This window comes from Pelophylax lessonae (assembly GCF_965119305.1).
Source record: "Pelophylax lessonae genome assembly, chromosome: 5".
Taxonomy (NCBI): domain Eukaryota; kingdom Metazoa; phylum Chordata; class Amphibia; order Anura; family Ranidae; genus Pelophylax; species Pelophylax lessonae.
Genome location: NC_138772.1, coordinates 10754458 through 10826546, shown reverse-complemented (window position 1 = coordinate 10826546; position 72089 = coordinate 10754458). Strand labels below are relative to the sequence as shown.

Sequence of the window (72089 nt, the reverse complement as noted above, 5' to 3'; positions counted from 1 at the left end):
GATGGAGGAATGGATGGAGGGATGAATGGATGGAGGGATGAATGGATGGAGGGATGAATGGATGGAGGGATGAATGGAAGGATAAATACATGGATGGAGGGATGAATGGATGGAGGGATGAATGGATGGAGGGATGAATGGAAGGATAAATACATGGATGGAGGGATGAATGGATGGAGGGATGAATGGATGGAGGGATGAATGGATGGATAAATACATGGATGGAGGGATGAATGGATGGAGGGATAGATGGAGGGAGGGATGGAAGGAGGGATAGATAGAGGGATAAATGGATAGAGGGAGGGATGGATAGAGGGATGGATGGATGGAGGAATGGATGGAGGGATGGAGGGATGAATGGATGGAGGGATGAATGGAAGGATAAATACATGGATGGAGGGATGAATGGATAGAGGGATGAATGGAAGGATAAATACATGGATGGAGGGATGAATGGATGGAGGGATGAATGGATGGAGGGATGAATGGATGGATAAATACATGGATGGATGGAGGGATAGATGGAGGGAGGGATGGAAGGAGGGATAGATAGAGGGATAAATGGATAGAGGGAGGGATGGATAGAGGGATGGATGGATGGAGGAATGGATGGAGGGATGAATGGATGGAGGGATGAATGGATGGAGGGATGAATGGAAGGATAAATACATGGATGGAGGGATGAATGGAAGGATAAATACATGGATGGAGGGATGAATGGATGGAGGGATGAATGGATGGATAAATACATGGATGGAGGGATGAATGGATGGAGGGATGGATGGATGGAGGGATAGATGGATGGAGGGATGAATGGAGGGAGGGAGGGATGGATGTGGGTGTGCAGAGCACATAGGGCCTGACATGAGGGTTATTTAGGGGTCTCAGACTGAAGGAACAAATATAAAATATTAGGGTCAGAAGTCCAATCATTCACAAAACAGGAATTCACAAACTTCAGCAATGATTACACTCATGTCAGGGTAACACCACAAGTCCCAGCAGCAGTCCCAGTGTAAAGATAGTGGCATGTAGACAATATGGAACCACAAGTCCCAGCAGTTCCAACGCTCTGATAAGGCAGACAGTCAATGTGGAATGTGGATAGCAGTGCTGTAAAGCGCTGCACAAACTGTTGGCGCTATATAAATCCTGTATAATAAAAATAATAATAATAATGCAGAGAATATTGAACCACAAGTCCCAGCAGTCCAAGTGTCCAGATAGCAGCAGCCAGCCAATGTGGAACTACAAGTCCTAGCAGTTCCAGCGTTCAAATAGCAGACCAATGCAGCCAATTTGGAACCAAGTCTCAGCAGCTCCAGTGTCCAGATAACAGAATGCAGTCAAAGTGGAACCGCAAGTCCCAGCAGTCCAGTGTTTGAATAGCAGCATGCAGCCAGTGTGGAACTACAAGTCAAAATGTCCAGACAGCAACACACAGTCAAAGTGGAACTACAAGTCCCAGTGTCCAGATAGCAGAACACATACAAAGTGGAACTACAAGTCCCAGCAGTTCCAGTGTCCAGACAGCAGCAGACAGCCAATGTGGAACTACAAGTCCTAGCAGTCTCAGTGTTCAAAAAGCAGAATGCAGCCAATTTGGAACCACGAGTCCCAGCAGTTCCAGTGTCCATGTAACAGAATGCAGCCAATGTGGAATGACAAGTCCCAGCAGTCCCAGTGTCCAGACAGCAGCAGACAGCCAATGTGGATCTGCAATACTCAGCAGTTCTAGTGTCTATATTGCAAAACGCAGCCAATGTTGAACCACAAGTCCCAGCAGTTAGAAACCAACATGCAGCCGTAAGAAACTACAAGTCCTAGTGGTCTCAGTGTCCATATAGAAGCATGCAGCCAATGCATGTGGGGGGGGGGGGGGGTAATATCCCAGGGACACCACTAGATGTCATCCTCAGAGAGGTCATGTTCTGGGCACTGGTAGGGTAGGGGGCCCTTTAGTTGCCATCCATCCCTACATACTTGGGAATGGAATCATGTCTGTGTGATGTCATAGTAGAAGTCATCTAATATGGAGCTACAAGTCCCAGCAATCCTGGTGTCCAGATAGCAGCTTGCAGCCAATACGTGTAGAGGAGTGCAGGATGGATCTCTGTGGCAATGCCTTTGGGCCTACACTAGGTGTCGCCCTAAAGGAGGTCATGTCCCTTAGCACAAATCCCTCCGCCCCAAATGTCTCCTACTATCACAAATGCCCCCCAATCACCCCTACTAACAGAAATCCCCCTTCCAAAATAATTTCCCCTCCTAGCACGAATCCCCCCCCCCATATTACCTTTTCTAGCACAAATCCCCCCCTTCCAAATTCTCCTCCTCCAATCCCCCGTCCTAGCACAACCCCCCCCCCCCCAAATTTCTCCTACTATCATAAATGCCCCCCCATTCACCCCTATTAGCAGAAGTCCCCCCTTCCAAAATAATTTCCCCTCCTAGCACAAATCCCCCCCCCATATTACCTTTTCTAGCACAAATCCTCCCCTTCCAGCACAAATTCTCCTCCTCCAATCCCCCGTCCTAGCACAAATCCCCCCCCCCCAAATTTCTCCTACTATCATAAATGCCCCCCATTCACCCCTATTAGCAGAAGTCTCCCCTTCCAAAATAATTTCCCCTCCTAGCACAAATCACCCCTCCCCCATATTACCTTTTCTAGCACAAATCCCCCCCTTCCAGCACAAATTCTCCTCCTCCAATCCCCCGTCCTAGCACAAATTCCCCCCCCCCAAATTTCTCCTACTATAATAAATGCCCCCCATTCACCCCTATTAGCAGAAGTCCCCCCTTCCAAAATAATTTCCCCTCCTAGCACAAATCCCCCCCCCCCCATATTACCTTTTCTAGCACAAATCCTCCCCTTCCAGCACAAATTCTCCTCCTCCAATCCCCCGTCCTAGCACAACCCCCCCCCCCCAAATTTCTCCTACTATCATAAATGCCCCCCATTCACCCCTATTAGCAGAAGTCCCCCCTTCCAAAATAATTTCCCCTCCTAGCACAAATCCCCCCCCATATTACCTTTTCTAGCACAAATCCCCCCCCCCTTCCAGCACAAATTCTCCTCCTCCAATCCCCCGTCCTAGCACAAATCCCCCCCCCCCAAATTTCTCCTATCATAAATGCCCCCCATTCACCCCTATTAGCAGAAGTCCCCCCTTCCAAAATAATTTCCCCTCCTAGCACAAACCCCCCCCCCCATATTACATTTTCTAGCACAAATCCCCCCCTTCCAGCACAAATTCTCCTCCTCCAATCCCCCGTCCTAGCACAAATCCCCCCCAAATTTCTCCTACTATAATAAATGCCCCCCATTCACCCCTATTAGCAGAAGTCTCCCCTTCCAAAATAATTTCCCCTCCTAGCACAAATCACCCCTCCCCCATATTACCTTTTCTAGCACAAATCCCCCCCTTCCAGCACAAATTCTGCTCCTCCAATCCCCCGTCCAAGCACAAATCCCCCGCTCCAAATTTCTCCTACTATCATAAATGCCCCCCATTCACCCCTATTAGCAGAAGTCCCCCCTTCCAAAATAATTTCCCCTCCTAGCACAAATCCCCCCCCCCCATATTACATTTTCTAGCACAAATCCTCCCCTTCCAGCACAAATTCTCCTCCTCCAATCCCCTGTCCTAGCACAAATCCCCCCCAAATTTCTCCTACTATAATAAATGCCCCCCATTCACCCCTATTAGCAGAAGTCCCCCCTTCCAAAATAATTTCCCCTCCTAGCACAAATCACCCCTCCCCCATATTACCTTTTCTAGCACAAATCCCCCCCTTCCAGCACAAATTCTCCTCCTCCAATCCCTCGTCCTAGCACAAATCCCCCCCCCCCAAATTTCTCCTACTATCATAAATGCCCCCCATTCACCCCTATTAGCAGAAGTCCCCCCTTCCAAAATAATTTCCCCTCCTAGCACAAGCCCTAGCAGAAAATCATCCTCCCCCATCTCCCATTCAATTCTTACCTCCTGCTGCACCCCCAAAATCCCCCCTCCCAACACAAATCCCCCCCTCCCCAATCTCCTTGTGGTGCCCCTGAACCTTACACGATATCAAAATGCCCAGGGCAGCCGCCCCTCCTCCTGCCCTCCACTTGTACCGGTCCTGCACACAGCCAATATGCATAGAGAAGTGCAGGATAGACTAGTAATTCCCATGGTAATACACCTTGGCTTCTACAGGATGGCAACCTCAAGAAGATAATGTCCAGGGCACTGGTAGACTAGGGAGCTCCTTAGTTGCCAACTACCCCTATGTATTTGGGAATGGGATCATGTCTGAGTGTAGCCCCCAGCAGGGTCAGGTATAAAAACTTTTATCCCGGTTGGATTTTGTCCCGGCAGTTGGCTGTTGGTCCCTTGGGATAGAACACTATTCTGTGGGTTAAGAACTCGGTTTAAGAAGGATGTAGTCAGCTGGACATTGCATGTGGACGTTCCTCCTAGGCAGGGGCGTACGTAGAGGAGTGGCAGGGGTCACCAATGCAATCTGGCAGCATGCTCCAGGAGGCACGTGTGGCCCCCCTGTACACCTAGATAGGAGCGTGGCGGAAGCGATGGCATGTAGGCATAAATTATATACTGTATAGACAGACAGACACACTCACACCACAGCTTACCTGCACATTTCTCCTCTTTTGATGAATACTCATGGATTTCTGCAGTCTCCTGTTATCTTCGCCCTCCTCCAGCCCCCTCCAGCTCTGCAGCTCTCCTTGGCTCTCCTATGATTCATCCCTCCTCCCTTACTGGCAAACTCTCACGAGAGAGAGAGAGAGAGAGAGAAAGCTGTGCATGATGTCATTAGCCTAGGCCAGTGATGGGGAACATTGGCACCCCAGATGTTTTTGGAACTACATTTCCTATGATACTCAACTACACTGCAGAGTGCATGAGCATCATGGGAAATCATTGGGTAGTTCCAAAACATCTGGGGTGCCAAGCAGTGGCGGCCGGTATGTTGGGGGCGCAGGGGCGCTGCCCCCCCTATCCATGCGTCCGGCCCCCTAATCTGCATGCTGGGTGAATAGCCGAGGAGGAGGCGGGAGGACTTGAGGAGACGCCGGAGGACTGAGGAGAAGCCGCCGGTGCATCAGGTAAGTGCTGGTCTGGGGGGGTGGGGCACGCTACGCTGGTCACTCTGCATTGAAAAGGGGCACAATGATCTCTCTACATTGAAGGAGGCACACTGATCTCTCTGCATTGAAAGGGGGCACACTGATCTCTCTGCATTGAAAGGGGCACACTGATCTCTCTGCATTGAAAAGGGGCACACTAATCTCTCTGCATTGAAGGGGGCACACTGATCTCTCAGCATTGAAGGGGGCACACTGATCTCTCTGCATTGAAAGGGGGCACGCTGATCTATCGGCCTTGAAAGGGGGCACGCTGATCTATCTGCATTGAAAGGGGGCACGCTGATCTCTCTGCATTGAAAGGGGGCACGCTGATCTCTCTGCATTGAAAGGGGGCACACTGGTCATTCTGCTTTGAAAGGGGGCACGCTTATCATTCTGTATTGAAAGGGGGCACGCTGGTCATTCTGCATTGAAAGGGGGCACGCTGGTCATTCTGCATTGAATGGGGGCACGCTGGTCATTCTGCATTGAAAAGGGGCACGCTGGTCTCTCTGTATTGAAAGGGGACACGCTGATCTCTCTGCATTGAAAGGGGGCACGCTGATCTCTCTGCATTGAAAGGGGGCACGCTGGTCATTCTGCATTGAAAGGGGGCATGCTGGTCATTCTGCATTGAAAGGGGGCACGCTGATCTCTCTGCATTGAAAGGGGGCACGCTGGTCATTTTGCATTGAAAGGGGGCACGCTGGTCATTCTGCATTGAAAGGGGGCACGCTGGTCTCTCTGCATTGAAAGGGGGCACGCTGGTCATTCTGCATTGAAAGGGGGCACGCTGGTCTCTCTGCATTGAAAGGGGGCACACTATACCTTGATTACTGAAGGCCCCTTTCACACTTTTGTGACCTCAAAGTCACGCAATTTTTTACAGCGTTTTTTGCCGCAAAGCAATGCCTATTACATTTTTCTGTTTGGGCCCCCCCCCCCCCCCTAAAAAAATTTTGAGCACCAGCCGCCACTGGTGCCAAGGTTCCCCATCTCTGCCCTAGGCTAATTACCAGACAAGAAAGAGGAAGTGGGCTGTATAAGGTATTTACTGGCAGAAAAAAAAAAGTTTTACTATCCAAAGTTTAAACAACAAGGGCAGAAGATTTAACCCCTTCTGGACCGGAAGGATTTGCCACTTAATGACCAGGCCATTTTTTGCGATTCGGCACTATAACAGAAAATTTATGTCCTTTTTCCCTCCACAAACAGAGCTTTCTTTAGGGTGTATTTGATCACCTGTGCGATTTTTATTTTTTGCGCTATAAACAAAAAAAGAGCGACAATTCTGAAAAAAAAAAAAAAAAAAAAAACGATATTTTCACTTTCTGCTATATAACATTCCCAAAAAAATAAAAAATAAAATTTTTTAACATTTTAGGCCAATTTTGTTTTTTTGCTACATATTTTTGGTAAAAAACAAAAATCACAATAAGCGTATTTTGATTGGTTTGCGCAAAAGTTATCGCGTCTATTAACCACTTAAGCCCCGGAAGATTTTACCCCCTTCCTGACCAGGGGGTATTTTGCGATTTGGCACTGCGTGACTTTAATGGACAATTGCGCGGTCATGCGACGCTGTACCTAAACGAATTTGGCGTCCTTTTTTTCCCACAAACAGAGCTTTCTTTTGGTGGTATTTGATCACCTGTGCGATTTTTTGATCACGCGCTATAAACAAAAAAAGAGCGTCAATTTTGCAAAAATAACAATATTTTTCACATTTTTTTATATGAAATTCCCCCCAAAAAAAATGTAAAAATCAAAATTTTTTAACATTTTCAGCCAATTTGTTTTATGCTACATATGTTTGGTAAAAAAAAATCGCAAAAAGCGTATTTTGATTGGTTTGCGCAAAAGTTATCGCGTTTACTAACAAAGGGAAAGATTTTTGTCATTTTTGTTGTTTTTTTTTTAATGCGTAATGGCGGCGATCTGCGATTTTTTTTGTGGTACTGCGACATTGGGGCGGACAGATCGGACCCTTGACTGACATTTTTGACACTTTTGGGGTTACCAGTGACATTTCTACAGTAATCAGTGCTATACATATGCACTGTTACTGTAAAAATACACTGGTAGTGAAGGGGTTAACTTTATTTGGGAGGGAGGGGCTGTTTGTGTCCCTAGGGGCGTGCTTTCTACTGTGATTGGCTGTGGCTTCAGCTGTAAGGACACTGATCAACGGATCTACATAATAGAACCGTGTAATCAGTGTCTTTACAGCGAGGAGAATGACAGGTGGCTTGTTTACACAAGCTGCCTGACATTCTCCCTCTCCCCCGCCGATCGCCGAGTGACCGGCGGACATCGGGTCAGCTGGTCACACGCGCGGGGGGGTCCGTGACCACGCGGGAGCGGGAGCGCACCTCCAGCGGCGCGCGCGCTCGCTCCCTAGACCCTCACAAGCAAGCGACGTAGCCCTACGTCACTTTGCCTGTGAGGGGCTGACCGCCGCCGTAGATAGTCGTGCGGCGGTCGGCAAGTGGTTAACTACGGCAGTGGTTCCCAAAGTGGGGGTTGCGACCCCCCGGGGGGTCGCGGAGTGGGGAGCGGGGGGTCGCGAGATGATTTACAGAAACTTTTTTTTATTATTTTTAATGCGAGTTAATGCGAGACACGGCAGGCAAAAACATTGTTTTTTTTTTTACTGGTCAATTTTGAGATTTTTGGATATTTGTCTTCAATAACATGTCTTCTTTCAGACTGTGGTGAAAAAAAAAGTCCGAAATACACATTTAGGTCTTTATTTTATTACACTTTGTCTGTTTGCGTCTGTAGATTTTGCGTAAATAGGAAATAGAAACCCTTTATTATAAAAAAAATAGGTGGCTCTTAACGTTTTTCTGGCATAGCGGTGCACGGCAAATATTTAATGCATTCAATGAAAATATTCAATGGTATTCAGTGCAAAACAAAAATGAAAAATACAATTAGCCAATAAAATAAACAAATTATTGTGGCATTAATTAGCCCATAAACAATATTTATTGTAAAGCCTAAACGAATTTGTTTAAAGAAAGAGGCCGCTCACTCTAACGTTAACCAGATAAATGTTAGCTTTTATGAAGCGCATATCCAAGTGTTTGTGCGGAGTGGAGCGCGCACTATATGACATGGATAGAGGCGCCGCTGCCATCACTCGCATTTTCCTATCAACAGTGGAAACAACTTAAAATACTTCATTTCTGGTCGGCAGCTTGTTCGTATTCTGTCTGTAAGCATTTCACAGTTATGGATGTATTTGTTTTTGTCCATAATTTGTCAATAAAATAGCCTGGCTTAGAGATTGTGTTCCTTTTTGTTCTAGCTCTGTCAGTATGTAACCAAATCGCAAATCTTACATACGAGAGGGAGGGGGAGGGGTCGGGGTCGGGTTCGCGGGTCGTCAGCAATCTAATATTGGGGGTCGCGGTCTGAAAAGTTTGGGAACCCCTGAACTACGGGAAGGATTTATGTCATTTTTATTGTTTTTTGTATTTTTTTTACTAGTAATGGCGGTGATCTGCAATTTTTAGCAGGACTGCGACATTGCGGCGGACAGATCGGACCCCTAACTGATATTTTTGACACTTTTGGGGGGGACCAGTGACATTACTACAGTAATCAGTGCTAAAAATATGCACTGTTACTGTAATAATGACACTGGCAGGGAAGGGGTTAACACAGTGGGTGATCAAGGGGTTAAATGTGTATCTAGGGGTGTGTTTCTAACTGTATGGGGGTGGGGCTTATGGAATGACCATAGAGACCTGTGATCCTTTATTGAAGGATCACAGGCGCTCTGTGATCATTCCAGGGAGAACGGTCAGTGTTTGAGCGTCCTTCTCTCTCAGTGGGGAGCGATCGCGGGTGCCTGGCAGCAACCGGAGCCTCCTACCCCGTGCATCGGAGTCCCCGCTGCTGAGTAGGGGCGGTAGCGCTGCCGGCGGTGGGCGCTCGCCCCCTGGCTGAAAGCGTGTGACCGACATAGGTCTATGTCAGTTCACGCAGAAGGGGCTGCCTGCCGCAGTTAATCAGTGGCGGGCGGTCCGGAACTAATTAATAGATGGAAAGATGAAAAAATGATTGAAGAGTCTCTTTAACCACTTGCCGACTGTCCCATGCAGATTTACTGCTGCTGGAGCCACTCTCCTGCTGTGTTACAGACACAGCGGGAGGCAGATCTTCGGGGAAACTGACAGAAGACCCGCCTTCCTATGTAAACAAAGCATGCGGCTCTCCTGTCACACAGGCACAGTGAGATCGTATGTCTCAGCTAAGCTGAATCACCGACCTCTGTGTGCCTGTCACAGAGCCCTCCCCACAGTTAGTAAGCACAAATAGGCATACATTTAACCCTTTGATCACCCCCAGTATTAACCCCTTCCCTGCCAGTGTCATTTATACAGGAAAAGTGCATATTATTTAGCACGGATTACTGTAGTAATGTCACTGGTCCCCAAAAAGTGTCAAAAATGTCAGTCAGAGGTTCGATCTGTCCGCGGCAATGTCGCAGTCCCGCTAAAAATCGCCGATCGACGCCATTACTAATAAAAACAAAAAAATAATAAAAAGTCCAAAAATCTATCCCATAGTTTTTAAACGCGATAACTTTTGTGCAAACCAATTAAAATACGCTTTTTGGGATTTTTTTTTTTTAACAAAAATATGTAGCAGAATACAAATTGGCCTAAACTGATAAAAAAAATTAGATTTTTTTAAACATTTTTTTTGGGAATGTTTTATAGCACAAAATAAAAAATATTGTTTTTTTTTTTCAGAATTGTCTCTAAAAATCGCACAGGTGATCAAATACCACCAAAAGAAAGCTCTGTCTGTGGGGAAAAAAAGGACAACAATTGTATTTGGGTACAGCGTCGCACGACCGCGCAATTGTTAGTTAAAGTAATGCAGTGCCGAATCACACAAAATGGCCTGGTCATTAAGGGGGCAAATCCTTCTGCAGCTGAAGTGGTTAAACTGATTGTAAAGTCTCCTTTTATTTTCAATAAAAATAACAAACATGTTATACTTACTGTACCTCCTCTGTGTAATGGTTTTGCACAGAGCAGCCTGGAACCTACTCTTCTTGGGTCCCTCTTTAGCTGGCTCCTCCCTCTTTGAGTGCCCCCAAAAGAAAGCAGCTTGCGATGGGGGCACCCAAGGCGAGGCACAGCTCCCTGTATTTATTCAGACACCGGAGCTGCGGTTCGGTCCTGCCCCCTCTCTCTCCGGATTGGCTAGCTGACTTTGATTGACAGCAGTGGGAGCCAATGGCAATTTTATTTTCTCTGCTCTTTTTAAAATACAATCTTGGTAATATGTTAGCAGAGACCCCGCCGGGATGGGTGGGTATTTTTCAATCTTGGTTTAGGCCTTTTCTGCGATGCTGGGAAGATGGCGGGCCAGTGAAAAGTCTGAGAGTCCGACATGGCAAGCTTCCGGCTTATGTTGCCCCGTGTCTGAAAATACTTCGGCAGTGGCAGGTGACAGTGGGGGATATCAAGTCCCTCCCCAGGAAGCTTCTGGAGAAGAGGATTTTGGGTTCTGCTTTCAGTGTGTCGCTGACCTTAAGGGATTGCCCAGGCCCTGTAATGAGGGAGGGGTTGCGTTTAATTAACTTGGGAAAAATCCCTTTGAAGTTTAGGGATCAAGCCTGGCTCGCTTTCCATGGAAGGCTCTATGTGAGAGGGAACCTGAAGCATCGCCCTTTGGATGATCGGGATTGTCCTAGAGCGGAGTGTGTTGGTAAAGTGGAGTCTATGGACCACTTTCTGCTCCAGTGTCCCTTTAACATAGAGGTGTATAAAAGGGTGGGGAGGGCTCTAGGCATCCCCTTTCTCTATCACATTAGTTATGCGGAGTGGGTGTATGGGGCATTCCCGACTCGCTGGGATTTTGATTTGGATACACTTTGTCTAGTTAGTATAGTTGTCCGTTACTTCACGTGGAATGCACAGGGCCAGATTACCCTGCGGAAGAAAGTCCTCCCTGTTGAGGTGGTGGTGTACGATATTCTCGGTGAGGTTGGGAAGATTCGGGGTCTTGAGAAGGGCAGGGAGCCTCGAGCGGTCTGGATAAGGGCGTGGAGGAATATCAGACCTGCCTTTGGTGAACTGTCCAAAGTGAGGAGCTCTTTTCCTATGCTATTTCTTTCACGCCCTTAGCTTTTGTTGGTTAATATCTTCTTTTTGAAGAAGGGCTGCATGCATAATGGAGTGGTTTTGTTTCTTGACCTCGCAGGTTTGATGTCTGGTGTGGTGGTGTGAGTCTTACTAAAATTATTTTTCCCGGTAATGAAATGTTTCATGATGTGAGTTTTGTTTTTGCTGTAAAGGCAGTCTTTATTTGAGAGCAGAATTTGCTATGTATTTTTTTTCCCTTTTCATGTAAATATGTATATATTTATTTATGTATATTGATTTTATGTTTATTGATTGCAAGACTTTTAATAAACAAAAATTGGGAAGAATGCTCCTTACATTGGTTGTCAGTGGGAAGAATGTCCTTTACATTGGTGGTCAGTGGGAAGAATGCCCCTTACATTGGTTGTCAGTGGGAAGAATGTCCTTTACATTGGTGGTCAGTGGGAAGAATGCCCCTTACATTGGTGGTCAGTGGGAAGAATACTCCTTACATTGGTGGTCAGTGGGAAGAAGGAGGAGGACACACCCAAGGAGCTCTCTGTGAGAACCAGCCCTTTTCAAGCCTGGGCCTTGCTTGCTAGCTTGGCCCAGGAACAATGCCTGATCCTGGGGGAGGCCCTGGGAGGGATCCCCCTGATGACACAGGGCCTAGTGAGGAGGAGGTGGAGGACCTGTCTGTGGGTCCAGGCCCTGGTGAGAATGCGGATGTCTTCAGCCAGAAGGTTATCAATCGTTTTAGGGCGATTGGGAGAGCGGAAGAAAAACTTAAAGTTTTGAAGGCTGAACACAAATCCTTCAAAACTAAGTATTTCCAGGCCTGGAGTAAAAATCGCACAGCCATGAAGCCTGAGTTACAGGAATTGGAAGAAAAGGTAAAGGAACAATCTTTATTATTGGAAAGGCTGAAAGACCGAAGTGGAGCATTTAAAGAAAAGTTTGACAATGAGAGGTGTTTTACCAGCCAAGCATCAGCAAGTTCTGTGGATCAGCAGCCTCAGTTAATGGATGACCAGGCTCCATCTGCCTCTGCACCTCTCCCCCCATGCCAGAACTGGGAATCACCAGCGGCAACCAGCCAGGGGGTTGAGAGTGGACATGGATCCCTGACATTTATCCAGGAGATGGAGTCACCCCTGAAAGCAGACAAGTTTCTCTTTTCTGATGATCCATCAGAAATCCCTGAGGATGGGCAGAGGAGATTCAAGTCAGCAAAGCCAGTAATGGTGGAGAAATCCCAGTACATCATGCTGCCTTCCAGCATGTCTGCCCCACTTGCTGTAGTGGATGGTGTCCCAGGTGAGAAGGAGCTCTGCATACAGCTACCTATTGGAGATTCTGCTGTGGAGAAACCGAGTGCAGACATGCAAGGAAAATCCCTGACCAATGAATTCCCGGACCATCAGATGAATGTGGATGGACCTGCATCTAACACCCCAGGCATGGATTTTGCTGGTCTGGCTGAGACCAGTAGTCCCACAGCAAGCAAAATGGCTGCCAGCTCCAAAGAGCATGCTTCATGTTCACCTGAGCCTCCCAGTCTTCCAGTGCTGATTGACCAGCTGATTTCTGGTGGGGGAGGGGGATCAACATAGTGCTGGAAGTGAAGCAGGTATGGAAGTCTCCTGCAATGTTTCACCTGTTGCTGTGTTAAAACAGAATGCTATTTCCACATCTGAAAACCCTGTCCTAGTGGAAGAGAAGATGACAGCTGGAGTTCTTACCAGTGCAGCAGCAACTATGGATTCTGCTGTGAAGACAACAGCAATAATAAATATCCCAGCAAGTATAAAAAATTACATTAATATTAAAGCAATGAATGTGGTGGGTGGTGGTGAAGGGGTTAGTAATGCTGGGAAAAATAAAAATGACATTTCTCCTCCTGCTCAGCAGAGGAAAGATTCGATTGCACAGATCAATCCCGAATCTGTGCAATCGTTATCTGCTAAGTGTGTGTCAGATAATTTAAAAAAACTGATGGATTTTCTGCTGGGAGGAATGTTGGAAGCTATGCTTCAGCTTTGGGGAGTCACACCAGGGTGGGTGGTGGGAAGTCTGTTATTAGTCAAAATTCAGGGAGGTTTGGTGGGTATAGGAGGAGGAATGTGGTACAGTTGAGGTGGGTGGGGGATGGAACTCCACCAGTAAGGGGGAGGGTGGCTGAGTTGATTTTGGAAATGGGGTTTAAAGCTTGTGATATTTTTGCTTTAATTTGCCCGGTGGGGAGTTATGAATTTGATTTGTCGTTTGTAAAACCTGAAAGTTTGGATCTCTTTTGGGAGAGGTTTAGGAGGTGCAAGGGCCTTCAGCAGTGGAGTGGTTTGGTGCCAAAAGTGATTTCAAGGCAGCCTCTGATAAAATCAGTGACCATTTTGGTGCGTAACGAATCCATACCAGAGGCTGATTTATTAGTATGGCTACGCCGATATGGCGAGGTCCTCACTCCACTGCGGAAGGTCCTTGATGAGCATGGGATATGGACAGGGGCCTGGACAGTGTCACTAAAATTGGGGGTGCTGGGCGATGTAGTTCAGCACCTTCCCTGCTCAGCCTTTCTGGGTAGGGATAGGCTGACCATTTTCTACCAAGGTCAGCCTAAGGTGTGCAATAAATGTGGTGATAAAGGCCACTTTGCATCGTCCGGCACCCACAAGAAGTGCTCACTGTGCCAGGATTTAGGCCATTTGGCCAGAGAATGCACCCAGATTCGGTGCAATTTGTGCCAGCAGCTGGGTCATCCATATAGCCAGTGCCCAGAGGCACTGCATAACTTGCCAGGATTGGAGACTGAGCTGCAGAGGCTTGATAAAGAAGATGAAGCAGCTGAAGTTAGAGAGGAAATTGTTGCTGCCCCTCCTGTGTCTGTTGTGTCAGATTCTGTTTCCCCTGGTGATGTGGTCCCTGAGTCTGTCCTTCCTGTGTCTGTTGTGTCAGATTTTGTTTCCCCTGGTGATGTGGTCCCTGAGTCTGTCCCTCCTGTGGTTGTTCCTACATCTACTGTGCGTAGATCCTCCAGACTAGTGGAAGCTGCTGGGGGGGCGGGTATAGTGGATCTTCCCCCTCGGCTTACTCCACCTCCAGTCCCTGTCTCTCGACACCGCAAACGCGGCCAAGAGGGTGCAGGGGTGCTGGATGGTGGTGGGGTCGATGGGGTTGAGGGAGGGGTGTCCATGTCCCATGTCTCACCCTCTGTTGTGGAGGATTCGGATGAGGAGGGGTGGGAGAGGACAAAGAGGAAGAAAAAGAAGAAGAGGAAGACCAGTAAAGTGGTCGTTTCTTCCTTACAGTTAGAGCCAGGAGGGGTTCCTCTTGGCAACACATTTTCTGTTTTATCAGGGGAGGAGTTGGTGTCGGATTTATCTATTTGTTTATCATCTATGGATGAGGGGGAGTCACATAGTGTAAAGAGAGCTGTTTCGGGTGATGAGAGTGTGGTGGAGGTTAAGAAACGACTACCCCAATCATCCTGATGGCAGTGCCCGCTCTGATAAAGGTGGCGACCATTAATGTCGCCAGCGTGAAATCTGCAAGAGCTCGTGATATTGCCTTATTTTTGCTCAGTGAGTTTGATGCTGAGATTTTATTTTTGCAAGAGACCTGGCTCAATACTTTGGCCGATGTCCATCTAGCAAAAAGGGAGTGGAGATGCGGTCCCTCCTTTTGGTCTCTTGCGGCTGAGCCTTGCAGCGGAGTAGCGGTTCTTTTTAAAACCGATATGGTAACGTGCCGGCGGGTAATTGAGGTAGAAATGGGGAGATGCATGGTCTTAGACGTCTCTGTTAGGGGGCAGGACCTGCGCCTGATCAATATCTATGGACCGCAGTCAAAATGGGACAGGAAATGCCTCCTCACAAAGATCAAGCCCTTCCTTTTTACATCCCAGCAGGTTGTCTTTGGAGGTGACTTTAACACCATAATTAGGCCTGAAGACAGGAGGGTCTCCATAGACAGGCTGGGTTATGATAGCGTTTTTCTTAGAGATATGGTTAGACAAGCAGGCCTGGTAGATGTGCACATTAAGCACTGCCCTGGCAGCACGGGATTCACGTTTCAGAGAGGGAATAGTCAGAGTAGGATAGATAGGTTTTTTTTAAAGGAGAACTCTGCTTTCTCGGCTCCTGAGTTGAGGGCGGTGGAGTTCTCTGACCACTGTATGCTGTCTGTGACTCTGAATGCCTCGGACACTCCCCCCAGGGGAAGGGGTACCTGGAAACTGAATTCGGCTCTCCTGGAAGATGTAGAGGTAAGACAATCCTTTGAGGATTTTTTTCAGGCACAGGTTTCTATTCTGGACTTTTGCAGCAGTAAGTCAGAGTGGTGGGAGCTTGTGAAACAAAGGGCGATTGGACTTTTCAAGGCCATAAGTAAGAAGAAGCAGCTTGGTATGTATATTGTCTACCAGCATTTGCGGAGGAAGCTTGATCGTCTTGTCTCGTATGGAGGAGATCCAGGGGAGATCTCGGAGGTAAAGCTTCTTCTTAGGAAGTGTCAATACGACCGGCATGCCTCCTTGGTTCTGGAGAGAGATTACGGGAAATATCACTCGCCTGATCCTTACCAGAACTGTAAGCAAGGCATAGCAGTTAAGACGGTCATAGGTCTGAGGGATAGTACGGGTTCCCTGGTTAAGTCCAGATCAGGGATCCTGGAGATCTTCAGGTCATATTACGCAGACCTTCTGGGAAGAAAGGACCTTAGTCGGGACAGGATGGAAAGCTTTCTGGATTCTACTCCAGGATTGGGAAATGATACATTGCCTTTGATGGATTTGACAGAACCAATTTCAGCGGATGAGGTAGTTCGTGCTATAGAGAAGCTGGCTACCAAAAAATCGCCTGGGCCAGATGGGTTGACAGCTGAATTTTACAAGTGTTTTAAGTCCATTCTGGCTCCCTTTTTAGCGGAGGTTTATAACAGCTGTTTAGAAGAGGGTTCTCTCCCTCCCTCCATGAGGCAATCCGCTGTGATTCTTCTGTCAAAAGGTAAAGACCCCTCAATAATTGAGAACTGGCGCCCCATCAGTCTTCTCAATGTTGATAGAAAGATCTTGGCGAAGATTCTTTTTTGGCGCTTGTCGTCAGTAGCAGGCGATTTGTTGTCCAATCATCAGCACTGCTCGGTCCAGGGCAGAAGTACCTTTTCAGCAATTTTAGCTGTCCGGGAGGCTTTGGAGCGATGCAGGGCTGCTGGATGGAGAAAGTACTTGCTGGCATTGGATCAGGCGAAGGCTTTTGATCGAGTCAATCATGAGTACCTGTATTTGCTACTTGGTAGATACGGCCTGCAGGGGAGGTTTATTGATTGGCTGAAAACATTATATAAAGGGGCTGAGAGCTTCCCACTTGTTAATGGTTGGGTTGGACGGCCTTTTGAGGTTGGCTCTGGTGTGCGCCAGGGGTGTCCTTTGAGCCCCCTGCTATATGTATTCGCAATCGACCCCTTCATAAGAAGGTTAGAGAGTGGATCGTTGTGTGGGGTGCCTTTGGGCATTGCTGGTGTGCCACCTTTGAAGGTCGTGGCCTATGCTGATGATGTGTCTGTTATTATCTCTGGGATGGAGGAGGCGCAGGAGGTGGTCTCTGTGATAGAGCAGTACACAGAGGCTTCTGGCTCTAAAATCAATCATGAAAAGAGTGAAGTTTTCTGGATGGGTGAGGAGGGTGAAAGCTTCGAACTTCCGGATGCCTTCCCAGAGCCCCAGCAGGAAATTAAAGTGTTGGGCATCAAATTTGGTCCTGGTGACTATGGTCATCGAAATTGGGAAAGCAGGTTGTTGAATGCCAATGCCAAGGTGGCAAGCTGGAAGAAATGGAAACTTTCCTTGAGGGAAAGGGTTGACTTGATTAAAACTTACCTGATCCCAATCTTTTTATATGTCAGCTTTGTCTGTATCTTGCCGGAATCTCTCTATGCAAGGGTGTACAGCTGCTTTTTCCAACTGTTATGGGGAAATAGGCTGAACCTGATCAAACGCAATGTAACTTACCTGTCCAGGCGGGAGGGTGGTCTAGGAATGGTCAACCCTATAGTTTTCTTTTCTCTGCTCTTTTTAAAGTATAATCTTGGTAATATGTTAGCAGAGACCCCGCCGGGATGGGTGGGTATTTTTCAATCTTGGTTTAGGCCTTTTCTGCGATGCTGGGAAGATGGCGGGCCAGTGAAAAGTCTGAGAGTCCGACATGGCAAGCTTCCGGCTTATGTTGCCCCGTGTCTGAAAATACTTAGGCAGTGGCAGGTGACAGTGGGGGATATCAAGTCCCTCCCCAGAAAGCTTCTGGAGAAGAGGATTTTGGGCTCTGCTTTCAGTGTGTCACTGACCTTAAGGGATTGCCCAGGCCCCGTAATGAGGGAGGGGTTGCGTTTAATTAACTTAGGAAGAATCCCTTTGAAGTTTAGGGATCAAGCCTGGCTCGCTTTCCATGGAAGGCTCTATGTGAGAGGGAACCTGAAGCATCGCCCTGTGGATGATCGGGATTGTCCTAGAGCGGAGTGTGTTGGTAAAGTGGAATCTATGGACCACTTTTTGCTCCAGTGTCCCTTTAACATAGAGGTGTATAAAAGGGTGGGGAGGGCTCTAGGCCTCCCCTTTCTCTATCGCATGAGTTATGCGGAGTGGGTGTACGGGGCATTCCCGACTCGCTGGGATTTTGATTTGGATACACTTTTTCTAGTTAGTATAGTTGTCCGTTACTTCACGTGGAATGCACGGTGCCAGATTACCCTGCGGAAGAAAGTCCTCCCTGTTGAGGTGGTGGTGTACGATATTCTGGGTGAGGTTGGGAAGATTCGGGGTCTTGAGAAGGGCAGGGAGCCTCGAGCGGTCTGGATAAGGGCGTGGAGGAATATCAGACCTGCTTTTGGTGAACTGTCCATCTCTGGGTGAGGAGCTCTTTTCCTATGCTATTTCTTTCACGCCCTTAGCTTTTGTTGGTTAATATCTTCTTTTTGAAGAAGGGCTGCATGCATAATGGGGGTGGTTTTGTTTCTTGACCTCGCAGGTTGGATGTCTGGTGTGGTGGTGTGAGTCCTACTAAGATTATTTTCTCCGGTAATGACAGTTTCATGATGTGAGTTTTGTTTTTGCTGTAAAGCCATTCTTTATTTGAGAGCAGAACTTGCTATGTATTTTTTTCCATTTTCATGTAAATATGTATATATTTATTTATGTATATTGATTTTATGATTATTGATTGCAAGACTTTTAATAAACAAAAATTGGGAAGAATGCCCCTTACATTGGTTGTCAGTGGGAAGAATGTCCTTTACATTGGTGGTCAGTGGGAAGAATGCCCCTTACATTGGTGGTCAGTGGGAAGAATACTCCTTACATTGGTGGTCAGTGGGAAGAAGGAGGAGGACACACCCAAGGAGCTCTCTGTGAGAACCAGCCCTTTTCAAGCCTGGGCCTTGCTTGCTAGCTTGGCCCAGGAACAATGCCTGATCCTGGGGGAGGCCCTGGGAGGGATCCCCCTGATGACACAGGGCCTAGTGAGGAGGAGGTGGAGGACCTGTCTGTGGGTCCAGGCCCTGGTGAGAATGCGGATGTCTTCAGCCAGAAGGTTATCAATCGTTTTAGGGCGATTGGGAGAGCGGAAGAAAAACTTAAAGTTTTGAAGGCTGAACACAAATCCTTCAAAACTAAGTATTTCCAGGCCTGGAGTAAAAATCGCACAGCCATGAAGCCTGAGTTACAGGAATTGGAAGAAAAGGTAAAGGAACAATCTTTATTATTGGAAAGGCTGAAAGACCGAAGTGGAGCATTTAAAGAAAAGTTTGACAATGAGAGGTGTTTTACCAGCCAAGCATCAGCAAGTTCTGTGGATCAGCAGCCTCAGTTAATGGATGACCAGGCTCCATCTGCCTCTGCACCTCTCCCCCCATGCCAGAACTGGGAATCACCAGCGGCAACCAGCCAGGGGGTTGAGAGTGGACATGGATCCCTGACATTTATCCAGGAGATGGAGTCACCCCTGAAAGCAGACAAGTTTCTCTTTTCTGATGATCCATCAGAAATCCCTGAGGATGGGCAGAGGAGATTCAAGTCAGCAAAGCCAGTAATGGTGGAGAAATCCCAGTACATCATGCTGCCTTCCAGCATGTCTGCCCCACTTGCTGTAGTGGATGGTGTCCCAGGTGAGAAGGAGCTCTGCATACAGCTACCTATTGGAGATTCTGCTGTGGAGAAACCGAGTGCAGACATGCAAGGAAAATCCCTGACCAATGAATTCCCGGACCATCAGATGAATGTGGATGGACCTGCATCTAACACCCCAGGCATGGATTTTGCTGGTCTGGCTGAGACCAGTAGTCCCACAGCAAGCAAAATGGCTGCCAGCTCCAAAGAGCATGCTTCATGTTCACCTGAGCCTCCCAGTCTTCCAGTGCTGATTGACCAGCTGATTTCTGGTGGGGGAGGGGGATCAACATAGTGCTGGAAGTGAAGCAGGTATGGAAGTCTGCTGCAATGTTTCACCTGTTGCTGTGTTAAAACAGAATGCTATTTCCACATCTGAAAACCCTGTCCTAGTGGAAGAGAAGATGACAGCTGGAGTTCTTACCAGTGCAGCAGCAACTATGGATTCTGCTGTGAAGACAACAGCAATAATAAATATCCCAGCAAGTATAAAAAATTACATTAATATTAAAGCAATGAATGTGGTGGGTGGTGGTGAAGGGGTTAGTAATGCTGGGAAAAATAAAAATGACATTTCTCCTCCTGCTCAGCAGAGGAAAGATTCGATTGCACAGATCAATCCCGAATCTGTGCAATCGTTATCTGCTAAGTGTGTGTCAGATAATTTAAAAAAACTGATGGATTTTCTGCTGGGAGGAATGTTGGAAGCTATGCTTCAGCTTTGGGGAGTCACACCAGGGTGGGTGGTGGGAAGTCTGTTATTAGTCAAAATTCAGGGAGGTTTGGTGGGTATAGGAGGAGGAATGTGGTACAGTTGAGGTGGGTGGGGGATGGAACTCCACCAGTAAGGGGGAGGGTGGCTGAGTTGATTTTGGAAATGGGGTTTAAAGCTTGTGATATTTTTGCTTTAATTTGCCCGGTGGGGAGTTATGAATTTGATTTGTCGTTTGTAAAACCTGAAAGTTTGGATCTCTTTTGGGAGAGGTTTAGGAGGTGCAAGGGCCTTCAGCAGTGGAGTGGTTTGGTGCCAAAAGTGATTTCAAGGCAGCCTCTGATAAAATCAGTGACCATTTTGGTGCGTAACGAATCCATACCAGAGGCTGATTTATTAGTATGGCTACGCCGATATGGCGAGGTCCTCACTCCACTGCGGAAGGTCCTTGATGAGCATGGGATATGGACAGGGGCCTGGACAGTGTCACTAAAATTGGGGGTGCTGGGCGATGTAGTTCAGCACCTTCCCTGCTCAGCCTTTCTGGGTAGGGATAGGCTGACCATTTTCTACCAAGGTCAGCCTAAGGTGTGCAATAAATGTGGTGATAAAGGCCACTTTGCATCGTCCGGCACCCACAAGAAGTGCTCACTGTGCCAGGATTTAGGCCATTTGGCCAGAGAATGCACCCAGATTCGGTGCAATTTGTGCCAGCAGCTGGGTCATCCATATAGCCAGTGCCCAGAGGCACTGCATAACTTGCCAGGATTGGAGACTGAGCTGCAGAGGCTTGATAAAGAAGATGAAGCAGCTGAAGTTAGAGAGGAAATTGTTGCTGCCCCTCCTGTGTCTGTTGTGTCAGATTCTGTTTCCCCTGGTGATGTGGTCCCTGAGTCTGTCCTTCCTGTGTCTGTTGTGTCAGATTTTGTTTCCCCTGGTGATGTGGTCCCTGAGTCTGTCCCTCCTGTGGTTGTTCCTACATCTACTGTGCGTAGATCCTCCAGACTAGTGGAAGCTGCTGGGGGGGCGGGTATAGTGGATCTTCCCCCTCGGCTTACTCCACCTCCAGTCCCTGTCTCTCGACACCGCAAACGCGGCCAAGAGGGTGCAGGGGTGCTGGATGGTGGTGGGGTCGATGGGGTTGAGGGAGGGGTGTCCATGTCCCATGTCTCACCCTCTGTTGTGGAGGATTCGGATGAGGAGGGGTGGGAGAGGACAAAGAGGAAGAAAAAGAAGAAGAGGAAGACCAGTAAAGTGGTCGTTTCTTCCTTACAGTTAGAGCCAGGAGGGGTTCCTCTTGGCAACACATTTTCTGTTTTATCAGGGGAGGAGTTGGTGTCGGATTTATCTATTTGTTTATCATCTATGGATGAGGGGGAGTCACATAGTGTAAAGAGAGCTGTTTCGGGTGATGAGAGTGTGGTGGAGGTTAAGAAACGACTACCCCAATCATCCTGATGGCAGTGCCCGCTCTGATAAAGGTGGCGACCATTAATGTCGCCAGCGTGAAATCTGCAAGAGCTCGTGATATTGCCTTATTTTTGCTCAGTGAGTTTGATGCTGAGATTTTATTTTTGCAAGAGACCTGGCTCAATACTTTGGCCGATGTCCATCTAGCAAAAAGGGAGTGGAGATGCGGTCCCTCCTTTTGGTCTCTTGCGGCTGAGCCTTGCAGCGGAGTAGCGGTTCTTTTTAAAACCGATATGGTAACGTGCCGGCGGGTAATTGAGGTAGAAATGGGGAGATGCATGGTCTTAGACGTCTCTGTTAGGGGGCAGGACCTGCGCCTGATCAATATCTATGGACCGCAGTCAAAATGGGACAGGAAATGCCTCCTCACAAAGATCAAGCCCTTCCTTTTTACATCCCAGCAGGTTGTCTTTGGAGGTGACTTTAACACCATAATTAGGCCTGAAGACAGGAGGGTCTCCATAGACAGGCTGGGTTATGATAGCGTTTTTCTTAGAGATATGGTTAGACAAGCAGGCCTGGTAGATGTGCACATTAAGCACTGCCCTGGCAGCACGGGATTCACGTTTCAGAGAGGGAATAGTCAGAGTAGGATAGATAGGTTTTTTTTAAAGGAGAACTCTGCTTTCTCGGCTCCTGAGTTGAGGGCGGTGGAGTTCTCTGACCACTGTATGCTGTCTGTGACTCTGAATGCCTCGGACACTCCCCCCAGGGGAAGGGGTACCTGGAAACTGAATTCGGCTCTCCTGGAAGATGTAGAGGTAAGACAATCCTTTGAGGATTTTTTTCAGGCACAGGTTTCTATTCTGGACTTTTGCAGCAGTAAGTCAGAGTGGTGGGAGCTTGTGAAACAAAGGGCGATTGGACTTTTCAAGGCCATAAGTAAGAAGAAGCAGCTTGGTATGTATATTGTCTACCAGCATTTGCGGAGGAAGCTTGATCGTCTTGTCTCGTATGGAGGAGATCCAGGGGAGATCTCGGAGGTAAAGCTTCTTCTTAGGAAGTGTCAATACGACCGGCATGCCTCCTTGGTTCTGGAGAGAGATTACGGGAAATATCACTCGCCTGATCCTTACCAGAACTGTAAGCAAGGCATAGCAGTTAAGACGGTCATAGGTCTGAGGGATAGTACGGGTTCCCTGGTTAAGTCCAGATCAGGGATCCTGGAGATCTTCAGGTCATATTACGCAGACCTTCTGGGAAGAAAGGACCTTAGTCGGGACAGGATGGAAAGCTTTCTGGATTCTACTCCAGGATTGGGAAATGATACATTGCCTTTGATGGATTTGACAGAACCAATTTCAGCGGATGAGGTAGTTCGTGCTATAGAGAAGCTGGCTACCAAAAAATCGCCTGGGCCAGATGGGTTGACAGCTGAATTTTACAAGTGTTTTAAGTCCATTCTGGCTCCCTTTTTAGCGGAGGTTTATAACAGCTGTTTAGAAGAGGGTTCTCTCCCTCCCTCCATGAGGCAATCCGCTGTGATTCTTCTGTCAAAAGGTAAAGACCCCTCAATAATTGAGAACTGGCGCCCCATCAGTCTTCTCAATGTTGATAGAAAGATCTTGGCGAAGATTCTTTTTTGGCGCTTGTCGTCAGTAGCAGGCGATTTGTTGTCCAATCATCAGCACTGCTCGGTCCAGGGCAGAAGTACCTTTTCAGCAATTTTAGCTGTCCGGGAGGCTTTGGAGCGATGCAGGGCTGCTGGATGGAGAAAGTACTTGCTGGCATTGGATCAGGCGAAGGCTTTTGATCGAGTCAATCATGAGTACCTGTATTTGCTACTTGGTAGATACGGCCTGCAGGGGAGGTTTATTGATTGGCTGAAAACATTATATAAAGGGGCTGAGAGCTTCCCACTTGTTAATGGTTGGGTTGGACGGCCTTTTGAGGTTGGCTCTGGTGTGCGCCAGGGGTGTCCTTTGAGCCCCCTGCTATATGTATTCGCAATCGACCCCTTCATAAGAAGGTTAGAGAGTGGATCGTTGTGTGGGGTGCCTTTGGGCATTGCTGGTGTGCCACCTTTGAAGGTCGTGGCCTATGCTGATGATGTGTCTGTTATTATCTCTGGGATGGAGGAGGCGCAGGAGGTGGTCTCTGTGATAGAGCAGTACACAGAGGCTTCTGGCTCTAAAATCAATCATGAAAAGAGTGAAGTTTTCTGGATGGGTGAGGAGGGTGAAAGCTTCGAACTTCCGGATGCCTTCCCAGAGCCCCAGCAGGAAATTAAAGTGTTGGGCATCAAATTTGGTCCTGGTGACTATGGTCATCGAAATTGGGAAAGCAGGTTGTTGAATGCCAATGCCAAGGTGGCAAGCTGGAAGAAATGGAAACTTTCCTTGAGGGAAAGGGTTGACTTGATTAAAACTTACCTGATCCCAATCTTTTTATATGTCAGCTTTGTCTGTATCTTGCCGGAATCTCTCTATGCAAGGGTGTACAGCTGCTTTTTCCAACTGTTATGGGGAAATAGGCTGAACCTGATCAAACGCAATGTAACTTACCTGTCCAGGCGGGAGGGTGGTCTAGGAATGGTCAACCCTATAGTTTTCTTTTCTCTGCTCTTTTTAAAGTATAATCTTGGTAATATGTTAGCAGAGACCCCGCCGGGATGGGTGGGTATTTTTCAATCTTGGTTTAGGCCTTTTCTGCGATGCTGGGAAGATGGCGGGCCAGTGAAAAGTCTGAGAGTCCGACATGGCAAGCTTCCGGCTTATGTTGCCCCGTGTCTGAAAATACTTAGGCAGTGGCAGGTGACAGTGGGGGATATCAAGTCCCTCCCCAGAAAGCTTCTGGAGAAGAGGATTTTGGGCTCTGCTTTCAGTGTGTCACTGACCTTAAGGGATTGCCCAGGCCCCGTAATGAGGGAGGGGTTGCGTTTAATTAACTTAGGAAGAATCCCTTTGAAGTTTAGGGATCAAGCCTGGCTCGCTTTCCATGGAAGGCTCTATGTGAGAGGGAACCTGAAGCATCGCCCTGTGGATGATCGGGATTGTCCTAGAGCGGAGTGTGTTGGTAAAGTGGAATCTATGGACCACTTTTTGCTCCAGTGTCCCTTTAACATAGAGGTGTATAAAAGGGTGGGGAGGGCTCTAGGCCTCCCCTTTCTCTATCGCATGAGTTATGCGGAGTGGGTGTACGGGGCATTCCCGACTCGCTGGGATTTTGATTTGGATACACTTTTTCTAGTTAGTATAGTTGTCCGTTACTTCACGTGGAATGCACGGTGCCAGATTACCCTGCGGAAGAAAGTCCTCCCTGTTGAGGTGGTGGTGTACGATATTCTGGGTGAGGTTGGGAAGATTCGGGGTCTTGAGAAGGGCAGGGAGCCTCGAGCGGTCTGGATAAGGGCGTGGAGGAATATCAGACCTGCTTTTGGTGAACTGTCCATCTCTGGGTGAGGAGCTCTTTTCCTATGCTATTTCTTTCACGCCCTTAGCTTTTGTTGGTTAATATCTTCTTTTTGAAGAAGGGCTGCATGCATAATGGGGGTGGTTTTGTTTCTTGACCTCGCAGGTTGGATGTCTGGTGTGGTGGTGTGAGTCCTACTAAGATTATTTTCTCCGGTAATGACAGTTTCATGATGTGAGTTTTGTTTTTGCTGTAAAGCCATTCTTTATTTGAGAGCAGAACTTGCTATGTATTTTTTTCCATTTTCATGTAAATATGTATATATTTATTTATGTATATTGATTTTATGATTATTGATTGCAAGACTTTTAATAAACAAAAATTGGGAAGAATGCCCCTTACATTGGTTGTCAGTGGGAAGAATGTCCTTTACATTGGTGGTCAGTGGGAAGAATGCCCCTTACATTGGTGGTCAGTGGGAAGAATACTCCTTACATTGGTGGTCAGTGGGAAGAAGGAGGAGGACACACCCAAGGAGCTCTCTGTGAGAACCAGCCCTTTTCAAGCCTGGGCCTTGCTTGCTAGCTTGGCCCAGGAACAATGCCTGATCCTGGGGGAGGCCCTGGGAGGGATCCCCCTGATGACACAGGGCCTAGTGAGGAGGAGGTGGAGGACCTGTCTGTGGGTCCAGGCCCTGGTGAGAATGCGGATGTCTTCAGCCAGAAGGTTATCAATCGTTTTAGGGCGATTGGGAGAACGGAAGAAAAACTTAAAGTTTTGAAGGCTGAACACAAATCCTTCAAAACTAAGTATTTCCAGGCCTGGAGTAAAAATCGCACAGCCATGAAGCCTGAGTTACAGGAATTGGAAGAAAAGGTAAAGGAACAATCTTTATTATTGGAAAGGCTGAAAGACCGAAGTGGAGCATTTAAAGAAAAGTTTGACAATGAGAGGTGTTTTACCAGCCAAGCATCAGCAAGTTCTGTGGATCAGCAGCCTCAGTTAATGGATGACCAGGCTCCATCTGCCTCTGCACCTCTCCCCCCATGCCAGAACTGGGAATCACCAGCGGCAACCAGCCAGGGGGTTGAGAGTGGACATGGATCCCTGACATTTATCCAGGAGATGGAGTCACCCCTGAAAGCAGACAAGTTTCTCTTTTCTGATGATCCATCAGAAATCCCTGAGGATGGGCAGAGGAGATTCAAGTCAGCAAAGCCAGTAATGGTGGAGAAATCCCAGTACATCATGCTGCCTTCCAGCATGTCTGCCCCACTTGCTGTAGTGGATGGTGTCCCAGGTGAGAAGGAGCTCTGCATACAGCTACCTATTGGAGATTCTGCTGTGGAGAAACCGAGTGCAGACATGCAAGGAAAATCCCTGACCAATGAATTCCCGGACCATCAGATGAATGTGGATGGACCTGCATCTAACACCCCAGGCATGGATTTTGCTGGTCTGGCTGAGACCAGTAGTCCCACAGCAAGCAAAATGGCTGCCAGCTCCAAAGAGCATGCTTCATGTTCACCTGAGCCTCCCAGTCTTCCAGTGCTGATTGACCAGCTGATTTCTGGTGGGGGAGGGGGATCAACATAGTGCTGGAAGTGAAGCAGGTATGGAAGTCTGCTGCAATGTTTCACCTGTTGCTGTGTTAAAACAGAATGCTATTTCCACATCTGAAAACCCTGTCCTAGTGGAAGAGAAGATGACAGCTGGAGTTCTTACCAGTGCAGCAGCAACTATGGATTCTGCTGTGAAGACAACAGCAATAATAAATATCCCAGCAAGTATAAAAAATTACATTAATATTAAAGCAATGAATGTGGTGGGTGGTGGTGAAGGGGTTAGTAATGCTGGGAAAAATAAAAATGACATTTCTCCTCCTGCTCAGCAGAGGAAAGATTCGATTGCACAGATCAATCCCGAATCTGTGCAATCGTTATCTGCTAAGTGTGTGTCAGATAATTTAAAAAAACTGATGGATTTTCTGCTGGGAGGAATGTTGGAAGCTATGCTTCAGCTTTGGGGAGTCACACCAGGGTGGGTGGTGGGAAGTCTGTTATTAGTCAAAATTCAGGGAGGTTTGGTGGGTATAGGAGGAGGAATGTGGTACAGTTGAGGTGGGTGGGGGATGGAACTCCACCAGTAAGGGGGAGGGTGGCTGAGTTGATTTTGGAAATGGGGTTTAAAGCTTGTGATATTTTTGCTTTAATTTGCCCGGTGGGGAGTTATGAATTTGATTTGTCGTTTGTAAAACCTGAAAGTTTGGATCTCTTTTGGGAGAGGTTTAGGAGGTGCAAGGGCCTTCAGCAGTGGAGTGGTTTGGTGCCAAAAGTGATTTCAAGGCAGCCTCTGATAAAATCAGTGACCATTTTGGTGCGTAACGAATCCATACCAGAGGCTGATTTATTAGTATGGCTACGCCGATATGGCGAGGTCCTCACTCCACTGCGGAAGGTCCTTGATGAGCATGGGATATGGACAGGGGCCTGGACAGTGTCACTAAAATTGGGGGTGCTGGGCGATGTAGTTCAGCACCTTCCCTGCTCAGCCTTTCTGGGTAGGGATAGGCTGACCATTTTCTACCAAGGTCAGCCTAAGGTGTGCAATAAATGTGGTGATAAAGGCCACTTTGCATCGTCCGGCACCCACAAGAAGTGCTCACTGTGCCAGGATTTAGGCCATTTGGCCAGAGAATGCACCCAGATTCGGTGCAATTTGTGCCAGCAGCTGGGTCATCCATATAGCCAGTGCCCAGAGGCACTGCATAACTTGCCAGGATTGGAGACTGAGCTGCAGAGGCTTGATAAAGAAGATGAAGCAGCTGAAGTTAGAGAGGAAATTGTTGCTGCCCCTCCTGTGTCTGTTGTGTCAGATTCTGTTTCCCCTGGTGATGTGGTCCCTGAGTCTGTCCTTCCTGTGTCTGTTGTGTCAGATTTTGTTTCCCCTGGTGATGTGGTCCCTGAGTCTGTCCCTCCTGTGGTTGTTCCTACATCTACTGTGCGTAGATCCTCCAGACTAGTGGAAGCTGCTGGGGGGGCGGGTATAGTGGATCTTCCCCCTCGGCTTACTCCACCTCCAGTCCCTGTCTCTCGACACCGCAAACGCGGCCAAGAGGGTGCAGGGGTGCTGGATGGTGGTGGGGTCGATGGGGTTGAGGGAGGGGTGTCCATGTCCCATGTCTCACCCTCTGTTGTGGAGGATTCGGATGAGGAGGGGTGGGAGAGGACAAAGAGGAAGAAAAAGAAGAAGAGGAAGACCAGTAAAGTGGTCGTTTCTTCCTTACAGTTAGAGCCAGGAGGGGTTCCTCTTGGCAACACATTTTCTGTTTTATCAGGGGAGGAGTTGGTGTCGGATTTATCTATTTGTTTATCATCTATGGATGAGGGGGAGTCACATAGTGTAAAGAGAGCTGTTTCGGGTGATGAGAGTGTGGTGGAGGTTAAGAAACGACTACCCCAATCATCCTGATGGCAGTGCCCGCTCTGATAAAGGTGGCGACCATTAATGTCGCCAGCGTGAAATCTGCAAGAGCTCGTGATATTGCCTTATTTTTGCTCAGTGAGTTTGATGCTGAGATTTTATTTTTGCAAGAGACCTGGCTCAATACTTTGGCCGATGTCCATCTAGCAAAAAGGGAGTGGAGATGCGGTCCCTCCTTTTGGTCTCTTGCGGCTGAGCCTTGCAGCGGAGTAGCGGTTCTTTTTAAAACCGATATGGTAACGTGCCGGCGGGTAATTGAGGTAGAAATGGGGAGATGCATGGTCTTAGACGTCTCTGTTAGGGGGCAGGACCTGCGCCTGATCAATATCTATGGACCGCAGTCAAAATGGGACAGGAAATGCCTCCTCACAAAGATCAAGCCCTTCCTTTTTACATCCCAGCAGGTTGTCTTTGGAGGTGACTTTAACACCATAATTAGGCCTGAAGACAGGAGGGTCTCCATAGACAGGCTGGGTTATGATAGCGTTTTTCTTAGAGATATGGTTAGACAAGCAGGCCTGGTAGATGTGCACATTAAGCACTGCCCTGGCAGCACGGGATTCACGTTTCAGAGAGGGAATAGTCAGAGTAGGATAGATAGGTTTTTTTTAAAGGAGAACTCTGCTTTCTCGGCTCCTGAGTTGAGGGCGGTGGAGTTCTCTGACCACTGTATGCTGTCTGTGACTCTGAATGCCTCGGACACTCCACCCAGGGGAAGGGGTACCTGGAAACTGAATTCGGCTCTCCTGGAAGATGTAGAGGTAAGACAATCCTTTGAGGATTTTTTTCAGGCACAGGTTTCTATTCTGGACTTTTGCAGCAGTAAGTCAGAGTGGTGGGAGCTTGTGAAACAAAGGGCGATTGGACTTTTCAAGGCCATAAGTAAGAAGAAGCAGCTTGGTATGTATATTGCCTACCAGCATTTGCGGAGGAAGCTTGATCGTCTTGTCTCGTATGGAGGAGATCCAGGGGAGATCTCGCAGGTAAAGCTTCTTCTTAGGAAGTGTCAATACGACCGGCATGCCTCCTTGGTTCTGGAGAGAGATTATGGGAAATATCACTCGCCTGATCCTTACCAGAACTGTAAGCAAGGCATAGCAGTTAAGACGGTCATAGGTCTGAGGGATAGTACGGGTTCCCTGGTGAAGTCCAGATCAGGGATCCTGGAGATCTTCAGGTCATATTACGCAGACCTTCTGGGAAGAAAGGACCTTAGTCGGGACAGGATGGAAAGCTTTCTGGATTCTACTCCAGGATTGGGAAATGATACATTGCCTTTGATGGATTTGACAGAACCAATTTCAGCGGATGAGGTAGTTCGTGCTATAGAGAAGCTGGCTACCAAAAAGTCGCCTGGGCCAGATGGGTTGACAGCTGAATTTTACAAGTGTTTTTTTAGTCCATTCTGGCTCCCTTTTTAGCGGAGGTTTATAACAGCTGCCTCCATGAGGCAATCCGCTGTGATTCTTCTGTCAAAAGGTAAAGACCCCTCAATAATTGAGAACTGGCGCCCCATCAGTCTTCTCAATGTTGATAGAAAGATCTTGGCGAAGATTCTTTTTTGGCGCTTGTCGTCAGTAGCAGGCGATTTGTTGTCCAATCATCAGCACTGCTCGGTCCAGGGCAGAAGTACCTTTTCAGCAATTTTAGCTGTCCGGGAGGCTTTGGAGCGATGCAGGGCTGCTGGATGGAGAAAGTACTTGCTGGCATTGGATCAGGCGAAGGCTTTTGATCGAGTCAATCATGAGTACCTGTATTTGCTACTTGGTAGATACGGCCTGCAGGGGAGGTTTATTGATTGGCTGAAAACATTATATAAAGGGGCTGAGAGCTTCCCACTTGTTAATGGTTGGGTTGGACGGCCTTTTGAGGTTGGCTCTGGGGTGCGCCAGGGGTGTCATTTGAGCCCCCTGCTATATGTATTCGCAATCGACCCCTTCATAAGAAGGTTAGAGAGTGGATCGTTGTGTGGGGTGCCTTTGGGCATTGCTGGTGTGCCGCCTTTGAAGGTCGTGGCCTATGCCGATGATGTGTCTGTTATTATCTCTGGGATGGAGGAGGCGCAGGAGGTGGTCTCTGTGATAGAGCAGTACACTGAGGCTTCTGGCTCTAAAATCAATCATGAAAAGAGTGAAGTTTTCTGGATGGGTGAGGAGGGTGAAAGCTTCGAACTTCCGGATGCCTTCCCAGAGCCCCAGCAGGAAATTAAAGTGTTGGGCATCAAATTTGGTCCTGGTGACTATGGTCATCGAAATTGGGAAAGCAGGTTGTTGAATGCCAATGCCAAGGTGGCAAGCTGGAAGAAATGGAAACTTTCCTTGAGGGAAAGGGTTGACTTGATTAAAACTTACCTGATCCCAATCTTTTTATATGTCAGCTTTGTCTGTATCTTGCCGGAATCTCTCTATGCAAGGGTGTACAGCTGCTTTTTCCAACTGTTATGGGGAAATAGGCTGAACCTGATCAAACGCAATGTAACTTACCTGTCCAGGCGGGAAGGTGGTCTAGGAATGGTCAACCCTATAGTTTTCTTTTCTCTGCTTTTTTTAAAGTATAATCTTGGTAATATGTTAGCAGAGACCCCGCCGGGATGGGTGGGTATTTTTCAATCTTGGTTTAGGCCTTTTCTGCGATGCTGGGAAGATGGCGGGCCAGTGAAAAGTCTGAGAGTCCGACATGGCAAGCTTCCGGCTTATGTTGCCCCGTGTCTGAAAATACTTAGGCAGTGGCAGGTGACAGTGGGGGATATCAAGTCCCTCCCCAGAAAGCTTCTGGAGAAGAGGATTTTGGGCTCTGCTTTCAGTGTGTCGCTGACCTTAAGGGATTGCCCAGGCCCCGTAATGAGGGAGGGGTTGCGTTTAATTAACTTAGGAAGAATCCCTTTGAAGTTTAGGGATCAAGCCTGGCTCGCTTTCTATGGAAGGCTCTATGTGAGAGGGAACCTAAAGCATCGCCCTGTGGATGATCGGGATTGTCCTAGAGCGGAGTGTGTTGGTAAAGTGGAGTCTATGGACCACTTTTTGCTCCAGTGTCCCTTTAACATAGAGGTGTATAAAAGGGTGGGGAGGGCTCTAGGCATCCCCTTTCTCTATCGCATGAGTTATGCGGAGTGGGTGTACGAGGCATTCCCGACTCGCTGGGATTTTGATTTGGATACACTTTTTCTAGTTAGTATAGTTGTCCGTTACTTCACGTGGAATGCACGGTGCCAGATTACCCTGCGGAAGAAAGTCCTCCCTGTCGAGGTGGTGGTGTACGATATTCTGGGTGAGGTTGGGAAGATTCGGGGTCTTGAGAAGGGCAGGGAGCCTCGAGCGGTCTGGATAAGGGCGTGGAGGAATATCAGACCTGCTTTTGGTGAACTGTCCATCTCTGGGTGAAAAGCTTTTTTCCTATGCTATTTCTTTCACACCCTTAGCTTTTGTTAGTTAATATCTTCATTTTTGAAGAAGGGCTGCATGCATAATGGGAGTGGTTTTTGTTTCTTGACCTCGCAGGTTTGATGTCTGGTGTGGTGGTGTGAGTCTAATTAAGATTATTTTTCCCGGTAATGATGTGTTTCATGATGTAAGTTTTGTTTTTGCTGTAAAGCCATTCTTTTTTTGAGAGCAGAACTTGCTATGTATTTTTTTTTTCCCTTTTCATGTAAATATGTATGTATATATTTATTTATGTATATTGATTTTATGATTATTGATTGCAAGACTTTTAATAAACAAAAATTGGGAAGAATGCTCCTTACATTGGTGGTCAGTGAGAAGAATGCTCCTTAAATTGGTGATCAGGGGGAAGAATGTCCCTTACATTGGTGGTCAGTGGGAATAATTCTCCCTACATTGGTGGTCAGTGGGAAGAATGCCCTCTACATTGGTGATCAGGAGACAATGGAATATTATGATGAGAAACCATATTGGCAGAAGGGCTCTGAGGTTGGGGGATAACTTCTAATATTTTCTAAATGAATAGCAGACAGTAGGGTTAATAATCAGATTTATTATAATAAGTAGCATTCAGTTCATTACATTGTCATGCAGAGTTGTTACATTGTAATACAGCATTGTGATAACCAGCAAGGAGCTCACACAGGTGATGTGTAAGGCTTCCTATCGACAGAAATACAAAGCATTGAGCTCACAGCTCATCAATGACCCCGTTCATGAATGGCACAATACACCCCCCCCCCCCCCCCCCACCTCTAAAAGAGTCTGGTTAGGGTGTATTACATCTCACAGAGCTCACAACATCCCCGTTCACCAACCTCTAATGTTATATTAACAAACTATTGTCCTCTTTAGAACTAATAGGAAGTTTTGCATGATAATAAAGTGGAACTCTAGGCAATTTTGTTTTATTTTTTTTTTTTAAGAAGGGTTAGATTCCATGACAGATTTTTATTACTTTCTATGTGTGTGTGGAGAAATCTGTCTTTAATATTAGTCATGGTGACCACTGCCAAGCGTTGGGAAATACAAAACATACAGTTGTCACCCAAACAGTTGTGGGGATGTCTTCCATTTAGGGACATCTGCAATGATGGCAACTGTTAGAGGCGGGACCTCTCCTTACTCTGAGGAGATTTCCTTTGACTTCCTGTAGTGTCTCCTGGACAGGAAGTGAAAATACAATATTCGATACAGAACACGTTTAGTTATATAGAGCACACCAAGCAGAATGATTCTGGCAGAAGATTCCCCCCCCCACCTGCAGACATATGCAAGGAAGCAGCTGATGACCAATTGTCCTCTGTCCTATGCCACTAGAAAGCCTGAAAATGTTCCTAAACTCCTTTCTTTTTTCCCTACAGTTGCTTAGAAAATTTATGAATGCCTGATAAATGCTAGGGCCAGTAATGAGAACCCATAGCAGCCCCACCTGGACTGTTACCCTTGTCATAGCTGTGTTTGCTGTTCTTAGACTTGGACCACCACTAGGACACATGAAAAAGATGCCTTAACTCCTTTGTTTTTGCTTTGTAGATCCTAAGAAAATTGCCGAATACCTGATTAATGCTGGGGGTAGTAAAGGGAACCAACATAACCCCCCATTTAACTGTTACTCTTGTCATAGCTGTGATTGCTATCCTAGGACTAGGACCACCACTAGGACTCTTGAAAAAGATTTAATAATGTGGGGCAGTAAAGGAAACCCACAACAGTCTCATCTAGATTATTAGCCTGAGTCCTCTGTCCTACGCCACTAGAAATCCTGAAAATATTCCTCAACTCCTTTCTTTTTACAATGTAGAAGCTTAGAAAACTGCTGAATGCTTGATAAATGCTAGGGGCAGTAAAGAGAATTCAAAGCAGCCCCAACTGGTCTTTTACCCTGGTCAGAGCTGTGATTGCTGTCCTAAGTCTAAGACCACCACCACTAGGACACCTGAAAAAGATTCCTCAATTCCTCTCTCCTTGCCTGGTAGATGTTAAACCAATTGCTGCTAGGGGAGGTAAATGGAACCCACAGCAGCCCCACCTGGACTGTTGCCTTAGTCACAGCTGTGATCGCTGTCCTAGGACTAGGACCACCACTAGGACATCTGGAAGAGATTCCTCAACTCCTTTCTTTTTACCATGTAGATGCTTAGAAAATTGCTGAATGCCTGATAAATGCTAGGAACAGTAAAGGGAACCCACAGCTGCCCCACCTAGACTTTTGCGTTGGTCATAGCTGTGATTGCTGTCCTAGGTCTAGGACCACCAATAAGACACCTGAAAAAGATTCCTCAACTCTTCTTTTTACCTTGTAGATTTTTAGGCCTTTCTCACATATGCTGCAGCATATGCTTGGGCCAGGGCTGTGTTTATCTACATGGGGGAACAGGTGTTCTCTGCCACGTGCAGGCAGTCCCTTAATGTCAAAGGGGATGCAGCATCTCCACTGACACAGCTGCAGCTCCCAGTTTGACATTTGTATCGGTCCAAAAGCACGCTGTGTGCATTCAGGCCTGTGCACCCACACCGATATCAAATTAGGAGCAGACACAGCCACTGCCTTTAACTGACATGAATGGGACTGCCTGCATGGGAATGCATGGAACACCTGTGCATCCTCATGTGAGTAAACACGGCCCTCTCATGGGTGTACGCTGTAGTACGAGTGTTTCAAAGAGATCTTAGAAAATTGCTGAATGCTATAGGCATCTGACAACTTATATAAATGCCCATCTATACAAAGTCTTTCACAGATCATGGAAGACAATCACATGCAGGAACTGCAACACAATTAGAAGAATGTCAACATTCTTTGACATCAAAGAATAGCAAAATTTAATTACTTTTAATCAATTTTTTTTTTTTAATTATTGATGCGTGAATGATGAGTAAATGTAATCAAGTTGATACTTCATCATATCATTGTGGTTTTGATTTATATAATTTTATACATTGTGTTTGTTCCAACAAAATGTTGGCCGATCCTGGAAGGAACCTGTCACTTTAAAGGTGTCCCCAGCACCAGCACATACTTTCATTGGCCCCCAAAGCTGTGTTTAGCCAATGAGAGTGAAAATAAATACTTCTGGGTATGGGTATCAAGACGTGTTCTCCAGATGAACTCACTGAGAACATGGAATAGGGCGGGACCAAATGTTCAACTATTTTATGTATTTGCTGAGTTTTAATTTGCAACAGGAGGGGATCCAGGATCAAAACTCTCTTCCATTAGCCCTTAAAGTGGAACTGGAGGAATTTTACAAAAACTTGTGAGCAGGCAGGCTATTTATCGCGGAAGAAACATGCAATGTCTATTCCGCAATAAAATACACCTACCTGCCTGCTCGCAGTCTTCTGCGGTACGTAAACCTTCAGTTGCGTCATCCTGCGCCAGCCAATGAAGATGCAACCGGGGAGAAGATGCTGGCACTGGTGAGGGACCTCTTACAGACTTTGAACCGTTAGGCTCCATTCACATCTTCGCGTTTTAAAAATGCACACGAAACCACATGTTTTTTTCTGTGTGTGTTTATGAAATGCTGTAACCCCTCTCACCACTGTATTCAAAGTAGTGATCGACTGATATCGGTTTTTCGTTGTCGATACCGATATTTTGGCCAATGCATATCGGTATCGGCCGATATTTTTGTACATTTAAAAAAAATGTTTATTTTTCTTTTTGAAAGGTACTTTTGTGGAGGGATCTGGGGGTCTAAAAGACTCCAAACCCCTCCTCTGCACTTAAAAGCATTCAAAACGCCAAGTTTGGCTGTTTTGAATGCTGTCATTTTTTTAATCTGGCACCAGACAATACCCAAAGTGATGTCACTCATGACATCACTTCCGGGTTTTTGCATGGAGACCCAATCAGAGCCGAATGCAGGCTGGTGCAGGCTGTGCAGGGTCTCCCGGTGGGTGCCCGGGACTCCCAGGTGGGACGGGAGACCCGGACGAGCCGTGGAGCCCCTCTAGCTTCTTGTAATGACAGCTGAGTGGCTTCTTACAAGACAGCCGACGATCGGCTATGGACGCCTGTACCGGGGTGATGCCTCTAGCTGCAGACATCACTCCGGTACAGCACTTTCCCGAAATATCGGCAATATCGGTTACCTCCGGGGCCGATTCCGATATAAAAAAAGTGCAGATCAGCCCTCGATATATCGGCTTTGCCGATAATCGGTCGATCCCTAATTTAAAGTAAAACAACGTTTTGGCTTTGGATAAACAAACAGTTCATATAGAAAGACAAAGAAGGAGGTTTATCAAAACTGGATAACTCAGAATCTGGTGCAGCTGTGCATGGTAGCCAATCAGCTTCCAGCTTCAGCTTGTTCAGTTAAGCTTTGACAAGAAAACCTGGAAGCCAATTGGTTTCTTTGCAGAGCTGCACCAGATTTTGCACTCTCCAGTTTAAGTAAATCTCCCCCAAAGTGTATCTGGCAGGAGGCGGGGCAGTGTCAGGCTGGAGGCGGGGCAGTGTCAGGGTGGAGGCGGGGCCGTGTCAGGCTGGAGGCGGGGCAGTGATCCGGGGGCTGCAGCACTGCAGGCTCTGAAGAGTGTTGACTTCCTTCATGTGTAAGCACCACAGATAGAGCAGAGGCAGGGAATGAAAAGTACTATACAGATTAAGTTACATCTTTTCGCAGATTATAAAGATTATAAATTGAATCTAAAGCCAAAACTTTTATTGTAATTTTGTTTGGACGGAGTAGGAAATAGGTAAACCCCTGTAGTGTTTTATTTTTTTTTTTTTTGTGCCATGTGACTTATGAGAGAGATTTCCCTTCACTTCCTGTCCTGTAGACACAACAGGAAGTGAGATAAATCTCCTCTTAGGAACAAGTGTCCCTTTTATTCCTGTTCTGGTGTCAAATTTTGTGGGAGCCGAATAGAGGGAGAATTTCCCCAAAGGGGATGCAAACAGTGACAGGGGTTCTTGCACCTCATCCCCCCATCCAAAATAAAATTTTAAAAAATGTGATTTTAGATATGGATTAAATGGTAGCTTGGCTTATGTTGCGTTTTTAACGCCCCCAGATTGTTAGTTTTTCAGCTGCCCTTGGGGTATGTACTGATAAACCTTGATTTCACAGAAGGAAATGATCCCCGAGTGGCCGGTGTGGATAAGCGTCACGTAGCGTCCCTGCATCCCGTTGCAGAAGAATGTCAGGAGGGGCTGTGACCGCGAGATGTTTGTGATGGTGGCACATCTGTGGGAGAAATATTGTCACTGTTAAGATACATTATAAAAGAGTATTGGTGCTGCAGTATCACAATATATTCCATAAATCGGTCACTTTTAGATTGTCAGCTCTTCTGGGAAGTTTTTCAATGTTTGATGTTCCACATGTTCCCCTTTACATACAATAGTTGGCAACATTTAAAAAAAAAAAAAATCCAGGAACCCTGTTCTTTAGTGTGCATCCAGTACGCTATTGTAGGTGGAGAATGTACTTGAAATAGGGGCAGGGCATTTATTCCAAAGGGGGTGTGACTCTAAAAGAGTCATATTTTTACCCTATTGTAGAATTTAATTTTAGGAAAAAGGGGGTATTTACCATATCTCACCGGTTAGGAGATGGGGATTTTAACGTGCCTAAAAACAGTTAATCACTCTCACAACAAAAAATATAATTTTTATTTATACAATAACATTAAAAACAAGAGAAGTAAAATGGCTTATGCACACTGAAGCTCAAAGGAGCTCAAAGAAGCTGTTCCTACTGGCTTTTGAGCTCTTATTTTTTCTACCTGGAAACTCCCCTCTCTGTTAGACAATGTGCCCATGCACACTATAGCTTTTTCAGGCGTATGCTCCTACAGGCTGAAAAAAAAAAAAATCCCACCAAACTCACGTTTTTTGAAAGGAGCTAGTGCCCCAAAGAGCTCAAAGAAGCTCAAACGTGCGAAAACGTTTGTTCCAGCTTTTTGTTTTTTTTATATAGTGGTTAAGAAAAAACTATCTGGGAGGGTTTATGGAAAAAAAAAAAAATGCTTATGCCCAAAATGCTCAATAAAAATGTGCACAAGAGAACAAAAAAGCACAAGCTTCTTCAAGGTAAAATAAAAGCTCAAATGCCTGTCAAAGCAGCTTTTTTTTATACTATATATACTACGGTATACATTTTATATAAGTAATGTGTTTTATACATACACATACAGTACATTCACCTGTATAGGAATAGATCATAGAAGATATATGGATCAACGCGTTTTGCCCAGAATAAGGGCTTCTTCAGGATCATCTTTTCAGTGTTTTTAGAATTTACAGCTCAATTATAGGCCAAAAAACATCAAAATGAATTATATGCATACACACTATGAAATTTAAGGTATGCTATGATCAAAAACAAAGAAAGATATTCGGTCTGTAGTGTGTAGAACAAAGATATAGAGGTGGAGTCACCATCACAACCAAGTCATCAAATAGACAAATTACAAAAGTGAAGGAGTATATTGGATCTCTTCCAGCCAATCCTTGGAAGAGCCCAGATATAAAATGAAGTGTGTGCTTGGATCCTTAACAAATGTCAGGTCTGGTGCAGCTGTGCAGAGTAACCAATCAGCTTCTAACTTCAGCTTGTGCAATGAAGCTTTTACAATAAAACCTGGAAGCTGATTGGCTACCATGCACAGCTGCACCAGATACTGTGTGCTCCAGTTTTAGTAAATCTCCCCCACTATGTTTTTCTTTAGTTTGCTACAACTTTTAGCCTGTACAGTTTGTTTGAGGGAGGCGAGCAACACGTGGCAGCGAAAAGTGGGTGTGGTTAAAAAGTGGGTGAGGTTAAAAAGTGGGTGAGGTTAAGAGGTGGGTGTGGTTAAATTATGAGGGCTGGGGGGGCACAATGTAGCACCCCCTGGGTGCCTAACCTGCTATCCTCAGCGGCAGAGGCAGAGCCTGTGGGGGACCACATGCTGCGGTCACAATGTTATTCTTCACAGCCATGGCATGAACTATACTCCCTGTCAAACACGACTCATTCAAGTGAGAGCAAGCTTCCCGCAACTGCGTGCAATGCACATGTTTGCGGCATGCTAGTGCGAGGTTAAAGTGTGCAGCGAGCAGGCGATACAAAACCTCCTTACCACCTGTCAAATGCCATCTGAAGAGCAATCTGAATTTTTTTTTTGTTTTTAGAGTTTGTAAAAAAATATTATTTTTTCCATTTTTTAACAGCCCTTTTGGGGGGCTTGGGTGAAAAATTAGGAGTCTAAACAGACACCTGATGTCTCAAGTTTGAGACAGAGAAAGAGACTGAGGACATAGATTCCTCAGCCCTTTTCCCTGCAGCCTCAGCTGCGCTGGACAGTGAATGAATGGGAAGCACTCTGTACAAAGCGGCTTCCTGTTCATTGACAAACTGAAGCATGGGGGGAAGGCACACAGGGGGATCAGAGCTGCAGGAAGGGGCAGAAAGTGAAGAGGGGTTATCGGAGCTCCAGGAAGTGGGCAGTATGGTACAACTGAAACTGATCCTCCTTGTATGGCTCTCTCTGCAATAGCTGAAGCCACCTGGATGGAGAGGAGGAGAAGCCGGAAGCATTGCGGGGGGGGGGGGGGGGGCAAAGAGGAACAGGGGGATTGGAGCAGGGAGGGGGGGGTAGCGGTGATCACAGTAGTGATTAAGGGGGGTACTGGGTGCTGATATGGGAACTGATCCCCCAGCAGCACAGCCGCCAGAAGGAGGAGAGGGGGCTCTAAGATTTAGCCTGGATCCGCTAGACACCAGGATTTCTATTAAATCTAGGGACAGTCCCACCTATTCCGGGACAGTTGGGAGGTATGCTTTCTTACCCCGGGTTCAATTGAACCCTAGGATTCCTCCAGAGCTTGTTAGGAGTTCTTCACAAATGACAATTTTTAACTCTCAGATGTGGAAACCACATAAACCAGTGATCTCTTTAGCACCCTCCTAGGTAGGTGCTAGAGAGAGAAAGTATAGTTTTGAATTCTATCTGCTTACCAGAGGGATTGCCACGTAAATCTATATTGTTCTCTGCCTACCAGAGAGCAGGATCTGCTAGTGAGTTCTGCTCAATGTGCTCAGGTGCAACTCAGTCTGCAGAGTGTATCACACTGGTCCAATAGGGAAGCATGTTGGGCAGTGGGAGGAAACCTGACAAATGAGTGCACAGGTGTTTGATACAGCCCTGGTGATTTGGCAGAAGAAAGTGCCTCAGCATGCTGGAATACTGTATTAATGCCAGGAGCACATGTGCTAGGGGTCTTTCGGCTGGATAGCAGAGTCCCGGAGGGAGGGGGCAGCTGCCTCCTTCTCTGTAGAAAAGCCATGCGGCCTCAGGTAGTCAACCTGAGGGCCTAGAGACCGCTATAGAGGACCTGAACCCAGAGGTCCTGTGAAGCTGACTGGAAAGGGAGAAACTGAGGGATCTGATTCTGCAGTTCAGTGAGTACAGATCTGTGTCAAGGGGCCTGACCTGAGGGGGACCACCCCTGCAGCTAGAAGAGTCAGTGGACGGGTGTCAGTAACGGGGATGCTAGAGAGTATCCCGAAGATGATGTAGTTCACCAAGTCAAGAGAGAGAAAGAGCAAGGAGACTTAAGCCTTTCCATACATGTGGCAGTATGGTTCAAGCAGTGCAGCTACTTCCACAAGCAACCTGATGAGGCCAAGTGAGAGCTGTCCTTATACAATGTACATAGTTCCAGTTGGAGTATCCAACTATTCCCTTCTCCCATCCAAGTTCCACAATAAACAAAAAAAACAACACCCCTGGACTGTTTATTGAGCAAGGAGCCATTGGGAGTAAGGATGAATGTGTGAATTGTACCCTAAGGGACTGTACGCTGGTAATCAGAGGAGGCCCAACAAGTCATCATACAGCAAGCCCTATGGGGACAGTGCTACAGCTATGTGTAAGTTTTTTTTTTCCACATAACAGTAATGTACCACAAGCTATAGATATAGTAACTATTAGAAGGGTTTTGCTGAGGTCAGAAAGTCATTTCAAGGGTACCTCAATGTTAAAAAAGGTTGAGAAAGGCTGAGTTAGAGTGAGAAGTTACAGCCTATTGGGTTTTGATCATTTATTCTTTCTTGGCTAATCGGTGAGGGGTTTATTTCAATGATGGCTGGGAGAGGATATATATCTGAACTGACCTTGTAGAAAGGTTCTTCCCTCCCATGCTGCTGCCTGAGGAGGAAGTTGCTATGAGAGGTCCTTTCCTTGCCTACAAGACTCTTTAGAGAAATTTAGAGTAAAGGAAGGTTTTGGTCCTCCTAGGTGGACCCACAGCAAACTTTTTAGTACGAGAGCCACATTGTATATTTCACAAATATTTGCAGACCCTGCCATCAGTGTTCCCCTTACATTCAGTGTCCAGAGGGTGCCCAGTAGAGCCCCCCCCCCCCCCCAATTACATCCAGGAGCATCTGGCTGGCTTGCAGAGGATGCACCAGTCCCTGTATTACAGTACGCAAACCAGCAAAGGTTGGCATGGGCCAAAATAAGATCTTGTAGTGAGCTGGATGTAGCCCACAGGCCATTGTTTGGAGACCCCTGAGCTAGAGTGTCCTAAGCTGATGCAGCGACTAAAGAAACTAGAAGGTGGCCACCCATCTGGACCTAAAAACATCTACACTAGCCTGAGGCATAAAGAGTCTTAAAGTAAACCTGTGAAACAGGTGAGAAGACACTGGAAGTGAGTAATCCTGTTCTGCAGCAGGATTTTTGCTGCTGTCTTTGGGTATCCTGTACCTTTAACCCAGTGGTGTATTTTGGTTTTGTGCTGCCCTAGGCAAGACTAAAATCAGGTGCCCCCCTCCCCCTCCTAAGTAAATCAATTTGCCCCACTCCTTCCTTTTTAATGGATGTGACTCCCTCCAAAATTGAAGGACTACAAGTCCCAGCATTAACCCCTGAGATCTCATGAGAGGGGGGGGGGTGAGAGGGGGTGGGAGAGAGAGAGGGGGGTGGGAGAGGGAGGGAGCGAGAGAGGGGGGTGGGAGAGGAAGGGAGAGAGAGAGGGGGGGGGTGAGAGTGAGAGTGAGAGAGAGGTGGGATGAGAGAGAGAAAGGGGGGATGAGAGAGAGGGGGGGTGAGTGAGAGAGAGAAGGAGTGAAAGAGAGAGAGAGAGAGAGGGGGGTGAGAGAGGCGGCTCTAGCAACCAGTGGCCAATAGAGTCTCAGGTGGAGGGGGGCGGCTTTTTTGCTGCCCCCCTGCAAAGTGCCCCCCTAGGCCTGGGCCTTGTTGGCCTAGGCCAATATACAGCACTGCTTTAACCCTCTCTCTCCCTAACACAACTGAACCTATGAATTGCAAGAAAAGGATTGAAGGATTTGAAGTCTGTCTGTGTGTTGCCATTGGTGGGTCGGTGAGTTGTTTGGATGCTCCATTAGGAGGGTAGGAGGGCCATCAAAAATCTAGCAGCCCCTATGGGGGTAATGCTATATAGTAGCAATTCAATGCTCAGGATTGCCCCATACCCCAATTATCTGAGACTGATCACTACTGTATGCTAATACGTGTGTGGCTTTTACCACAATTTTTACCAATCTGTTCAGTAGAAAGTAGCTTTTCTAGGGTTTCTTTATACCTATATAGGCATTAATACATAAATACGTAAGTGTCAATGGGACCTCAGTGGTTGGTTTTTAGAGTGCAGATGGATTACAGATAAAGATGTCATGGGCTTACACTGGGTTGTTGTGGTCTGGGGAATCTCCAATTCGGATCTCAACGCCATTCATACAATTCCAGCAGTCGTCCGTTCTCAGCACGATCCTCACTAAACCATTGAAGTAGCTCTCTTCCAAGTCCAGGGACCACCAGGGCTGGGACTCCAAGTTAGTAATGACACAGGCAGATTTTGTATTGTTTGTCTCAGAAATGCCGTCCACTCCACGATCTGGGCCAGGACGTGGGATGGTGGGGAAGGTGGAACTCTGGCAGACCCTCCCGTAAAGTGCCAGGTTGATGGCTGAAATGAGAAGAGATCAAAGCAGAACAATTTATATCCACCAATTTCATAGTTTCAAAAATTACCTTCTCTTCTTGGTTGGTTATACGTTTGGCCAATTGCCCCTTCTCCAGTTTCAGTTCCCCAGTGTGTATCTGCTCCATTGACTGTCCAAAGACCTTCAACATGCAACCTTGGAAAATTTTGCCCCCAGAAATGTCCCTGGGTTCTGGGACTGGCGGACTCCAAGGCAATCCAGTGTTACTTTGTTCATACTCACTGGGTTAACGTTTTGGAGTTGGGAAGGGGTAGAACCTCTGTAAGGTTTGCATTGCTTTGTCTGAAATTCCTGTTCTGGAAATTCAACATAAAGGTACAGTAGATGTAGAATGATCCACCTAAACTTTACCCTCCCTAAAAACTTTCCATAATAATCCTGCAGTCCCCCTGCATTAACAGATATATAATGTTTTTCTTTTCCTTGGGGGAATAGGGCACAAATAGCTTTTTTTGAGGACCTATTCCTAGCACTTCCTTATTTTTAGGTTAGGCCATAATGAGATGAACATTTGCCTGCTGCCTTCTGGGATACCCAGGTCACAGGTCCTAGTGGGTAGGGATGATCGAACGGTTCGGATCGACCATCGGTTCGACCTGAACATTGACTGTTCGAAATTCGGCCAAATTTCCGAACTTTTTGCGGTAAAAGTTTGGCATTCGGCACCAGAACCGCCCAAAATGCAATGGGACAGGAACTGGGCTTTAAAAGCCCGTGATTGGACCAGAAACTTGAGTAAAAGCCAATTGATGGGGCAGGAGGATGCTAGGAATGTGATTGGAGTGACTAGGGGGTCCAGAGGCCAATCAGTAGTGAATACGCCCCCCAGTATATAACATAGCCCTGCCAAATCTCTAGCACTGTAATACAGGGGCTGTGGAAGAGAGTGGAAGCAGTTCTGTTACTCCTGCTGCAAAAGGTGTCATTTAGCAATTATTAGTGTGAGGAAAGGGATATGCAGTGTAGTTAGGGTACTATATACCACTATAGTTAGATTCAATAATCTAGTTTCTGTAGGGAAAGTGTTAAGTGTCAGGGTGACCGCCAGAGAAAAAAGATAATTTTTCTTAGAATTATTAGTAGAGCAGGGATAGGGCTCCGCTCCTTTCACACCTGGGCGTTTTTGTTTCAGGCGTTTATTGGGCTTTTTTGTGGACGTCTTTGGAGGCAGGCATGACATCTGAACTTCTGTGTAGGGGTATATATACACACACACACATATATGTATATATACACATACACACATATAGGTGTGAAAGGAGCGGAACCCCATCCCTGCATCCCTAATGAAATTATTTGCAGGCATAGGGCTCCGCTCCTATCACACCTATATGTGTGTATGTGTGTATATATATATATATATATGTGTGTGTGTGTGTATATATGCCCCTATACAGAAGTTCAGATGTCATGCCTGCCTCCAAAGACGCCCAAAAAATGCCCAATAAACGCCTGAAACAAAAACGACCAGGTGTGAAAGGAGCGGAGCCCCATCCCTGCACTATTAAAATTCTAAGACAAATGATCTTTTTTTTCTGGTTCTGGACATGCTACAGAGCTGAAACTTCACAGGTACACTTTTTAGACCCCCCCCCCCCAGACACTAAATCCAAAGAAATCTCATTTTTTTTTTCAATAATTTTTTCAATAATTGGCTCTCTATCAAAAACGACAATTCTTAAGAACTTTTGTTTGTGTGATAAATAGTCCCTGGGGCAGGACCCAGAACCCTAGGCACTTTTTAGGGGCATTTATTGGGTTTTAGGGCTTCAAAATGGTGTTTTTTGATTACCGAAGTTCGGGTCCAATTGATTTCAATTTGGTTCTGGAATCCGGAAAGTTCGGGTGTTCTGGCCGAACCAAACTTTTCAAAAGTTCGATCATCCCTACAGTGGGTACACTGTGGCGCATTCACTGTGAGGTGTCATGGGGGAGGGGGGCTTTTGATTATTCATGTTTTTTGCAGCCACACCCCTGATGGCAGTCCCCAGAAAATAGTGCCTGAACCCCTTTGAAGTCCATGGAAGCTGAATGTTGTAATCTTTTTCTTGCTCTTATACGAGGCCAATATGCAATGGTGTATTTGGTATACACCATTTTAGTATAAAAATATGGGTAGCTGGACACTGCCATGGGGGAGATTTACCAATGCAAAAAAATAAATACTGATGAGCTTGGAGCTCAGCTTTAAGACCAGGCCTTTTTTTGACATTTGCCGCATCACACTGCAAGTTGGTCTGCATGGCTGTCATCCCAGAAGGAAGCCTCTTCTAAAGATTTGTAGACGCGATAACTTTTGCACAAACCAATCAATATACACCTTTTGGGATTTTTTTTTTCTTTCCAAAAATATGTAGCAGAATACATATTAGCCTAAATTGCTAAGAAAATTAGATTTTTTTTACATTTTTTTTATTGGGAATGTTTTACAGCAGAAAGTAAAATATATTGTTTTTTTTTTTCATAAATGTCGGTCTTTTGTTTATAGTGCAGAAAAAAAAAATGCAGAGGTGATCATATACCACCAAAAGAAAGCTCTATTTGTGGTAAAAAAGGACATCCATTTTATTTGGGTACATCGTCACACAACTGCGCAATTGTTAGTTAAAAGTAACGCAGTGCCATATTGCAAAAAATGCCCCGGTCGCTTTTTTTTTTGTTTATAGCGCAAAAAGTTTGTTTTGGTTTGCGCAAAAGTTATCACATCTACAAACTAGGGGAAAGATTCATGTTATTTTTATTTATTTATTTACTAGTAATGGCATCGATCAAAACTTTTTTGTTTTGTATTGCATTATTTGTATTATCGTGCAACGCCCTTCCCAAACAAAATGGATGTCCTTTTTTTTCCCCACAAATAGAGCTTTCTTTTGGTGGTATTTGATTACCTGTTTGATTTTTATTTATTGCGCTATAAACAGAAAAAGAGCGAAAATTCTGAAAAAAAAAAAAAAAAAAAATACAATATTTTTCACATTCTGCTATATAACATTCCCAAAAAAAAAAAAATTAAAATCAAAATTTTTCATCATTTTAGGTCAATTTGTATTCTGCTACATATTTTTGGTGAAAAGAAAAAAAAAATCCCAATAAGCGTATTTTGATTGGATTGCGCAAAAGTTATCACGTCTACAAGCTAGGGGAAAGATCGATGTTATTTTTATTTATTTAATTCTTTTTTTTACTAGTAATGGCATTAATCAGTGATTTTTAGCGGGACTGCGACATTGCGACGGACACATCGGACACCTAACTGACATTTTTGACAATTTTGGGGGGACCGGTGACATTACTACAGTAATCAGTGCTATACATATTCACTGTCACTGTACTTATGACACTGGCAAGGAAGTGGTTAACACCAGGGGGCGTTTAAAGGGTTAAATGTATGCCTAGGGGGTGTTTTCTAACTATGTGGGGGATGGGCTTATGGAATGAACACAGAGACCTTTGTTCCTAAATAGGAGGATCCCTGTGTTGATTGCTAAAAGAACAGCGGTCTGCTGTGTTTACAACAGCAGACCACCGTTCTGTCTCCACGGGCAGCGATCGCGGGTGCCTGGCCGCAATGGCGGCCACTGGCCCTGCAGATCAGCCTCCCTATTGTGCCCCCACGATTGCTCCCGCAAATCGGCGTACGGGTACGTAGTTTCGCGGGAACCTGCCGACGGCTGGTCGCAAGTGGTAATCAGAGTGACTTGAGTCGCTCCAATTAGAACAGTTCCATTGCACTGAATGGAGCGCGCCCCAGTCTGAGCTGGGTATTATAACAATTTAAAAAAAAAAAACTTGCCCAAAATATACTGACCTTGACCTTGACCCTTACTTGACCCAAACACTAACCCTGGCACTGACCTAGATCAAACCTTGATCTAGGAATTTTTGATTTACTTTGTAATATTTATTCATTTTTTTTCCATACACTTTTTTTTTTGCAAGGATACAATGTATCTTTCCTCTCCATTCAAAGAGAGAGAAACACAGGGGTGGGCTTTGCAGTGACTGATCATTGTGGTAGCCAATCAGAGGCGACCACAGCGATCAGGTGACCCGGAATCTGGAGTTTCGGGTCCTGATAGTTAGTACAGGGCCGGGGCTCTCTGTGAGACCCCAGTCTCGGCACTGGGAGCACGCAGCACAAAGGGTGATACACAAATATGCAGCCCCACGGCGATATGCCCAGTGCAGTGAGGCTGCATTTTTGTGTTACATCGGCATCAGGGGGTTAAAGAAGGCTTCCGAAATTCTGATCGTTGCCTCCCTGCAGGCCAACACATCTACCAAGCTCGGCATGCGGAGATAATGTCCTTGCCCATATTGACATTGATGGGGGAAGGGGGGGGGGCACTCTTGATGCTCCTCTCTTTCCTGGCCAGCCTGGATAAGGGTTTGGGTATGAATGTTGGGGGGGACCCAACCAGACCCCAACACATTTTCTGCATTGGTTCTCCCATTACTCCAGATAGGGGATTGGTATAGAATTTTATGGCGTATCCCATGCAAAAGAACCAAAAAAAAAAAAAAATGAAAAAAAAAAAAAAAAATAGCATGGACCCCCCCCCCCTCCAAAAAAAAAAAAAAAATCCTAGATAAGGGTCTGGAATGGATGTACCTTGTGGAATCCCCCCCCCCAAAAAAAAAACCTACCAGACCCTTATCAACCACCTCCCACCCACTGTATAGTAAAATGATGGTGGGCGGGATCTCCTCTCGTTCTGGGATGACGTCATATGATGTTGTCCCAGTGTCACCGCTCTTGCGCGCCTAGGATATGGCGCAACCCCCATTTCAGTAAAGAGCCGATGGCGCGGCTCTTTACCGATGTGGTCGGCTGTGTCCAATCACAGCCAATCACATGTAAACCGGGAAGTGTAGTTTAACAGCTCTCCTCGCAGTGACCGGTTTAGCGGCATCTCCTCCCAGGGGAGACATGTACAGGTAATCAGGACACTGATCATCAGTAATCCAGAAAAAAAGAGTGATGCTGAGCACCCTGTTCCTGCGCTCAGAACCAGGTCCTCAGGCTGTCTCAATCTTGGAACCCACACTTGGCATCCCAAATGGCTAAGCCTTGCTGCCCTCTACGACCGGGGTGGTCGAAAACACTGTAAAAACAAAGGCTCTGAGGAAGAGGCACGGCCTCGAAACGCGTCAGCCCTCCGTCTACATGAGACATTGGACTTTTCCATTTGTTGCTGCTTTTTGGAATTGATATGCTGATTTACCACGCATGTTTGTGAGTAGTTGATTTTAACTTCTGTTATTAAAAAGCCCGCTGAGGATAATGCGCTAGGCTGGTGCGCCCTTTCTTTGTGTTTGTTTTTACACTGATCATCAGTGCAGCTCTATCAGTGCCCATCAGTGACACCAATCAGTGCTGCGTTTCAGTGCCTATCAGTACCCATCAGTGCCGCCTATCTGTGCTCATCAGTGCAGCATATCAGTGCGTTTCAGTGCCACCTCATCAGTACCCATCAGTGCCGCCTCATCAGTACCCATCAATTCAACCTATCAGTGTCCATCAGCTAAGGAGAAAAATTATATATTTACAAAATTTTATGACAGAAACTAAAAAAAAAAAATTTTTAATCTTTTTTTATTTTTTATTTATTTTTTTTTAGCAAAAAATAAACCCCCCAGTGGTGATTAAATACCACCAAAATAAAGCTCTATTTGTGTAAAAAAAATTATAAAAATGTCATATGGGTACAGTGTCGCATGACCACGCAATTGTCATTCAAATTGTGAGAGTACTGAAAGCTGAAAATTGGCCTGGGCAGGAAGGGGGTGTGCACCCCCATCCTGAACCATACCAGGCCACATGCCCCTGACACTGGAATGACACCATGCAAGGGGGAAGGTAAAAGCTTTTCCAACCCTCCTACAAGGCACCTTGCCCCCCCATGTTGATGGGGTACCGGAGGGAGAAGCAGAGCCTGCATATGTACTGAATGCCGCTCCCAAACACATAAAAAAGTGAAAATAAAGCTTTACTACGGGATAAGTATATATGTGTGTGTGTGTGTGTGTATATATATATATATATATACAGTATATATATATATATATATATATATATATATATATACATACATATACAGTATATATATATATACAGTATATATATATATATATATATATATATATATATATATATATATACACATATATATATATACATATATATATATATATATATATATATACATACATATACATATATAAATATATATATATATATATATATATATATATATATATATATATATATATATATATAGTCTAAACAGAAGAGTCATGTGTCTTCTTCTGGAGCTTTGTGTATTTCTTCCAGATCTTTGCAGTAATCCAGTGTGAGACTTCCTGTAATAAAGACCGCTCACTGCTGCTCTCTCTCCTTGTGCAGGGAGACTGGTCTGGTCTCCTCCCCTTCCTGTCATTTTCTCCTGGCAGCCTGTAGTGGGTGGAGCTTGCTGGGCCCCTCCCACAGCTCTGCTCTCTCTCCTTGTGCAGGGGAACTGGTCTTGTCTCCACCCCCTCCTATAGTTTTCTGCAGGCAGCCCGTAGTGGGTGGAGCCTCTGTGGCCCCTCCCACAGCTCTGCTGTCTGCAAAGGCTATGTACAATACAGTGATGATGCCACTGTTATATTTACAAGGTAATATATGAGTTTTGCAAACACACTTGGTGCGCACAAATTAGGTTTATATACTTTTAGTAAAGAAAGAATATATTTTTTAGTGGCCAGATTCGATCTTTAAATTTAAAAAAGCTGCACCAATAGGAATAAGTGAGGGGATTTCTCCATTCGGATTCCCAAGACCTCCTGTATAAATGTTTGTACCTGGTCCCAGAAACTGGAGATAGTGGGGCAATGCCAGAATCTGTGGGCTAACTTCGGTCTTAGCCCACAGATTCTGGCATTGCCCAACTATCTCCAGTTTCTGGGACCAGGTACAAACATTTATACAGGAGGTCTTGGGAATCCGAATGGAGAAATCCCCTCACTTATTCCTATTTGGCTGCGAAGAGCCATTGCAGCCCACGACTGATCCTGGTCGGAAAGCCACACGGCCACCCCCTTGGATACACTTATGCACCTTGGCAGCTAAAAAAGCAATTCTAAAGACCTGGACTTCCAACCCCCCCCCCCCCCCCCCCCCCCCGACGATCTCCATGGTTTGCAACGACCTCAAAGCACTTCTATACATGGAAAAAGGAAATCTGGACATTGACAAGTTCTCATCCAAACTTTTTTTCTCCAGATGGCGCTCATTCATGATATATGCCTTCAGGGCAGATGAACTGAAAGCTCTGATGACACCCTTCCAATTCACAGAATGGTATTTAAAGGCTTCAATATCCAATACATTGGGAAGGTTGAGTGTGTAAGGCAACACCCTCCACGTTCACTTCCTCATGGAACTGTTCCTACCACTTGCTTATCGGCTACTTCAAGCTGGATCTCATGGATACCACTATTCCTCTTCCCCCCCTTCTTCCCCTCCTACTCCCCCCCTTTCACCTGCTATGTTGGAGTCTTGCTCAGCCAGTAAGACCCGGTTCACACTGATGCGAGTGCCGGGTTCGCATGTAATGTCGGAGCGCACTGCTCCGACATTACATGCGATCAGCTGTGCGGTGCGAGTTTAGCCATACAGTTTGTATGGCTAAATTCGCATCGCACCCGGTGCAAACACGCACAGGAGGCATTTTTGCAGCCGCATCAGGATCGGATCGCACAGCGGTTCACACTTGTGCGATCCCATCCTGTGCGAACTGCACGATCGCACTGCGATATGCGATCAAACTGGGGGTGTCGTTAAGATTACATTGACACCCCCAGCGGATCGCATATGGCAGTGTGAACTGCCGGGGGTGCGTGTGCGATGCGGGAAAAGGCTGCGAATTCGCAGCCTTCCCGCATCGCAATAGTGTGACCCGGCTCTAAGAGTCATCCTTTAAGTACTTAGTTATTTTTCTTTAAAGTGGAGTTCCACCCTAATTTAATACTTACCTCCATCTTCTCGCTCCGGGTCACCTGAAAAAGAAATGGATAATCGCATATTTTTTTTTTTTTACTTACCTCGTAGCGAAGAAAATATACTTACCTTACTTCCTTCTTCCTCCTTCCTCGGCCGCGGCCCGTCGTCACTTCCTGGCTCTGCAATGATTTCTGGGAGCTGGACGTCATAGCTCCCAGGAATCATTGCGCCTGCACCGGCCCCGACGTCAGTTCCGGGTCGCGCGCGTCATCCCCTTCTAAACAGCTTCTGGGCATGCCCAGAAGCTGTGGAGGGATGACGCGCGTGCACCGGAAGTGACGGCGGGGCCGGCGCAGGGCATCGTGGGACCGAAGAAGGTGGAAGAAGACGCCGAAGGGGATCTCGCTGGCTTCAAGCTGCCCACATCTGAGATGGCAGCGCTGGACAAGACGTTTTCAAGGTAAGTATTTGTCCTAACAGGTAAGTGCAACCCGGGACAGATCAGAGGCTAGCCATTGTGGAATGCACTAGCCCTGACTGTCCCGGGGGTATTTAAAAAAAAAAAAAATCCAGGGTGGAACTCCGCTTTAAATATTGACGTTCTCCTCACGTCCCATACAAGAGTGTCAATCTCTTTCCCCGTCCCTAATCCCCACAACCTCTCCCCCCCTCCTCTCCCAGTGTCGTTCACACTAAATTCATTATAACCCTTGTGTATAATATTTGTGACACTGTTATTACAAAATGTAAGAACACTCTGAATGGTTATATAATTCTTGCTGTTCTACGTACTGTACTATTTTGCTGCAATACAGTTCTTGTAATTGTTTCATATGTTCAATAAAAATATATTAAAAAAAAAAAAAAAGCTGCACATTGATACATTTATACACATATAAGTGAGCATGGGAAGTAAAGTAAAACAATAAAGATTACTGGAGCAGTGGGGGGAACAGATGGCAATAATGCTCGGACACTAAACTGAATGCTCTCCTCAGTGCTGCTTTCATTTGATCAGCTTGTATATGAGCACATTGACTTTTCCAAGTTCCTAATTTCCATATAAAGCATTCCCGCCTACTGACACCAATGATGGGGCACTATTCCTCCCACTGACACCAATGATGGGGCACTATTCCTCCCACTGATACCAATAATGGGGCACTATTCCTCCCACTGGCACCAGTGATGGGGCGCTATTCCTCCCACTGACACCAATGATGGGGCACTATTCCTCCCACTGACACCAATGATGGGGCATTATTCCTCCCACTGATACCAATGATGGGGCACTATTCATCCCACTGACACCAATGATGGGGCACTATTCCTCCCACTGATACCAATGATGGGGCACTATTTCTTCCACTGATACCAATGATGGACACTATTCCTCCCACTGACACCAATGATGGGACACTATTCCTCCCACTGATATCAATGATGGGACACTATTCCTCCCACTGATATCAATGGTGGTAGATTATTTCTCCCACTGATATCAATGATGGGGCATTATTCATCCCACTGATACCAATGATGGGGCACTATTCATCCCACTGACACCAATGATGGGGCATTATTCCTCCCACTGACACCAATGATGGGGCACTATTCCTCCCACTGACACCAATGATGGGGCATTATTCCTCCCACTGATACCAATGATGGGGCACTATTCATCCCACTGACACCAATGATGGGGCACTATTCCTCCCACTGATACCAATGATGGGGCACTATTGATCTTTTATTGAAAAGAATCAAGCAACATATTTTATACAAAAGTAAAAAACAGAACTATAGTACAATATTCCAACAGAAAAAAACAAAGGAATTCACATCCATGTGCAGAATATATACAATATATACATAATCCACTTCCAACATTCTTAGAAAACTATTTACATAAAGCAGCAGAGAGGGCCTAAGAGGCACAACCCATCACCTATGTATGCAGCCATTTATCAAAAACTGAGCATTAAGAAAAAATCTAGGGTGATAAGAGACAGAAAGCCACACCCGGGAAAGAGACTCCTGGCAGTCAGGGAGGCTTGAAACCCCTCCACGCCTTCAGCCAAGCCCTCTGACCCCACTTGTCTCTCTCAAGCGCCCGAATCTTCCCCACCTCATGCAGAATGTCACACACCACCACCTGAACAGGAAGGATTTTACGCCGAAGGGTGACCTGACACCGTGCGTTCCATGTGTAATAACGGACTACTAAACTAACTAAAAAAAGTGTATCCAAACAAAAGCCCCCACCAGTATTGAATGCTCCGTACACCCACTCAGCATAACCCAGCCTGGAGAGGAAAGGAACACCGAGGGCCCGCCCAACCTGTTTGTATACCTCTATGTTAAAAGGGCAACGAAGCAGAAAATGGTCCATAGTCTCCTCCTCACCTGCACATTCCTCCCGAGGACAACCACGATCCATCCCACTGCGGAATTTCAAATTGCCCCGAACATAGAGCCTCCCGTGGAAGCACAACCAGGCCAGATCCCTGAATTTAAGGGGGACTCTAGCCAAATTAATCAATCTTAACCCTTCCCTCAAAATTGGGCCTGGGCAATCCCTTAAGGCCAGTGGGTCATGAAAGACTTCACTCAAGACTCGGCTCATAAGGACTTTCCTCGGAGCGGATCTGAGATCTTCAGCCGACAGTCGCCACTGCCGCAGCAACTTCAGACACGGAGCGACATAGGCTGGGAGCTGACCACGATGACCCCTGAGATTCTTCACTTGGCCACCTTCTTCCCAAAGTCGCAGAAAAGGCCTAAACCAAGATCTAAACATGCCTGCCCATCCAGGAGGTTCCACTGCAAGCATACTACCAATGTTAAACTTGAGAAATAGCAGTGAAAAGAAAAGAACGGGGTTGACCATACCTAAGCCACCCTCCCTCCTGGATAGATAGGTGACATTCCTCTTGATGGGGTTCAGTCTGTTCCCCCACAGCATCTGGAAGAACACACTATAGATCCTAGCATAGAGAGACACTGGCAAGATGCAGACAGGGCTGACATACAAGAAGATCGGTATCAGGTAAGTCTTAATCAGATCAACCCTTTCCCTCAGAGATAACTTCCATCTCTTCCAGCTGACCACCTTAGTATTGGCAACTTCCAGCCTGCCCTCCCAGTTTTTGAGGCCATAATCGCCAGGTCCAAATTCAATGCCTAATATCTTAATTTTTTCCTGGGGCACTGGAAAAGTGTCCGGGAGATCAAACCCCTCACCTTCCTTTCCCATCCAAAAAACTTCACTCTTTTCCTGATTGATCTTGGAGCCTGATGCTTCAGAGTACCGTGATGTCAGAGAGACCACCTCCTCCGCTTCATCTGTCCCAGTGACAATCACTGACACATCATCCGCATAGGCAACAACCCTCAAAGGCGGCTCACCCGGGATTCCCACTGGTACCCCACACAACATGCTGCTCTCTAGCCTCCTGATGAAGGGGTCGATTGCAAACACATAGAGCAGGGGACTCAGCGGACAACCCTGGCGCACCCCAGAACCAACCTCAAAGGACTGTCCAACCCAACCATTAACAAGAGGGAAGCTTTCTGCCCCCTTATACAAAACTTTTAACCAATCGACAAAACCACCCGGCAGACCGTACTTACTAAAGAGCAACCACAGGTACTCATGGTTGACACGATCGAAAGCCTTTGCCTGATCCAATGCCAGTAGATACTTTCCCCAGCCTGCAGCCCTGCACTGCTCCAAGGCCTCCCGGACAGCTAAAACCGCTGTGAAGGTGCTCCTACCCTGGATCGAACAGTGCTGATGGCGAGAAAGCAAAGACTCTGCTACTGCCGATAGGCGCCAGAAAAGTATCTTCGCCAGCACCTTTCTATCGACATTGAGAAGGCTGATGGGGCGCCAATTCTCAATCATCGAAGGATCTTTACCTTTTGAAAGAAGAATCACAGCTGAGTGTCTCATGGAAGGGGGAAGCACCCCCTCAGCAAGACAACTGTTAAAAATCTCTACCAAATGTGGGGCCAGAATAGACTTAAAGGCTTTGTAAAACTCAGCCGTCAGACCATCCGGTCCAGGTGACTTCTTGATGGCAAGCTGTTCAATTGCCCTCGTCACCTCTTCAACTGTGATCTCTTCTGTCAAATTCATCAAAGGGACATCTCCACCATTTAGACCTGGAATAGAGTCCAAAAAGCTTTCCATCTTGTCTCGGTCAAGCTCCTTCCTCCCAAGAAGTTCAGCATAAAAAGACCTCACGACCTCCAGGATCCCTGACCTGGACTTTGTCAAGGAACCTGTACTATCCTTAAGGCCAACGACCATCTTAACAGCTACACCCTGTGTGCAGTTCTGGTAAGGGTCAGGCGAGTGGTATTTCCCATAGTCCCGCTCCAGAACCAAAGAGGTATGCCGGTCATATTGACACTTCCTGAGGAGGATTTTCACTTCAGAGATTGCCCCAGGATCTCCTCCTCTCGAGACAAGAATATCCAGCTTCCTCCGCAAACGTTGGTAGGTCATGTATCTATTAAACTGTTTTTTATTGGCTAGGCCCCTGAAGAATCCAGCAATCCTCTTTTTGGTCAGCTCCCACCACTCAGCCTTGCTGCTACAAAAGTCCAGGATGGTCACCTGTGCCTGAAAGAATTCCTCAAAGGATTGTCTAACATGTTCTTCCTCAAGGAGAGTCGAATTTAATCTCCAGATGCCTTTGCCCCTCTGAGGGAAATCTGAAGCATTCAAGACCACAGATAGCATACAGTGATCAGAGAACTCCACCGCCTGCACCACTGGGGGTGAGAAAGCAGAGGCCTCCTTCAAAAAAAACCTATCTATCCTACTCTGACTATTACCTCGATGAAAGGTGAACCCTGTGTCATCCGGGAGGTGCTTAATGTGCACATCCACAAGACCAGCATCCCTAACCATACTATTTAAAAAAACGCTATCATATCCCAGCCGGTCATTGAAGTCCTTCCTGTCCTTGGGCCTAGTCACAGTATTAAAGTCACCTCCAAAAACCACTTGCCGGGATGTAAAAAGAAATGGCTTGATCCTTGTAAAAAGGCATTTCCTGTCCCACTTTGTGTGCGGCCCATAAATATTAATTAGGCGCAGGTCCTGCCCTCCCACAAGAACGTCTAAGACCATACATCTCCCAATCTCCACCTCAATAACCCGCCGGACAGTTACCATGCCGGTTTTAAACAACACCGCCACCCCGCCGTAAGGCTCGGCCGCAAGAGACCAGTAAGATGGACCATACCTCCACTCTCTCTTGGCCATATGAATATCTGCCAAGGAGGTGAGCCTAGTCTCCTGCAAAAATAAAATTTCAGCATCTAATTGGCTGAACAAAAAGAAGGCCATAGAACGAGCTCTTACTGACTTAATACTGGCGACATTTATTGTCACCACTTTTAACGGAGGGGGAACCGCCATTTGGGTTATTGAGTGGATTGCTTCTTAGCTCCCCTCTGCTGCTCATCACCAGAAGCCTCTCTCTTTCTTGAGGCCTCCTCCAATTCCATTTCTGAATCAGAATTTTGCTCAGAAGAAGCTCCAGATGTGGAGATATCCCATGCAGAAGCCCTAGAACGGTTGGGGACAGACACTGGGGCATCCTGTCCCTGTTCCGTCCTCACCGCCTGTCTCTTCCGCCTCACAACCTTCCTTCTCTCCTCCAGGTACTGCAGGTCAGATTCAGAGATGTTATCTCTTGTTTTCTTCTTTTTTGAAGTCTTCACAGAAGACTTCTTTACAGAGGAAACCGCAGCACCCTTTTTGGTACCCTCTACCACTCCTGGTGGGGGGGGACCTTCCCTTAAGTCAGACCTAGGAGGGGATGACTCATGGGGCAAGACTGACTCGGGGGGGACAGACTTAGAAGGTTCTGACACAAGAGGAGCGGGTACAGTAGGCTGGGGGGACACAGAGACAGTCACAGAAGGAATACCTACAGACACAGGAGGGTTGGCCACAGAAACTGGGGAGGGATCCTGAACAGGACCTGGGGGGTCAGTCACCGCTGAGGAGGATGGTACACCAGGGGCCTCATCCTCCATCCCGTCCAGCCTCAACAGTTCATCTACTACCTCCTTCTCCATGTTGTGCCAGGCCTCTGGACATCGGCTGTAGGGGTGGCCAAGGCGCAGGCACAGGTTGCACCTTATCGCCTGGGTACAGTCCCTGGCCACATGACCCTGTCCCCGACATACTGAACATATTAAGGCTGAACAGGAGGAGCTAAAATGCCCCTTTTCTCCACAGCGGTGACATAGCTTTGGCTGACCAGGATAAAAAATAGTCATCCTATCCCTCCCTATGAAAGCCGAGGAGGGCAGGTGACGGACAACATTCCCATCCCTGGCCAACCTAACCGTTACTGACCAACCCCCGGTCCAGATGTCACGTTCATCAAGGATTTTTTCTAGCCTTGTCAAAACCTCACCATAGTTCCTTAACCAGACCTCTAGGTCCCGAGCAGGAACACTCTCATTATTGAGGATGATGGTTATTTTTTTAACCGTTGATCTCTGCGAAACAGCAACTGGTGCCAGATCTTCCCATTCGGGTCTTGACCTGCACCGAGCTTCATATCGTTCCCAGAACAGGTCAAGACCCTCCGGCCTGGTGAAGCTGATTGTGTACTCCCGGCTCCCAGCTACATGTATTAGGGCATAAAGGTCATTCGCCCCAAAGCCCATCTCCAAAATCATATCCACCACCACACGCCGTGCTGGAGAGACTGCACCACCTTCCCATTTAAGTATAACGACATTACGTCTTGGACCCCCAGCAGAAGCCAGAGACCCAAGACCGGAACCAGGGGTGCTCAAAGTGGCAGTTTGTGGTGTAAATCTCTGCCTGGAAGCAGGGTTCCTCATTGGCTGCAGCCCTGGCTTAATAATATTACCAGGAGCAGAGCGTACCACCTGAGCAAAAGAAGGCTTATCAGGGCCAAGACCCCACACCGATGTAACTTTAGCTGGTACATTATTATTATTATCCTTATTATTAACTGCTTGTACTGAGCCAGCAGGATTGTCTATTACACAAACATTAGTAGGATTATTCAGAACACCTGTGTTGGAAGTAATGTCAGAACAATCAGTATTCACTATCACAGTTTCTGCTGTAGTACCACAGGTGTCCTGATGCTGCAGTATAGAGACAGCAGCTGTGACTGGACAAACAGCCTTTGACTCAGCAAAAGGGGGGTTAACTGGTTGTTCTGGCTCTTGTAGTTCCTTTGCTGCAATGTCATTTTTTAAACGCAATTTTTCCTCAGTGGAAACATCAGCAGCTGAAGTATTGCTGGATATAATATTACCAGCCTGGGTGTCATTGGGCAAAACATCAGTATTAGCCAAGGTGTTAAATGGCACAAAAATAGTTTTATCAGTCACTTGTGACTTGCTAGGCTTTACCTTATCAGGCACATTATCAGGAAAGTTCTCCTCACCAAACACCAGCTGATCCGCCCGTAATGGAGACTCCACTGCCTGGATCACTGTCAGCATGCCTCCTGAGCCCTGAGAAGGCAACGGGTTGCTTACCTCACCTTGGGGGGTCAGGGGGTCAGAACTGGGGGTCTCCTCGTCCACCTCCATCTTTGCCATCCTTGCAAATCTGCGGTCATTGCAAAACTTTTCCTTAAAGGGCCCCTCTTTACCTTCCATCATGGCCACAATGGTTTCCTGGTGTTGAACCCGGACCTTTGCCAACTGGATTTCCGGATCCATAGATCCACGGTTGCGGCTGTACAAACCTTCACGTTGCTTTCGCAGACGCTTCAACTCCGCTCTCAGTTTGTAGAGCTGGTCTCTCTCCCTATTCAGGACCTTGATCCCGGCCACCACTCGCTCCCGAATGGACTCGGTATCCTCATCCTCACCAGGGGCAGAGAGATCCCCAGCCATGGCTTGTCCAGGAGCAGGTATGTCATCCATCTGCCCAGGGGATGGCTGAGAGCTTCCAGCAGGAGAGGCCCTGCTGGCCTGCATGGCCTCCCCAGATAGGGGCCAGCAGAGCTGGGAGAGATTTTACCAGACTCCCCTCTCAAACAGATCACCTGGAGCAGCTCCAGACACACAGCCAGAGAACCTTCCTGCAGCCACACCCGAAGCTGAATGATGGGAAACTACTCCTCCCACTGACAGCAATGATGGGACACTATTCCTCCCACTGACACCAATGATGGGACACTATTCCTCCCACTGACACCAATGATGGGACACTATTCCTCCCACTGACACCAATGATGGGACACTATTCCTCCCACTGATATCAATGATGGGACACTATTCCTCCCACTGATATCAATGGTGGTAGATTATTTCTCCCACTGACACCAATGATGGAACACTATTCCTCCCACGAATACCAATGATGGGACACTATTCCTCCCACGAATACCAATGATGGGACACTATTCCTCCCACCTATATCAATGATGGTAGATTATTTCTCCCACTGACACCAATGATGGGACACTATTCCTCCCACTGATATCAATGATGGGGCACTATTCCTCCCCCTGACACCAATAATGGGGTACTATTCCTTCCACTGACACCAATGATGGGGCACTATTCCTCCCACTGACACCAATGATGGGACACTATTCCTCCCACTGACACCATTGATGGGACACTATTCCCCCCACTGATATCAATGATGGGGCACTATTCCTCCCACTGATATCAATGATGGGGCATTATTCATCCCACTGATACCAATGATGGGGCACTATTCATCCCACTAACACCAATGATGAGGCACTATTCCTCCCACTGATATCAATGATGGGGCATTATTCATCCCACTGATACCAATGATGGGGCACTATTCATCCCACTGACACTAATGATGAGGCACTATTCCTCACCCTGATACCAATGATGGGGCACTATTCCTCCCCCTGATACCAATGATGGGACACTATTTCCTCACTGACACCAATGATGGGACATTATTTCTTCCACTAACACCAAGGATGGGGCACTATTCCTCCCACTGACACCAATGATGGGGCACTATTCCTCCCACTGATACCAATGATGGGGCACTAGTCCTCCCACTGACACCAACAATGACACACTATTCCTCCCAGTTATACCAATGATGGGGAATGGTTTACTCTCACTGATGGCGGGGCAGTATCTCTCTCTCCCCCCCCCCCTCCCATTGGCCACAGTCTGGCCCCCCTAAAGCATGAAGGACAGCTAACTGGCCCTTTTTTTTTTGAAAGTTTGGGGAAGGGGTAGGTAGGTGGAGGGATTGGTAGGTGGAGGGGGGAGGAGGATTGTACTTACAGTTTGGGTTCACAACGCATTCATCAGGTCTTGCAACGTGTATCAGTCCGCAAATGAAGAGGATTATGGGAATCTTCATTCTGCTAATAACAGATAAAGTAGATGTAAATCTAATCAATTAAATCTTAAAGAGGAAGTAAATCCTTCTTTTCTTCTTTTTTTTTTCCCCCTGCAAAGTGGTAAATGCATAATGTGCTAGTATGCATCGCATGCACCGGCTGTATTACCGGCTGGAGCCGCGTGACGTCACTCCCGCACATGCGCGCGGGAGACGCCGGTCACAGCACAGGGCTCTGATGAAATGGCATGGACGGCCGTTCCTTCAGAGCGCATGCGCCGATGACGTCATTGGCTGCATGCAATGTAAATATCTCCTAACCGGTTCAAGTTTAGAAGATATTTAAAGTACCAATAGGTAAGCCTTATTAAAGGCTTACCTATAGGTAAAAGTTATAAACGTGGGTTTTATAATCTCTATAACTAAGCTTTTACATGTTTATGTCGTTTCAAAAGTTGCTTCCAACTGTCTAGTATCCATGGCGTTGCTATTTGGGGTCTATGTATAAAATATTTATTTCATTTTGTTTTCATATTACATTCATTTGTTTATTTATTTTTGTGATTGATTGAATATCACCGAAGATTTGTTTCCTTTGAACATGTTGTAATAGATACATTGTATGTTTATTTCACTTGGAGTTTTTTTTTTTTTTGTATTTAGTCACGTTGTATCGATTCTTACTAACGATACTAAAAGATCTTTTTATGTAGAAACAATGTTGGTTATACACAAATGAGTTGAGATCGTGCTGTATTTTCATTACAGTTATATTTATTGAAGTGAAGTGAAAGCACTTTTTAATACGAGCAGCAATTCATTATTAATAACAATTTTTTCACTTGTGCACTAAAATTGGGGTAGAGGATATTGTGTGGTTTATATTTTTTAGATACGGTATTGCGCTGATTAATAATTATTATAATATGTATAAAACGTTTGCTGAATGAATGTGACGCACATCCGCACGGCTCCAAAAAAATTGCCATATTCTGTGTTATATAATTATCCTTTGTAATTGTAAGCCCCATCTAGTGGCCATAATACGGTATCTCTTTTAAATACCTTAATCAGGAAAAAAACTCATTATGACCACTAGTTGGCGTTTACGATCGGAGATAATAGATAGATAATTACATTAAACAGAATAAGAAATGTTTCATTGGAGCTGTGCAGATGTGTGTCACATTTGTTCAGCAAGCTTTTTATACATAGACCCCTTTGTGTCGCCTTTAAATTTTGCAGATCTCAGAGTAATACAGGAAGCCCTGCATTAAAATATTCAGATAATTAAAAACAAACAAAAAACAGAATTACAGATTTTCCCAATTCAATCCTCTGTGATTTATACTTTCTTCCTCCCCAGATATATATTTATTTACAATGTATTAAATAGCTGCGTTCCATGGGGGGGAGGACACTTACCTCTCGTTCACTCTCTGCGTCACTTGAAAGGTTGTGATGACCAATTAGGTGTTAGCTTCAACGCTTCACCGAGATGGCTAAAAGACATAGGGTACAATTTTATATTCTAGTTTTCTTCTAGCGATAACATAACCAAAATAATAATTGGCATAAAGACAAGAAAAAGTAACAAGTAAAAATCTTTCCAATAAGTGACACTTGGGGGTCTATTTATAAAATATTTGTTGTGCGGAATCGATAAATGTGCCCACATATTTAGAACGAAAATCACTGTATTTCCTCTAATATATGTAGTTCCTTTATTGTCAGCGCTTCCTGCTGGCCATAATGTTTTTTTTCTTGCATAATTACCTCAATGGACATCTCCCCCCCCCCCCTATCACCTCTTACCTGAATATCTCCCCTCACCTCGACATCTCCTCTCACCTGGATATCTCCTCTTACCTAGTTATCTCCTTTCATCAGTATATCTCCCCTCACCCAGATATCTCCTCTCACCTGGATATATCCCCTGACATAGATATTTCCCTTCACCTGAATATTTCCTCTCCCCTGTATATCTTCCCTCATCTGGATATCTCCCCTCACATGAATATCTAATCTCACCTAGATATCTCCTCTCACTTGGATATCCCCCCTCACATGGATATCTCCTCTTACCTGAATATCTTCCATCACATTGATATCTCCTCTCACCTTGATATCTCCCCGCACATGAATATCTCCTCTCACCTGGATATCTTCTCTCAACTACATACTGTATCTGCTCTCACATAAATATCTCCCCTCACCTGGATATTTCCTTTTACCAGGTTATCTCCTCTCACCTGAATATTTCCCTTCACTTGGATATCTCCCCTCACTTACATATCCCCTCTCATCTGGATATCTCCCCTGACATGGATTTTTCTTTTCACCTGAATATCTTCCCTCACCTGAATATCTAATCTCACCTAGATATCTCCCCTGACACAGATATCTCCTCTTACCTGGTTATTTCTTCTCACCTAAATATCTCCCTTCACCTGGATATCTCCCCTTATCTAAATTTCTCCTGTCACCTGTATATCTTCCCTGATAGGAATATCAACTTTCACCTAGATATCTCCTCTTATCTGGTTATCTCTTCTCACCTGAATATTTCCCTTTACCTGGATATCTTCTCTCACCTTTATATCTCCCCTGACATTGATATCTCCTCTCACCTGGATATCTCCCCTGAGATGGATATGTTCCCTCACCTGGATATCTCCCCTGACATGGATATGTTCCCTCACCTGGATATCTCCCCTGACATGGATATGTTCCCTTACCTGGATATCTCCCCTGACATGGATATGTTCCCTTACCTGGATATCTCCCCTGACATGGATATGTTCCCTTACCTGGATATCTCCCCTCACCTGAATATCTCCCCTCACATGGATATCTCCCCTGACAAGGATATCTCCCCTCACATGGATATCTCCCCTGACATGGATATCTCCCCTCACCTGAATATGTCCCCTGACATGGATATCTCCCCTCACATGGATATCTCCCCTCACATGGATATCTCCCCTCACATGGATATCTCCCCTCACCTCTATATCTCCCCTCACCTGGACATTTACCCTCACATGGATATGTTCCCTCACCTGGATATCTCCCCTGACATGGATATGTTCCCTCACCTGGATATCTCCCCTGACATGGATATGTTCCCTTACCTGGATATCTCCCCTGACATGGATATGTTCCCTTACCTGGATATCTCCCCTCACCTGAATATCTCCCCTCACATGGATATCTCCCCTGACAAGGATATCTCCCCTGACATGGATATCTCCCCTGACATGGATATCTCCCCTGACATGGATATCTCCCCTCACCTGAATATCTCCCCTCACATGGATATCTCCCCTCACATGGATATCTCCCCTCACCTGAATATCTCCCCTCACATGGATATCTCCCCTGACAAGGATATCTCCCCTGACAAGGATATCTCCCCTGACATGGATATCTCCCCTGACATGGATATCTCCCCTGACATGGATATCTCCCCTCACATGGATATCTCCCCTCACATGGATATCTCCCCTCACATGGATATCTCCCCTCACCTCTATATCTCCCCTCACCTCTATATCTGCCCTCACCTGGACATTTACCCTCACATGGATATCTCCCCTCGCATGGATATCTCCCCTCACCTCTATATCTACCCTCACCTGAATATCTCCCCCACATGGATATCTCCCTTCATGTTGATAACTCCTCTTATCTACCTTTCTCCCATCACATTGATATCTCACCTCACATGGATATCTCACCTCACATTGATATCCCCTCTCACCTGGATATCTCCCCCTGACATGGATATCTCACCTCACCTGTATATCTGCCCTCACCTGAATATCCCCCCCCCCTCCCGTGTGGATATCTCCCCTCATGTTAATATCTCCTCTCATCGACCTATCTCCCATCACATTGATATCTCCCCTCACATGGATATGTCCCCTCACATTGATGTCCCCTCTCACATTGATATCCCCTCTCACCTGGAAATTTACTGTCACATAAATATCAAATCTCACCTGGATATCTTCCCTCACATGGATATCTCCCCTCACATGGATATCTCCCCTCACCTCTATATCTCCCCTCACCTCTGTATCTCCCCTCACCTCTATATCTGCCCTCACCTGGACATTTACCCTCACATGGATATCTCCCCTCACATGGATATCTCCCCTCACCTCTATATCTGCCCTCACCTGAATATCTCCCCCACATGGATATCTCCCTTCATGTTGATAACTCCTCTTATCTACCTATCTCCCATCACATTGAATATCTCCCCTTATCTACATTTCTCCTGTCACCTGTATATCTTCCCTGATATGAATATCAACTTTCACCTAGATATCGCCTCTTACCTGGTTATCTCTTCTCACCTAAATATTTCCTTTTACCTGGATATCTTCTCTCACCTTTATATCTTCTCTGACATGGATATCTTCCTTCACCTGAATGTCTCCCCTCCCATCGATATCTCCCCTCACCTGGATATCTCCTCTCAACTTGATATCTGCCCTCACCTGAATATTGTCTCTCACCTTGATATCTCCCCTGACATTGATATCTCCTCTCACCTGGATATCTCCCCTGAGATGGATATGTTCCCTTACCTGGATATCTCCCCTCACCTGTATATCTGCCCTCACCTGAATATCTCCCCTCACATGGAAATCTCCCCTCATGTTGTTATCTCCTATCATCTACCTATCTCCCATCACATGGATATCTCCCCTGACATGGATATGTTCCCTCACCTGGATATCTCCCCTGACATGGATATGTTCCCTCACCTGGATATCTCCCCTGACATGGATATGTTCCCTCACCTGGATATCTCCCCTGACATGGATATGTTCCCTCACCTGGATATCTCCCCTGACGTGGATATCTCACCTCACCTCACCTGCATATCTGCCCTCACCTGAATATCTCCCCCCATTTGGATATCTCCCCTCATGTTGTTATCTCCTCTCATCTACCTATCTCCCATCACATGGATATCTCCCCTCACATGGATATCGCCCCTGACATGGATATCTCCCCTCACATTGATATCCCCTCTCACCTGGAAATTTTCTGTCACATGAATATCAAATCTCACCTGGATATCTTCCCTCACATGGATGTCTCCCTTTACCTGAATATCTCCCCTTACATGGATATGTCATCTTACCTAGATACCTCCCCTCACCTCATTATCTCCATTCACCTGGAAATCGTCCTTTATCTAGATATCACCCCTCACATGAATATCTACTCTCACCTGGATATCTTCCCTCAACTTGATTTCGCCGCTCACATGACTATGTCCTCTCACCTGCATATCTCCCCTCACTCAGACATCTACCCCTGTACAGACATCTACTCTTACCTGGATATTGCCTCTTACTTGGTCTGATCCTCTCACTTGAACCCCAGGGAAGGTTTGCTGTTTATATGATGAAGGCTTGGCTTCATCTACATACCTGGATTTCTGCCATCACTGTCCTCTATTGAAATATTTGTTCTAGGGAAATATACATCACTCTCATTCTTCCCCGTACTTGTCACTTACCCCCAATCCAAGAAAACCTACGTCAATCATTTGTTAATTTAATACACAGACATTTGCATATGTAACACTCGTATATAGAAACAAATATACAGTGAAGTACACCTTTAGTGAGAAGTAATACAATGTAACATATATCAGAACTAATTATTATTATCCAATATCAGTGAACAGTTCTCCTTAAAGTAGAATTTAACCTCTGCAAACATTTTTTTTTTAAGTTAGGCTCCCAGGAGCTTTTATCCATATTGTGCCAGTATGTAAAGCATATCATCACATTATCACCCCAAACTTACCTGGCCAGTGATCCCCTCCAGCGCTGAGTTGTTAGCACTGTTCTTAGTTCTGGGTGCTTCCATCTTTTTCCAGTCTTCCTTGCAGGTTGAAAATGAAGTCCTTCTTTCTGAGAGATGGAGCCCTTCTATTTGGGAGAAAAAACCCTTATATTTAGGAAAGGGGGTCTCCAAACTTTTCCAAAAAAGGGCTGGTTTATTATTCTTCAGACTTTAGGAGAGCCTGATTGTGGCCAGTGGGGGCAGAAAATGTTCTGGGCTCAGCAACAGTGAGACTAAATATGGCCTCAGGGTTAGTTGGCAATAGGAGGAAGAGTAGTGCCCCTATTAGTAGGAGAAGTAGTATACCATCTTTGGTATTGGTGGAAGCAATAGTGCTCCATTGTTGGTGTCAGTGGGAGAAATAGTGCCTCATATTAGTGTGAGGAATAGTGCCCCAAGGGCCAGATAGAGGCTAGCAAAGGACCACATCTGGCCCACGGGCGGCAGTTTGGAGACCCCTGATTTAGGAGATGAAGCCCTTCCAATTGAAAGACGGAGTTCTTCCATTTGGGAGATGAAGCCCATCTATTTAGGAGATAATGTCCGTCAGATTGCGAGATCGAGACTTTTTTACATCTGGGAGATGGAGTAACTCCCAATCACATGATCGCTGTGATAACCAGTAACTGGGTATCGCAATGATCGTTTGTAAAATCTGTCCCTGTATTGCTTTCTCCTCTGAATGGAGAAAAATATATACCGGTAATTTTATTCTAGATAAATAAATAAAGTCTAGGGGAAAGAAAAAAAAAAGATAAAATAATCAGATTAAGGCGTGATTGAGGTGTCAGGGTGTCAGGAGACCAGAGCACACCGAGGTGCAGGTAAAATAAGGCAGTTTATTAAAACAAACAACAATAAATGCATAGCAAGAGATAGGAGCGAGATCAGGAATAGCCGGGGTCAAGTCCAGAAGCAGGTGGTCATCCAAGCCGGGATCGAGTCCAGAAGCGGGTAGTCATCCAAGCCAGGGTCGAATCCAGGAAAGGGTAGCCATCCAAACCGGTATGGAGTCCTGAAGCGGGTAGTCTGCCGATGCAGGGTCGAGAGCCAGGAGGGGGATCGTCAGCCAAGCCTGGTCAGACACAGAGGAACCCGGAGAACAGAAGACTGCTAGCAGTAATGCACCTTGGAGCACAAACACAAGGGCAAGGATTGCAACCTATCAGGTGATTGATAAAGTCAGGTGTGCAGCATCATCAGTGTGCGACGACCAAACGACAGACAAGTGATGATGCAATCAGAGTTTATAAGAGGGAGCAGTCTGCACATGTCCAAGATGGCTGCCAACAGAAGGACAAGGTATGACCTTGACACTAGGTTAGTGGTCACTGTCAGAGTCCAAGGTCAAGTCAGCATGTTTTAGTAATCCCCCATAATACGTAGCGCCTTTTAGCAGGCAAATTTAGTACATTTCATCTTTAGGGCCGGTTCACGCCACAAAAACTCACTTCAAATTTATTAGGGATGTGTTTTTGCATGCAAGTTTTTAACACGTTCTTGATGTGTAGCACCCTCTAGTGTGTTAGTTGTGAATAGTTGTTAGAGTAGGTAAATTGGCTGAGAGCCAGGCCTGGGTTGAATCTGGGTCAGGGCTAAGTGACTCAGGGAGGCTGGATGACTCAACAAGCAGCATCTCTGGTAACTCCTCCTGCTCTCTGGAACCTTGGAGAAGCTTCCAGAAGTAGAAGGTGGAGTCTAGAAAGAGTCTAGAAGGAGCTGCTTGGAGTACTAAGGAGGGCCCCAGCCAATCCCCAGCAAGTGGGCTGGCAGGCAGCGGGCACCTATTAAACACTCTTGCATCCTGCCAGCAGGGGCAGTTGGGTGGAAGATGGAGATGGAGTGCTGAGGGGGCTGTCAGTGGCCCTTGAGGGTGCCTCCTAGTTCGGGGGGCGACCTCGGGCCTTGGACTCAAGTGCTGAAGGGACTTCTACCAGACACAGAGGAATCCTTTCCTGGAGGCAAGTAGCAAGTGTGAGGACAGCAGGAGAGAGAGGCAACACATCCAGGAGATATCACTGGATTTGTGTAAAAAATGACTGCACTACTGTCATAGAGAACAGCTGCTGGTACTACAATAAAACAATTATGTCCAAAGCAACTAAAAAGAAAAGCGCCCCGCTATAAACCTACACATGAAATTGCTTAAAATGATCTAACATAAAATTCTACATATAAACATACAATATTTAGTATGTAACTGTGAAAAACCAAATAAGGTGCAAATTGACAAATGTGCAAATAAGCAACCTATATATAACACAATAAAGAAGCAAAGACTGTGTATATGAAAAAGTGTTTCGATGTACCATATTCATACCAAATCAATACGTTCATTTGCAGACCATATGCAGTGAAAAAAATGGATTTTTGTAAAATCTTACCGTAAAATCCTTTTCTCTTAAGCTCATTGACAGACGCAGTCCTCTTGATTAATAACACATTGGGTTATACTGCCCTCTACAGGAGTAGGACACTAGATGGAAGGAAAACGTTCTGGCCATACCCTAGGGGCAGTCCCAGAGGGTATATCCTCTCCCTCTCTGCTACAGGAAGTCAGTTATGTCACAAAGCAGTGTTAGAGAATTTAACCCAACCCAACTCAAAAACAGAGGGGCGGGTACTGCGTCTGTCAATGAGCTTAAGAGAAAAGGATTTTACGGTAAGATTTTACAAAAATCAATTTTTCTCTGTCGCTCATTGACAGACGCAGTCCTCTTGATTAATAACACATTGGGACGTCACAAAGCAGTGCCACAAAAGAGGGGTGGGACTCACTGTCTGAGGAGACATTACCTGAGACAACAGCCCCAGAAGAAGGACATGCAGCTGCGATGACCAGCTCAGAATCTGTATCTGAAGTATCAGATGAAATAGGGGTAGGCGGGGGTCGCTTTCTGGACCCCCGTCCCTGACAGGCCACCTCCACCCGGGATACCAAAGACTCCAAAATTGTAGATAATGCATCAATTACAAGTGGGGTACTGGAGGGCCCTGTGGCCACCTCGAGGGGATCAGTTGAGGATACATGTGTGGCAGGGTCCATGATTATACAAGACACTTGCCAGCAAACCAAAAAAAAATTAATTGCAAAAAAAAACTTTTTTTTTTTTCGTTGTAATCCCTCAGCGCAACAGCGCCCCTCAGTGTACCTGTTCCGGACCCCACAGAGAGAGAGAGACCCCAAGGCTCACCACCTGATGCACAGAAGTTTTATCCACCTGCTCTCAGCGCTGTCTTGTTACAGACAGGAAGTCTTTTTGCACTTTTCCCGGGTAAAGGAGGCGGCTCCGCCCCTTTACACGCCTCTCGGCACTGCCCTGCTCCTCCTCGAGGTAGCTGGGTGTTTTCAAAATGGCCGCCCCCATGCAGGAGACACGAGGCTACGCCAAAATGGCGGCCTCGCGCGACCTGAGGGAGATGGCGGCGGCCTGTCACCTATGGGAAGATGGCGGCGGCCTGCTGCAATGTGCGGCCTGCGGAGGATGGTATCGGCCTGTGCGGCCTGCGGGAGGTGTGGGAGGATGGCGACCTGCGGACTCCTGCGGATGGCAGTAATCTAGGCCCAGGCATCGGCCTGTATTGCAGCCTTATGATCAGGTAGGATCTATCCCCCATACATGGCCATCATTCACAGCCACTGACTTCAGTCATGGTCCTTAAACAGTGCACCCTCATACAGTGACCTTAGATAGTCAGCTCCCAAACCAAGCCTCCTGGTTTCTTATATACAAAATCACACTCAAATGGGGGATTTGTAACCTGTTATAGGATAGTGACCATCCTAGGGAGGGGCCCGCGTCCACCAACACACCCGTAGGGGGAGAGGGGGAACATTATACTCACCATACCGGACCAGGCGGGCGCCAACTCCTGACAGAACCCCTCTCCAGGCGAGACGTTTAACTCGCAGGGTCAGTCCCCGTCCAGTGGGACTATGTCGCGGCCGACCCAGCACGGAGCTAGGGCCTGCACGCGCTCGCAGGCTGACTGGGGTGACCACTGGATCTCAACATCCAGCCCGTCGCCCAGTTTCAGCGTACTTGCTTGAAGATCTCACAGGAACACGGGAGAAAAAAGCTGCCTAATAAAACGTTTTTCTAAAAAAATATCCTGCCAGGACCAAAGATCCCAGCAAGGAACTTAGGTCCTTACTCCTAACTAGACAGAAAAAAACTGACTTCCTGTAGCAGAGAGGGAGAGGATATACCCTCTGGGACTGCGTCTTCCGTCTAGTGTCCTACTCCTGTAGAGGGCAGTATAACCCAATGTGTTATTAATCAAGAGGACTGCGTCTGTCAATGAGCGACAGAGAAATAATAATGACAATCAATACGTAAAAATATATAATTAAGAATAAAATAACAGTCAAAGACTAAAATACATATAAAAACTCAATCCAATTTATAACTAAATATGTTTTCAAAAAAGGGGGGAAAAAGAAGAAATTCCCGCCCCCTTTCCCATGAGCTCATTCCCTATTGATAAAGGCATTGATGTCCCATTCGACATTAATGCCATATGGCCAAAAGGATCTGAGCTCATAGATCCAAAACGTTTCCAACCGTGAAACACCTCTAACAGCAGAACCACCCCTCCAAGGTAGTGTATATTTGTCTATAAGGCTACATTCACACCTGAATGCGTGAGCAAAACGCCCAACGCTCAAAAAAGTACATGAGCTTCTTTTTGGGCAGATTACAGGCGTTTTCCATTGGTCTCTATTCAATCTAAAAACGCCTGCACAAAAAACGCCTGTAAAAACGCCTGTAAATCGCGGTAAAATCGCGGTAAAAAACACGCGAAAACGCTATGCTCAGGTGTGAATGTAGCATAAGCCCTATATACAGTTTTTTGCAAGGAAATGTTAGCAGATAGACAATATTTTTGTGGGTAATGAGGATGCGCCCCTATAAATCCCTCTAGCATGTTCAGGGAGGGTAGGGCCCAAAATGTGATAATTTTTAACAACATCCAAATGTTTGTTTAGGATGTTCTTAATTTGTTTATGTTGGATGGAAAAAGAAGTGAAGAAAGACCATTGGAATTTAATGTCCTTAATTTGATGGGGTTTGTCTTCCAACAAAGTATTGTTATCTACATTAGACGCTTTTGATATCTCCATATCAATGGCTGCATTGTTATAGCCCTTCTCTATGAATCTCTGTTTCAATATCTGTGCCTGACAATCAAAGTCGGAGGGATTAGTGCAATTGCGTCACAACTGGGACATATTTCAACCAAGCCTTGTAGTGGCAACTGTCCACCCGGATATACCCATTACAGTCCATAGGCTTGAAATATGTCTTAATTTCTAAACTGTTATTAACTACTGCTATTTCGAGATCTAGGAAACATATTTTTTCTTTACTTGCCTCATAGGTTGTTATCGTTGTTATTTAAATGAGTCATAAAATTCTTTAAAGAATCAAGATCGCTGTTCCTTAGGAGGAGGATGTCATCTATATATCTAGCCCAGAGGACCAATTCAGGCCTCACATGGGCATAGATGACATCTTCCTCCCACTTGGCCATAAATAGATTCCCCAAACTTGGGGCGAACTTGGCTCCCATGGCAACTCCCTTCTGTTGTAAATAAAAAATGTTTTTCAAACCAAAAATAATTATGTTTGGTTGCAAAATCCAAAAGTTCCATAATAAAGTCCTGTTGGACTATGGGTAGGGGAGTCATCATTAGACAAATAGTGTTTAACAGCCATCAAACCTAAATTATATGGTATACACATATAGAGAGCTGCCACATGAGCAGTGGCCAATAAGGAGCCTTCCCAAAAGTCTATGTTCTCTAATAGTTTAATCATATCTTTAGTGTCCCTCAAATATGAGGGTTTCTTTTTCACTAAGGGTTGTAAGTAGAAATCCATATGTCGTCCAATACGAGACGTGACAGAGTCAAAACCACTTATTATGGACTGTCCCCGGGGGCAGATGGGATTCTTATGCAGCTTCCGGAGGTAGTACATAACAGGGATCCTAGGGGCCACAGGCCACCTCTGTCAACACCTTTGTTTA

The 72089-nt window shown here is 46.2% G+C and overlaps 1 protein-coding gene across 1 annotated transcript; it reads right to left on the bottom strand.

Annotated features, from left to right (window-relative positions):
- Nucleotides 1-36890: 36890 nt before the first annotated feature.
- On the bottom strand, nucleotides 36891-67342 carry LOC309556405 (pentraxin fusion protein-like; the record flags this gene model as incomplete). Its single annotated transcript, XM_082258868.1, has 5 exons — nucleotides 67333-67342; nucleotides 61608-61677; nucleotides 60125-60207; nucleotides 42512-42794; nucleotides 36891-37059 (listed from the first exon to the last, which is right to left on the bottom strand). The coding sequence occupies exons 3-5, from the start codon at nucleotides 60201-60203 to the stop codon at nucleotides 36891-36893; spliced, it is 531 nt and encodes a 176-aa protein (XP_082114994.1). The 5' UTR covers nucleotides 60204-60207; nucleotides 61608-61677; nucleotides 67333-67342.
- Nucleotides 67343-72089: the final 4747 nt, after the last annotated feature.